At 42.4% G+C, this 72,089-nt stretch overlaps 1 protein-coding gene across 5 annotated transcripts; it reads left to right on the top strand.

The window, feature by feature from the left end:
- Positions 1-27,634: 27,634 nt before the first annotated feature.
- Positions 27,635-65,566, top strand: AZIN1 (antizyme inhibitor 1). 5 transcript variants are annotated; one of them, XM_030794872.1, is made up of 13 exons: positions 27,635-28,134; positions 33,844-33,981; positions 41,729-41,874; positions 48,120-48,316; positions 52,057-52,230; positions 52,956-53,128; positions 55,469-55,603; positions 57,123-57,204; positions 57,610-57,684; positions 58,643-58,805; positions 61,932-62,044; positions 62,380-62,594; positions 63,187-65,504. In XM_030794872.1, the coding sequence occupies exons 4-13, from the start codon at positions 48,215-48,217 to the stop codon at positions 63,296-63,298; spliced, it is 1,344 nt and encodes a 447-aa protein (XP_030650732.1). In that variant the 5' UTR covers positions 27,635-28,134; positions 33,844-33,981; positions 41,729-41,874; positions 48,120-48,214; the 3' UTR covers positions 63,299-65,504. The 5 variants fall into 5 exon arrangements, with proteins under 5 accessions (XP_030650732.1, XP_030650730.1, XP_030650731.1 ...); XM_030794870.1 differs by having other exon boundaries at positions 61,929-62,044; XM_030794871.1 differs by lacking the exon at positions 41,729-41,874.
- The last annotated feature ends 6,523 nt before the right edge of the window (positions 65,567-72,089 follow it).

Genomic DNA, 72,089 nt, shown 5'->3' with positions numbered 1-72,089 from the left:
CTCCAGCCTGGGCAACAAAAGCAAAACTCCGTCTCAAAAAAAAAAAAAAAAAAAAAAAAAAAAAAAATATATATATATATATATATATATATATATGTATGGTGCTGGGTACATAGTACAGACTCAATAAACATTTCCTAAAGGAACGACTGACTGAAGAGCAAAGGCTTGGCAAATAATTCGGGATGGTTGTGAAGATAAACGAAATAATAATGCTATGATTATTTTTTATTGAGCACTTACTTTGTGCCAGGCACTATGTTAAAGGCTTTACATGGGCTATGTGCGGTGGCTTACATCTGTAATCCTAGCACTTTGGGAGGCTGAGGCAGGCAGATTGCCTGAGCTCAGGAGTTCAAGACCAGCCTGGCCAACACATTGAAACCCCGGCTCTACTAAAATACAAAAAAATTAGCTGGGTGTGGTGGCAGGCGCCTGTAGTCCCAGCTACTCGGGAGGCTGAGGCAGGAGAATTGCTTGAACCTGAGAGGTGGAGGTTGCAGCGAGCTGAGATCATGCCACTGCATTCCAGGCCGGGCAACGGAGTGAAACTATGTCTCAAAAACAACAACAACAACAAGGCTTTACATGTATTATGTATACAACATACATAAAAGATTTAACACACAGTATGGCATATAGTAAAGACTTCATTGTTACAATTATCGCATATCACTACAATGGTAGCTATCATCACTATAGTAAAATAGTTTTAATGTTATGATCTTTTCCAGCCATACCCTTGGTGCTTCTCTCAGTCTTACTGCACAGGTCAGACTGAAGGTAAGCCCTTGCAGCAGTGAATCAGCTCCAAACCTGGTTCCTCCTTCCATTTCTTTTTCACATAGGCACAGTTGCAACATGATGTGTTAGTTAACCTCTAAATTACACGAGGAGCCCCCAGTGTGCTTCTCTGTGTTGGGGAGGAAGGGGGTTGTGCTCTCGTGCTCAGACCTAGTTTGCATAACGTACTTTTCTCTTTCAGAGTGAATTGAGAAAGAAGCCATGTGGTCTGTGGCAGCAGCTGGAGGAAGGCATGGTGACTCAACAGGGCTCTGCATGGAAGAGTACAAGGTGGTTCTGGGAAGCAGCAAAGATCGGCCACCCCAAGGCTCTGTGGGAGCCACATGCAGGCTCTAAGCAGAATCAGGCCAACCCCTGGCCTGGAGGAAGTAAGGGAAGAGAGCTGCCAGTGGCAAGACCTGCTCAGGCTGTGTGAGTGGCTATGGAGACACTGGGAAGAAGTTCTGGGGAACTGGACCATGTGGTACTATCCTAGCACTCAGAGTTCCTTGTGACCTGAGCTAGCATATTTTACAGTGGGGAAGTACCAGGTACTGCCCATGAGGATAAGTAACATCTTGAGCCCCAAACCCTGCAATTAAACTTTCAGCTAGTAACTGAAATTCTTCATGAAGCCCATGACACAGGCAAGTATTATGCATATTTTTAGAAATAAAATACTTTATTATAACTACAGATCTCCACTCTAGTGGTCCTATCACAGAATTCATTATCTATCTATCTATCTATCTATCTATCTATCTATCTATCTATTTTGAGATGGAGTCTCACTTTGTTGCCCAGGCTGGAATGCAATGGCATGATCTCGGCTCACTGCAACCTCTGCCTTCTGGGTTCAAGCGATTCTCCTGCCTCAGCGTCCCGAGTAGCTGGGATTACAGGCATATGCCACCATGCCTGGCTAATTTTTGTATTTTTAGTAGAGATGGGGTTTCGCCATGTTGGCCAGGCTGGTCTTCAACTCCTGACCTCAGGTGATCTGCCCACCTCGGCCTCCCAAAGTGCTGGATTACAGGCATGAGCCACCGCACCCAGCCACATTATCAATATATTTCGAAACAGGACTCATACAAATATAATATGAAGTCACTGTTACCTCTTATGACTTCAAAGTCTTTCACCAAAAATTCTCAAGAAGGGGCTCTTAATCAATCTGCAAAGACTTACAACTGAAAAAAATTTGTATTCTCTGAGGTAGAGTTGATGACCACCTCAGTAGACAGAAGTCAGAGACTGGTGTTTGAGTCCCATTTCACTAGGACTTAATTGTGAGATCTTGGGAAAGTTCCTTTGTTTGTAAAACGTGGGAAAAAATTATTAGCCTGTATCATAAGAACTTTTTAAAAATTCACATGAGATAATGTATGGAAAGTGATAAAGCACCATATGAAATTATTGCATTTTACCTACTAAAGAAACTGAGACAGAGAGTGATACGGTTTGGCTCTGTGTCCCCACCCAAATCTCATGTTGAATTGCAATCCAAATTGTAATCCCCACATGTCAAGGGAGGGTCCTGGTGGGATGTGATTGGATCACGAGGGCAGTTCCCCAGTGAGTTCTCATGAGATGGGCTTGTTTGATAAGTGTGTGGCGCTTACCCCTTTCTCTTCTTCTTGCCTGCTGCCATGTAAGATGTGCCCTGCTTCCCCTTTTCCTTCCAAGATGATTGTAAGTTTCCTGAGGCCTCTCCAGCCACACAGAACTGTGAGTCAATTAAATGTCTTTTGTTTATAAATTACCCAGTCTCAATGGTATCTTTATAGCAATGTGAAAATGGACAAATACACAGAGTGAACAAAAGATTTGCCCAAAGTCATAATTAGCATATGGAGAGTCGAAAATGAAATAGAAATTCAAGTGACTGGACAAGGTACAGGGCAGAGTTGATTCAGATAAACAATTTGCTTTGTTGAAGTCAGCATGCATGTGACTCTATAAAGCATTAGTCCAGTGAGGTAAAAAGGAGCATTTACTGAGTGTATAGAGAGACCTCACAGTATCGAAGGATGGAACACAAAGAGTTGCTGGGTTTCATCCAAATTGGCCAGAGAACTGGGGAATTCTCAGGGACAGGGTGGCTTGTCCCTCTGTGTCCCCCTTGTCTTTGCTTCTCAGCCAGCTCTAGCCTCTCCCACATTCTGTCTTCCTCGGCTCCTTCATCCTGTGTGAGGCACAACATGGCTGCTCTTCCTGGATCTAGATGAGGAAGACCACTGAGCTCCAGTACTCACATTCAACTGGCAATACACACTAAACTTCTTCTTCATGAACTAGCCTGGCTCCTGTGAGAGAACCTGGACCATACAAGTCATTTCTGAGCAAATAATTTACTCCACCTGGGTCAGGCATGTTCGACGCTGGTCTAAGCAGTGATGGGCTTCCCCACTACCACCTATCCCTAGAAGTCACATTACCTCATGTTATCTTGTATAGCTGTATCTTCCAGAGAGCTGTGGGTGGCAAGGGTGCTATACTGCCAGGCTGGGTGTTATCACATAAAGAGAGGAACTATGTATAGAGACAGCGTGCTTTGGATGATTTCATGATATATTTCAGTTATGAGATTTAAGATCCAAATTTCCTGGTCAACAAAATCAGCTCAGTTTAATTAATATTGTTTTGGGCTTTTAAGATACATATAGATGTCCACAAGTTATGTCCACAAATAACTGTAATATAAGATAGCCTATGAAAGTTTCTTAGAAATCGTCTTATAAAATTACATGAAAGCATAAAGAAAGAATTAAGGCCTCCTGGGGGAGTCAGAAAGCTTTTACTATGTACAATTTGAGACTTGTCTTGAAGCTTTCAATTTAATTTTTATAGAGAGGTGGAAGATGGGGAAGACACACACAAAGCAGTGGGGAAAGCATGAACAAAATATGGAGAAGTGAAATTACATGTACACTCTGAAAGTGTGAATAGTATAGTGCGCTGAAGGGCAGCATGCAGGAGGGTGAAAAGGAAACATGTTAATTGACTCATCACAACTATAGGCTGGAAATTTTCAGGTGACACCTCATTTAATCTTTTTTTTTTGAGATGGAGTTTCACTCTTATTGCCCAAGCTGGAGTACAGTGGCACAATCTCGGCTCACTGCAACCTCCGCCTCCCAGGTTCAAGTGATTCTCCTGCCTCAGCCTCCTGAGTAGCTGGGACTACAGGCACCCACCACCACGCTCGGCTAATTTTTTGTATTTTTAGTAGAGATGGGGTTTTACCATGTTGGCCAGGCTAGTCTCGAACTCCTGACCTCAGGTGATCTCTCTCCTTGGCCTCCCAAAGTGCTGGGATTACAGGCATAAGCCACTGTGCCTGGCTGCTGCTACTGCTTTTTTTTTTTTTTTTTTTTTTTTTGAGACCAAGTCTCACTCTGTCACCCAGGCTGGAATGCAGTGGTGCCATCTTGGCTCACTGCAACCTCCAACCACCACCTCCTGGGTTCAAGCGACTCTCCTGTCGCAGCCTCCCGAGTAGCTGGGATTACAAGCACGTGCCACCACACCCGGGTAACTTATGTATTTTTAGTTGACGTCGAGTTTCACCATGTTGGCTAAGCTGGTCTCAAACTCCTGAGCTCAAGTGATCTGCCCACCTCTGCCTCCCAAAGAGCTGGGATTACAGGCATGAACTACTATGCCCGGCCTCATTTAATCCTTTCAATAATCCTTGAGGTAGTGTCTGTTGCCCCTATTTGACCAAGGTACATGAAAGCTGAAGCCACTTGTCTACTGTACCATGTGGGGGCTGAGCACGAGAACAGATGGAGGGAAGGTCTGCCCACCATCTAAGGAGTTCACACCAGATTCTAAAGGCACTGTGAGGTCACACAATATTTCTAAACAAGGAACAGCACAAATGGATCTGAATTTTAGAAAAATAATGCTGGTAGTAATGTAGGGATTAAACAGAATATTCTTTCTCTGTCATTCATTCATTTAATTTTTAAAAATATTGAAAACTTACTGTGGGTCAAGATCTTGTTACAAGGCACTGTGGGAAAAAATGTTACATATGCCAGATGTGGCCCCTAATCTCATGAAGCTTATAATACTAACTTATATATGTCTTCCTCAACATATATATTCTATAAAACAAATGATGCTCCACTTATGATGGGATGACATCCCAATAAACCCACTGTAAATGGAAAATAGTGTAAGTCAAAAATGCATTTACTACCCTAATAAACCCATCATAAAGTTGAAAAATTGTAAGTCAAACCATCATAAGTTGGGGTCTATTTGTATACACACATACACACATATACAAATACATATATATAGAGAGAGAATAAACCTCTAAATTTTAATTATCTTTTACCTCACAAAAATAGTATATTTTTGTTTTAAAAAATAATTTATATATTCTGGAAATATCTCAAACATATCCCTTATCAGAATATGATTTGCAGATATTTCCTCCCATTATGTAGGTTGCCTTTTTACCCTATTGATAGTGTCTTTCGATGCACAAAAGTTTTTAGTTTTCACGGGGTCCACTGTTGGTTTTTTCTTTTGTTACCTTTGTATTTGGTATCACATCAAACAAACATGCCAAATCCAATGTCATATTTTCTCCTGCATTTTCTTCTAAGAGTAGGTCTTACCTTTAGATCTTTGATCCATTTTGAGTTAATTTGTATATATGGTGTAAGGTAAGAATCCAACTTCATTCTTTTGCATATGGATATGCAGTTTTCCCAGCACCATTTGTTACAAAGATTGTCCTTTTCCCGTTGAATGGTCTTGGCATACTTCTTGAAAATCAATTGACCATATATGTGAGGATTTATTTCTGGGCTCTCTATTCTATTCCATTGGTCTATGTGTCCTTACACTAGTACCATATTGTTTTGACTACTGTAGATTTGTAGTAAGTTTTGAAATCAGAAAGTGTGAACCCCTCCAACTTTGTTCTACATCAGTTGTTTTGGCTATTCAGGGTCCCTTGAGATTTCAAATAAATTTTAGGATGGATTTTTCTATTTCTGCAAAAAAAAAAAAAATTGGGATTTTCATAGGGATTTCATTAAATCTGCAGACTGGGTAGTATTTACACAGCACTTGGAATGCACTAAATGCCACCAAAGTGTATACTTTAAAATGGTTAATTGTATGTTATGCGAATTTCAGCTCAATTAAAAAGAAAAGATTGGGTGATTATACCTCAAAAGCAGGTATGGGGACAGAATGAGGCAACTAGAAGGGAAAGGAGGTTGTAGTTAGAGGGAGGAAGGTTGGAGTTTAAGCCCTCTAATACAAAATAGTTGGGGGCCAGGTGAAGGTCCCTGGAGTTGAGCAGATAAAAGTGCAGGAAGGGTAGGGTTCTCTAAAGGTAATCCACAAAGACAATGACCTCTAAAGTAGACTCGAGACTGCAGTTTCAGAAGCATGCACACCAAGCTGTGCATGGTGGTCATCACTGGAGTAGGGTGCAGATAGATAAGATTATAGAAGGATTTTATTATAGCACTTTTTTTTTCAAGGATACAGTTTCACTCTGTTGTCCAGGCTGAAGTGCAGTGGCTATTTACAGGTGCGATCATAACTCACTACAGCCTCAAACTGGGTTCAAGCAATCCTCCCCACTCAGCCTCTCTCGTAGCTGGGACTGCAGGCATATGCCATCACGCACGGCTAATTTTTTTAGTATTTATTTTTTGTAGATATGAGGTCTTGCTATGTTGTCTAGGCTGGCCCCAAACTCCTAGCCTCAAGAATCTCCTGCCTAAGCCCCGCCGTGCACTGGGATTACAGGTGTGAGCCATCCTGCATGGCCTATTATAGTACATTTTTAAGGAGAAAGAATAATAAAAAATATTGTTTTAAAGCTGTAATTTAAGATCTTTAATCTAGTAGAGAAAGATTATAAACCAGGTGCCTTTAAAAAAAAATCATCGTAGGAGTGTCAGGAAGGTGTTAGATGATACAGGCATGGACGGATGGGGGGCGGGCATGCCAGCTGGCTTAATCTCTTATTTATTTTCAGAGCAATGGTGTGGCAGTAGCACCGTGAAGCTGGGAGAAGGCCAACCCTGCTCCCAACCCCGCAGTATATGAGGACTGGTAAAGTAAACACCCCTCAATTCAAGACAGCAGCAGGGGAAGCTATGTTCTTGTAAGATAGCCAAGTTTCTGTTCAGGCAAGGAGTGGGAGACAGACTGGGGATGTAGGATGGTTTGCTCTCCATAAAGTGGGGGTTCCGGAGAGTACAGCAGAAAGGTATGAGGAGGAATGAAGCAGTGGGGGAATGAGTTTGGGGAGGCACAAGGGGGTCTGGGGACCAGTGTACAGGATAAGATGGATGAGTGGGGACACTTACATTTTGGGTACTTGTATGGAAAGAGAATAGGGAAGTTTAATGGGGAATAGTAGCCCTTAAGAGCCTAGAAAGATCTGTGATGTCAATTTTTTTTTTTTTTTTTTTTTTGAGACGGAGTCTCGCTCTGTGCCAGGCTGGAGTGCAGTGCAAATCTCGGTCACTGCAAGCTCCGCTCCGGTAACGCATTCCTGCTCAGCTCTCGAGTAGCTGGATACAGGCGCCCACCCGGCTAATTTTTTTTTTTTTTTAGTAGAGACGGTTTCACTGTGTCTCGATTCCTGACTTGTGATCCGCCCCCCCTCCCAAGTGCGGATACAGCGAGCCCCGCCCCCGCAAGTTAGGATAGTGAAGCCTCTTGGGATCTGAGCAGGATGTTGGATTTAGCTGGGATGCTATGGATGGCAGAATTTGGGTAAACAATAAAATAACAATCCAAAGACAATACAAAGTCTCAGAGGCAGACACTAGCATGGATAACTTAAGGGCCCAAGAGCAAGACAGATAGACTGAAGCAGAAGGTTTGTGTTGGGGATTAGAAAGCTGGCTCCCAAGGGTGGTGCTGGCTTTTGGAGAGCTAAGCCAGGAGAGGAGTGGGACATAATTTATAAGAAACAGGGGCTTGTTACGGTTTTTGGAGACATTGATGAAAATAGCATTTAAAGAAGATTAGTGTGAGAAGTATCCACGCAAAGTGGATTGGGCCAGGAAAAACTGGACATTCTGTAGGTTTTGCAACTATCCACACATGATATGGTAGAAGCTTGAACTAGGGAGAAGAACAAAAAGATAATTTCAAGATAAAACCATACAGAACTTATTTTACATATGAGAAGGGAGAAAAAAAGAGGGTGTTAAAATTTTCAAAATTTTGAGCCTGACTGATTTGAGAGTTAATCAAGAACATGAGCAGGGGAAAAAAAAGAAACAAACAAAAAAAAACATGGGCAGGGAGCCTGAAAGAAGAGGATCAGTGTAGGGGGAAGGAGGGGACAATGATGAACTTAATTTGGGACCTAGATTCATTAGACTCTTATAGCTAAATGACACTTTGCATCTGGCCTTGTGGAACAATTACTACATTTTATAGATGAGGAAATCTTGAGTTTGAGAGACAGGAATTTTGGCTCTGCTATTTACTAGATATACAAACTTGACAATTTACTGACCTCTGGGTCTCAGGCTGTTGTCATATCACGGCTTGAGTGAGGGAGGATCTGCTTCCAAGCTCATTCACAAGGCTTGCAGTTCTTGCTGGCTGCTGGCTGGAAACATCAGTTCCTTGCCATGCAGGCCCTTCCAGAGGGTACTCAGAACACGGCAGCTGGCTTTCTTCAGAGAGAGAGACAGAGAGAGAGAAGGTGCTCAAGAAAAAGCCCTAGTTGTTTTATAACCTAATCCCAAAAGTGACATCCCGTCACCTTTGCCAAATTTTATTCATTAGAAACAAGTCAGTAAATCCAGCCCATATTCAAGGAGGAGAGATTATACACCAAAAGGCGGGATCACTGGGGACCATGTTAGAGGCTGCCTGCCACAGTATCTAACAGTTATATTCTTAGATATCTTAGTTGATTTTTTGTTGCTTATAACAGAATATCTGAAATTGGGTTGGTTACTTATTTATTTATTTAAAGATAGGGTCTTGCTCTGTCACCCAGGCTGGAGTGCAGTGGCACAATCACAGCTCACTGCAGCCTCAAACTCCTGGGCTCAAGTAATCCTCTGCCTCAGTCTCCTGAGTAGCTGGGACCACAGGTGCACACCACCACATCCAACCTACTTTAACATTTTTAAAAATTAAAAAAAATTTTAATTTTTGTTTTGTAGAGAGAGTCTCGCTATGTTGACTAGGCTGGTTTCTAACTCCTCCTGGCCTCAAGCAATCCTCCTGCCTTAGCCTGCCAAAGTGTTGGGATTGTAGGAGTGACCCACCACCCCTGGCCTGAAACTGGATAACTTTTAAGAAATGAAATTTAGTTCTCACAGTTTTGGAGGCTGGGAAGTCTATGGTTGAGGGGCCAAATCTGGTGAGAGCCTTCTTGCTGCTGGTGGGGACTCTGCAGTGTCCTGAGGTGGTGCAGGGCATCACATGGTGAAGGGGGTGAGTGTGCTCACATGCTAGCTAGGTCTCTCCCTCTTATTATAAAACCATTAGTTTCTCTCCCATGATAACCTATTAATCCATGAAGCCATTAATCCATTAATCAATGAATTTATTAATCTTCTTAAAGTCCCTACCTCTCAATACTGCCACATGGAGGGTTAAGTTTCAGCATGAGTTTTGAAGGGGACATTCAAACCATAGCAATACCCACGTCTTCATTTTTGTAATTGGTTCACCCATGCTGGGCAATTCAATAAATATTGAATCCATTGAGCTAGGACAGATAGAATTTGGGAATCAAGGAAGGCAAAAATAACTTTACCTACAGGAAAAATTCATTAAAATTTCCATAGAGGAAAATTATGCTTATACTGATTTTTAAAGAATAAACAGGAGGTTATCAGGAGACAAGACGGGAAAGTTTAAGGTTATCCAATGATTTTAATTTGGATGGGAGTTCTTCTGTACTGATTTTAAGGCTGAGTGAAAATATCACAGACATGAAAATATTTCATAATTTGAAAAATCTCCAATCTTATTAAAATGTAAAATATTGAGCAACTCATAGGATTTTATCATTTGATTTCAAATATATCTTTAGAAATCCTAATAATCTAACTCAGTCTACCAGATCTTTTTTGTTTGTTTGTTTTTGAAAGAAGGTCTCACTGTCACCCGGGCTGGAGTGCAGCGGTGCGATCACAACTCACTGCAGTCTCAACCTCCTGGGCTTGATTGATCCTCCTACTTCAGCCTCCCGAGTAGCTGGGACTACAGGTGTGCCAACATGCCCAGCTAATTTTTTTATTTTTTGTGGAGATGGAGGTTTCACTATGTCATCCAAGATGGTCTTGAGTTCCTGGGCTTAAGCAAGCAATCCTCCCACCTTGGCCTCCCAAAAAGCTGGGATTATAGGCGTGAGCCACGATGTCCGGCAGCCTGCCAGATCTTGACAGCCATTTTACTAAATTAGCATTCTTAAGTTTCATTTGTTTTCTAAAAGTATTTTTATGAGCACAATGACCAACTAAAAACTTGTATGTAAAAGTTCAGAAATTTCTTTAACAGTACAATTTAGAATGCATCTAGGAAAAACACAAAGGCTATATTCTCCCATTTTCATGGCCATGATGATAAAACTGAAATTCTAGTTGTATTTTTTATTGTTGATTTGATTAATTATATGAGCTTTGAAGGCCCCCATATTTGACCCCACATTCTAGTACCTTCCTGCTTTCCTCACATTTTGATTTGGTATTCTGGGTGCTTGAGATGAAGAATATGGATGAACTTCATTTTTTTGTTTGTTTGTTTGTTTGTTTTTTAAATTTTTTTTTGCACACAAAAACAATAAACATTTTCTAAAAATACATACAAACAAAAAGATGCGTATCAAACATATTAGGAAGGTTACACATGGGCAGTCGGGGAATAGAAATGGGGGGTGGGAATTAAAATAAGGTAGAGAGGGACTTTATGTGGATCAGTGATAATAACTCAATCCTCTATCTGACAAAGAAGAGGGAGAAGGAAGAGGAAGAAAAAGAAAGTGGGACAAAGGATCAGAAAGGGAGGAAAATAGAAAAAATTAGAGTATGACTCCAGGGTAGACCTGTTTTGTTGTCACTGAGTTGGTTGGTTGGTTTGTCTGTTGTATTTTTCATGTTTCGCCAAGTTGGCCAGACTGGTCTCAAACTCCTAGCCCGAAGTGATCAACCCGCCTCGCCCCCCAGAGTGCCGGGACCACAGGCGTGAGCCACCACGTCCAGCCCCCACATTGCTTCTGGCCTCCATGGTAGACCTCCCAGACGGAGCGGCCGGGCAGAGGCGCTCCTCACTTCTTCCCAGACACGGGGCGGCCGGGCAGAGGCGCTCCTCACTTCCCAGACGGGGCGGCCAGGCAGAGACGCTCCTCACTTCTTCCCAGACGATGGGTGGCCGGGCAGAGGTGCTCCTCACTTCCCAGATGGGGCGGCCGGGTCGAGGCGCTCCTCACTTCCCAGACGGGGCGGCCGGGCCGAGGCGCTCCTCACTTCCCAGACGGGGCGGCCGGGCAGAGGCGCTCCTCACTTCCCAGACGATGGGTGGCTGGGCAGAGGCTCTCCTCATTTCCCAGATGGGGCGGCCGGGCAGAGGCGCTCCTCACTTCCCAGACGGGGCGGCCGGGCAGAGGCGCTCCTCACTTCTTCCCGGACGGGGCGGCCGGGCAGAGGCGCTCCTCACTTCTTCCCGGACGGGGCGGCCGGGCAGAGGCGCTCCTCACCTCCCAGACGATAGGTGGCCGGGCAGAGGCGCTCCTCATTTCACAGATGGGGCGGCCGGGCAGAGGCGCTCCTCACTTCCCAGACGGGGTGGCCGGGCAGAGACGCTCCTCACTTCCCAGACGGTGGGTGGCCGGGGAGAGGCGCTCCTCACTTCCCAGACGGTGGGTGGCCGGGCAGAGGCGCTCCTCACTTCCCTGACGGGGCGGCCGGGCAGAGGCGCTCCTCACTTCCCAGACGGTGGGTGGCCGGGCAGAGGCGCTCCTCACTTCCCTGACGGGGCGGCTGGGCAGAGGCGCTCCTCACTTCCCAGACGGTGGGTGGCCGGGCAGAGGTGCTCCTCACTTCCCAGACAATGGGTGGCCGGGCAGAGGCTCTCCTCACTTCCCAGACGGGGCGGCCGGGCAGAGGCGCTCCTCACTTCCCAGACGGTGGGTGGCCGGGCAGAGGCTCTCCTCACTTCCCAGACGGGGCGGCCGGGCAGAGGCGCTCCTCACTTCCCAGACGGTGGGTGGCCGGGCAGAGGCGCTCCTCACTTCCCAGACGGTGGGTGGCCGGGCAGAGGCGCTCCTCACTTCCCAGACGGTGGGTGGCCGGGCAGAGGCGCTCCTCACTTCCCAGACGGGGCGGCCGGGCAGAGGCGCTCCTCACTTCCCAGACGGGGCGGCCGGGCAGAGGCGCTCCTCACTTCTTCCCGGGCGGGGCGGCCGGGCAGAGGCGCTCCTCACCTCCCAGACGATAGGTGGCCAGGCAGAGGTGCTCCTCACTTCCCAGATGATGGGTGGCCAGGCAGAGGTGCTCCTCACTTCCCAGACAATGGGTGGCCGGGCAGAGGCGCTCCTCACTTCCCAGACGGGGTGGCCGGGCAGAGGCACTCCTCACTTCCCAGACGATGGGTGGCCGGGCAGAGGCGCTCCTCACTTCCCAGACGGTGGGTGGCCGGGCAGAGGCGCTCCTCACTTCCCAGACGGGGCGGCCGGGCAGAGGCGCTCCTCACTTCCCAGACGGGGCGGCCGGGCAGAGGCGCTCCTCACTTCCCAGATGATAGGTGGCCGGGCAGAGGCGCTCCTCACTTCCCAGACGATGGGTGGCCGGGCAGAGGCGCTCCTCACTTCCCAGACAATGGGTGGCCGGGCAGAGGCTCTCCTCACTTCCCAGACGGGGCGGCCGGGCAGAGGCGCTCCTCACTTCCCAGACGATGGGTGGCCGGGCAGAGGCGATCCTCACTTCCCAGACGGGGCGGCCGGGCTGAGGCGCTCCTCACTTCCCAGACGGGGCGGCCGGGCAGAGGCACTCCTCACTTCCCAGACGATGGGTGGCCGGGCAGAGGTGCTCCTCACTTCCCAGACGGGGCGGCCGGGCAGAGGTACCCCTCACCTCTTCCCAGACGGGGCGGCCGGGCAGAGGCGCTCCTCACTTCTTCCCGGACGGGGCGCCCGGACAGAGGCGCTCCTCACTTCCCAGATGGGGCAGCCGGGCAGAGGCGCTCCTCACTTCTTCCCAGACGGGGTGGCCGGGCAGAGGCGCTCCTCACTTCCCAGACGGGGCGGCCGGGCAGAGGCGCTCCTCACTTCCCAGATGATGGGTGCCTGGGCAGAGGCGCTCCTCACTTCCCAGACGGGGCAGCCGGGCAGAGGGCCCTCACTTCTTCCAGGACGGGGCGGCGGGCAGAGGGGCTCCTCCCTTCTCCCGGACGGGGCGGCAGGGCAGAGGTGCTCCTCACTTCTTCCCGGACGGGGCGGCCTGGCAGAGGCGCTCCTCACTTCCCAGACGGGGCGGCTGGGCAGAGGCGCTCCTCACTTCCCAGACGGGGGCGGGCAGAGGCGCTCCTCACTTCCCAGAGGGGGCGGCCGGGCAGAGGCGCTCCTCACTTCTTCCCAGATGGGGCGGCCAGGCAGAGGCGCTCCTCACTTCCCAGACGGGGCGGCCGGGCAGAGGCGCTCCTCACTTCCCAGACGATGGGTGGCCGGGCAGAGGCGCTCCTCACTTCCCAGACGATGGGTGGCCGGGCAGAGGCGCTCCTCACCTCCCAGACGGGCGGCCGGCAGAGGCGCTCCTCACTCCCAGACGATGGGTGGCCGGGCGCCCTCCCCCCAGCGATGGCGGGCAGAGGCGCTCCTCACCTCCCAGACGATGGGTGGCCGGGCAGAGGTGCTCCTCACCTCCCAGACGATGGGTGGCCGGGCAGAGACGCTCCCCACCTCCCAGACGGGGCGGCGGCCGGGCAGGGGCTGCAATCCCAGCACCCTGGTAGGCCAAGGCAGGCGGCTGGGAGGCGGAGGCTGCCGCGAGCCCAGACCACGCCACCGCACTCCAGCCCGGGCATCACCCAGCACCGGGTGAGCGAGACTCCGTCTGCAGTCCCAGGACCTCGGGAGGCTGAGGCGGGCAGAGCACTTGGCGTCAGGAGCTGGTGAGCAGCGTGGCCAACATGGCGACCGCGCGCCTGCAGCCAAACGAGAAAAAGCAGGCAGCGGTGGCGCGCGGCGGCAGTCCCAGGCAGTCCGCGGCGCGGGCAGCAGCGAGCCGAGTAGATTGCAGCGTGGGCGACAGAGGGAAAGAAAGGAAAAGAAAGAAAGAAAGGAAGGAAGGAAGGAAGGAAGGAAGGAAGGAAGGAAGGAAGGAAGGAAGGAAGGAAGGAAGGAAGGAAGGAAGGGGATGAACTTCAAATAAGCAGGTTTGGCAGTTTCCCGAAATGGCAAAAATGACAGAACATGAAGTAGGTTTCCCAAGGGCTTTTCTCCTAATAGTAAGGCCATCATTGTAGAATATGTTGTCCCACATTCTCCCCTGCAATTCTGGCCTGCTCACTGAGGCTGTCAGATCATGCAGGCTTTGACCCATCTAACAAGGCTCCCCAAGATCTAAGCAACCAGAGGGCAGGAGCAAGCAGCAGTGGAGGCCCCAAGTAATGCCATCTGGAAGAACACCGATTTTGCTTTACTGACCATTGTTCTCTAACAATTAAAAGGTTTAGTTCATGGTTTTACGGCACTATGAGCAGTAGGATGTTGGATCCAAGTGCTCAACAGTCCTGTAGCTCTGCTACCACTGGGTTCGGTGCCTGGGAAGCAGGAGGCATGCTGCAACCAACTTGCTTGCACTAAATCACCTCCCACTCAAGGATGGCTGCTGGCAGCTGGAAATTTGATTTAGGAACCAATATATTGTTAAGCACCATTGTTTTTGTGTACAAAGAACAATTCTGAGACTGTTTTTTTAAGCATTCTTGATGTTATACTATTATAGTGTCTCCTATTTTCTATTCATTCACTTTCTTTGAATAGCATTCTTGTCTTAGTAACTAGGAACAAAAATAAATATAAAACATCCCATTTTATGACAGTTCATTTCCACTTCCCTGACTAAAAACTTAAAATTTATAAATTTCTTTCAAATTAGGCACAGGCTTTTTTTTTACTTTTATTTTATTTATTTATTTATTTATTTTGAGACAGGGTCTCACTATGTCTCCCAGGCTGGAGTGCAGTGGCATGATTATAGCTCATTGCAGCCTTGATCTCCTGGGCTCAAGCGATCCTCCCATCTCAGCCTCCCAAGTAGCTGGGACCACAGGCGTACCGCACCACCCCCAGCTAATTTTTGTATTTTTGGTAGAGACAGGGTTTCGTCATGTTGCCCAAGCTGGTCTTGAACTCCAGAGCTCAAGCTATCCATCTGCCTCGGCCTCCCAAAGTGCTAAGATTACAGGCATGAGCCATCGTGCCCAGTCGACATGGGCATTTTTTTCTTTTTTCTTTTTTTTTTTTTTGAGATGGAGTCTCATTCTGTCACCCAGGATGGAGTGCAGTGGCAGGATCTCGGCTCACTGCAACCTCTGCCTCCCAGGTTCAAGTCACTCTCCTGCCTCAGCCTCCCGAGTAGCTGGGACTACAGGCACATACTACCACGCCCAGCTAATTTTTTTGTATTTTGTAGTGATGGGGTTTTACCATGTTGGCCAGGCTGATCCCGAACTCCTAACCTCAGGTGATTTGCCTGCCTTGGCCTCCCAAAGTGCTGGGATTACAAGCGTGAGCCACCACGCCTGGAAGTTTTTGTATTTTTTAAGTAGAGACAGGGTTTCACCATGTTGGCCAGGCTGGTCTTGAACTCCTGGACTCAGATGATCTGCATGCCTTGGACTCCCAAAGTGCTGGGATTACAGGTGTGAGCCACTGTGCCCAGCCTTAGGCATGTGTTTTTCTATTGTAGGCTGCTGATTTCTCTCGGGAGGAGAAATCAATAAAATGGCCAACACTGATTAAAAAGTATCCTAATTTTGCCGGGCACGGTGGCTCACGCCTATAATCCCAGCACTTTGGGAGGCCAAGGCAGGTGGATCACGAGGTCAGGAGTTCGAGACCAGCCTGGCCAAGATGGTGAAACCCAGTCTCTACTAAAAATACAAAAATTAGATGGGCATGGTGGCACACACCTGTAGTCCCAGCTACTTGGGAGGCTGAGGCAGGAGAATCGCTTGAACCCAGCAGGCAGAGGTTGCAGTGAGCCAAGATCGTGCCATTGCACTCCAGCCTGGATGACAAGAGCGAAACTCCGTCTTTAAAAAAAAAAAAAAAGTACCCTAATTTTAGTATGGGTAAGCAAAGAATTATAAAGAATTATAATTATACATATTTCTTTATAATTATAAAGAATTATAAAGAAATACAACTTCTTTATGTTAATATGCAATCATCATATTTAAAGTTAAAGCCAATTTCATTTTGAAAAATGTAATATGTAATGAACACTGGGGCTATGGAAGTAAAGTGTCTAAGGAGTTCCTCTGGTCCAACATCCAATGCAGATATTCCCTCTGTATCTCTGAACAAATTCAGTGATATAATAGCTTTCTGCTCCATGAGACATCCCATTCCATTGTCAGTTACCCCCATGGTTAGGAAGTCACTAGAAGTCTGTGCACAAGGCACTGTATTGAGTGTTCTGTGAGATAAAAAAAAAAAAAAAAAACCCAAAGTTTTTGCCCTAAAGAAACTTAATATCTTGTTCACAGGGTTCAGACAATAATACAACATCAGACAAGAAATTCAAAGGGCATTAGAAAGGCACAAACCAAACCACATGGAAACTCAGAGGGAGAAACAAGATAGCCTGTCTGGCTGAGGGAACCACTGATCCTCCTGTACTGACGCTAATTTATTTCATTTACCTGTCAGACTTGACATATTATTCAGTGAAAGTTATCCAAAGAGGTAGTATAGCTAAAAAGTTTGGCTTTAGGTATTAGACATGTTTGGATATAAATGTGGACCCTCTCTGTCTAGCCAGGTGACCTTGAACAAATTACATAACTTCACTGTACTTCTGTTTTCTCATTTGTAAAATGGGCATAGTAAGACCTATCTACCTGAGAAGCTTACTGAAGGATTTAATAACAACATAAAGTGCATGAGTATAGTGCCTGGTACTTCGTGTTTAAAGATGGTGGCTTTTGCTTCTACTTTTTTCCATTTCCCTTGCTATTTTTCGCCAACCTTTCTCTAGAATTTTTATCATTACTAATAATATATTTTTTTCCTGAATCTCCTCACTTTTATGGCTATCCTCCTCCATACCATCTAGTTTTCATTCTCCTGTACAATGTGCTATCTAGAACTTTACAACAATACAACTTTTCTCCACAACAGAAAAGCTACCGCCAGGATCTGACCAAACATAGTAAACCAAACTGCTACCTCCCTTCTGACCTATACTTTTACTATTGCAATCCAAATTGCACTCAAGTTTTGTTTTAAGCAATTCTGTGCCTTCGTTGGTTCATGGCAGGCTTGTGGTTAATTAACATTTCTAGGTACTACGTAAACTGTGAACAATCAGGCAGGCCTCTCCTGTCTTGTACTTGTGCAACTGATTTTTTGAACCTAAATATCTTTTTATTTCTCTCTCGTATAAGCCTGGACTTTTGGTTGCAAGTGACAGAAAGCTAGCCGGACCTACCTTAGATAAGAATGAAAATTTTCTTTTCTTTTTTTTTTTTTGAGACAGAGTCTCGCTCTGTCGCCCAGGCTGGCACGATCTCGGCTCACTGCAAGCTCCGCCTCCCAGGTTCACGCCATTCTCCTGCCTCAGCCTCCTGAGTAGCTGGGACTACAGGCGCCCACCACCATGCCCGGCTAATTTTTTGTATTTTTAGTAGAGATGGGGTTTCACTGTGTTAGCCAGGATGGTCTCGATCTCCTGACCTTGTGATCCGCCTGCCTCAGCCTCCCAAAGTGCTAGGATTACAGGCGTGAGCCACGGCGCCTGGCCTAAATTTTCTTTATTTGTATAACTGAAGAGCAAGAAAAATGGGACAACTGGAATGCTGACCCACCCCTTATGAGGACAAATGGTGGCTTCATCTTCTCACATAGGTTTCTCCTGGAACCCCAGTTACTGGCAGCTCTTGACTCATATTGTCATAACTTGAGACAGAAAAGAAATGATTCCTTCTTCAAGTCCTCCTTCCTGCAACCATTTATTAATAGAAAAATCCCAGGGAAAGAATGGTCTGAATCAAACATGTGCCAATCATTACTGAGCTGTACTAACTCCCAAGATTGGGCAAGAAGGTGTAAGCCCTTGTACCAATTACTTAGCCAGGGAGGCCCAAGTTATGATGACAGCTCACAACAGAACTCAGGGAATAGAAAGGGAAAAGTACTTACAAAGGAATAGAAAATACATTTTCTGAAAGAAATGGAGATGGTTTATAGTTAAGTCACTTAGCCAAGTAGAGCTAGGACTGACTGAAGTCTTTTAACTGCTATTATAGGTGATTGGATAATCTTTTTTTTTTTGAGACAAGATCTCACCCTGTCAACCAGGCCAGAGTGCAATGGCACGATCTCAGCTCACTGCAACCTCCACCTCCTCAGTTCAAGCAATTCTCATGCCTCAGCCTCCCAAGTAACTGGGATTACAGGTGCACACCACAACACCCAGCTAATTTTTTTTTTTTTTTTGTATTTTTTTGGTAAAGATGGAATTTCACCATATTGGCCAGGCTGGTCTTGAACTCCTGACCTCAAGTGATCTGCCCGTCTTGGCCTCCCACACTGCTAGGATTATAGGCATGAGCCACCAAGCCTGGCCTGATAATCTTTTTGAGTCAGATACAAAAAGATTATTTTTGTGAAAGAAAGTTGTTTATGTTTCTTCTCCCTATTTTGATAAAGAACTAATATCTTATTGTCTTTATTGTATGGACTTTTCTCCTTCCAGTTACAATCAGAGAAGTCAAATTTAGATCGATAAAAAGGTTAAGAAAACTTGTAAAATATCAAATGAAATGACACAGTAATCTTAAAAGTCTCATTCAATAAAATGTAGCCTGCAGTTACCGTTATTAACATTTAGGAAGAAGAATAAGCTCATGTGACAGCATCCAGGCTACATTATTAAAAAATATAGAGTAAACCACAATTCAAACCCAACAAGACTCAGCCTCACAGCTCCCATTTTCTAAGCCCTTAACCAAAAATGTTAGGCTAGCCGCCAGGTCGCTATTTTGAGATAGAGAGATTCAAGCCTATCTTACAATATATTATGCAATAAATAATATATTTGTCATCAGAAAATGCCTGGTAGCAAAGTGAAAATGAAATTAATTTTACAAGGATTTACTAACTTCCAAAGCAAGCTCATGGATCTGTCCATTGTTTATTCTAATAATCTGTGGTGTTATGACATACATTGGTTTTTATCCACAGTTCCCGGCTCATAACTCCTATATCCCTTGTTACAGTCTTTTGTTATAATGTGAGGTGTGTTAAGCCTCAGGAGCAGGCCTCTGACCTTCTCCTACCCTCCTTTCACCTGCCCCAAGGCAGGACTCTAATCTTCTATCTTTCTGATTGTGGGTTTTAAGACTTTTCCCAGAGAATCTGCCCTATACCCTGCGGGAAGGAATGCTGATGTCAGGAAGCCTCCATAAAAACCCAAGGGAACTGGGTTCACAGAGCTTCCAGATAGCTGAACACATGGAGGTTCCTGGAGAGTGGCGGGCCCAGGGAGGGCATGGAAGTTTCACATCCCTTCCCCTATATCTTGCCCTATGTGTCTCTTCATCTGTATCCTTTGCAATATCCTTTATAATAAACCAGTAAACGTAGGTATGTGTTTCCCAGAGTTCTGTGAGCCGTGCTGGCAAATTAATCAAACCCAAAGGGGAGGTCATGGGAACCCCAACTTGAAGCCTGTAGGTCAGAAGTTTGGGAGGCCTGGACTTAATGACTGGAGTTGGGGGGTGGGCAGTCTTGGGGACTGAGCCCTCAACCTGTGGGTTCTGACAGTATCTTCACGTAGATAGTGTCGGAATTGAATTAGAGGACACCCAGCTGGTGTCCGCTGCTTGGTGCATGGGGAAAAAAAAACCTACGTTTGGTCACAGAATTCTTCTCGTGTTGTTGATTGTTGTGGTGTCAGAGTAGAGAAAAATCATAGAGAGAGTTTTCCCGACACATCACCTAAGTTACATTTAACTTGTAAAACTGAATTATTCCTTTGGCCTCTTACAGAGGTTTCTAAAGCAGCCCTCTTAAATTAACAGTGAGTGATTTGTTGTTTCTGGAAGTAATAAAAGACGTCAGTGTATGCTTATGACTTGTTTATTGCAGAAACCTTCTAAGTCACTCAGATGAGGGAAAATGCTGACCCCCATCTACTGGCATACACAGCCACTGAAATGAAAATAGGAAAAATGCTTTTCTTTTCCCTTACATGTGAATTTTAATCTGGACTCTATCACCCTTTGTTTGCCATGCACACCATTCCATAGGTTAAATTATCCTGTGAACAAGGATATAGGTGATGGATATGAGCCAGTGCTAGGATGCAGGGCATCTCTAAACTGGAATGGCACAGAACCCTACTGACCTAAGTGCTACATTTTGTGAAAAGAATTAAATATAACAATTATATTAAATAAAATGATTTCTCATCTGAGGTGAAAGCCAAGCCAGGTAAAGAAATTACAACTCTAGCCTGGTGCAGTGGCTCATGCCTGTAATCCCAACACTTTGGGAGGCCAAGGTGAGCAGATCACTTGAGGTCAAGAGTTTGAGACCAGCCTGGCCAACATGGTGAAACCCCATCTCTATAAAAATACAAACATTAACCAGGCATGGTGGCACATGCCTCTAATCCCAGCTACTCAGGAGGCTGAGGCACAAGAGTCTGCCTCAAAATAATTTTTTAAAGGAAAAAAAAATGACTCCAAGGATTTGTCTGTTTTTTTCTTTTTTGACAGAGTCTCACTGTGTCGCCCAGGCTGGAGTGCAGTGGTACAGTCTTGGCTCACTGCAACCTCTGCCTCTGGGTTTCAAGTGATTCTTGTGCCTCAGCCTCCCGAGTAGCTGGGACTACAGCTAATTTTTTACTTTTTTTGGTGTGTGTGTTTTTAGTAGAGATGAGGTTTCATCATGTTGGCCAGGCTGCTCTCGAACTTCTGGCCTCAAGTGACCCATCAACCTTGGCCTCCCAAAGTGCTAGGATTACAGGCGTGAGCCACCGCACCCGGTCAGGATTTTAATAACAGATACTCGGCAAATAAAGGAGCATCTGTTAGGCTTTTTACATCTATTTAGTTAAAAGAGAGAATAGTATATAATCTAAACTCTGTACCCAGCAATGTAATTTGAAACATTTTTGCTAGTCCATAAATACCATAGCATTAGATTCTTGGTAAGCAAGTTGGCTTTTTAGAAAGGTTATTGGAGCACAAAAAGATGTACTGGATGGCTAAAATATCATGTTTTAAAATGTGAATGTTTTCACTATTCAACATCTATATATTTTGGTTTTCTACAGGATAAGGAGTACTCCAGGAATTTACCTTAGCAATAAAAATTTATAGGAAGCTATCTTTAAACATTCCTATTGTCTTAGTCCATTCTGTGCTGATGTAACAGAATATCACAGACTAGCTAATTTATAATGCACAGGAATTTATTGGCTCACCATTCTGAAGGCTAGGGAGTCCAACATCAAGGGGCCAGCATCTGCTGAGGGCCTTCTTGCTGGGTCATCCCATAGTAGAAGAGCAAAGAGAGGACAACAGAGAGAAACAGAGTAAGAGGATTGAACTCCCCCTCTTATAAGGAACCCCCTCTGGCATTAATCTATTAACTCCACCCTCGTGACCAAATCACCTTTCATGAGGCCCCACCTCCCAACAACATTGCACTGGGGATTAAGTTTCCAACACAGGCATTTTGGGGTACACATTCAAACCATAGCATCCATTAAACTTGGATTTTTACTCTCAATTACCAATAGACTCAACTTTTATATGTGGTTACATGAGATTTCTATTATAGGGTAATGATTTTGTTTACCTTTTTTTTTTTTTTTTGAGACTGGGACTTGCTCTGTCACCCAGGCTGGAGTGCAGTGGCACGATCCCAGCTCACTGTAGCCTCGACCTCCTGGGCTCAAGTGATTCTCCTGCCTCAGCCTCCCAAGGAGCTAGGACTACAGGCACATGCCACCATGCCTGGCTAATTTTTCTATTTTTTGTACAAACAGCATTTCACCATGTTGCCCAGGCTGGTCTTGAATTACTAGGCTCAAGGGATCCCCCCACCTAAGCCTTCCAAAGTGCTGAGACTACAGGCATGACCCACCATGCCCAGCCTTTTTATGTTGAGTGACTTACCCTTATCAATCATCTAATTCATTCAGTCTTTCATATCTATTGGCACAAAAGCATATAAGTTTGAATCAATGGACCAAGGTGATTTAAGTAGGAACAGTATTATATCATTTTATCTTAGGGCTCTATTTAATGATAATATTTTTGCTGGCACTACCTGCATATTTGTGTATGAGTAACCTGACTTGGCAAAATAACTAAAACCCCAAACACAGTTAAATATGCCATTCTCATTAGATAGCTATCCTTCCATTAAAGTTACACTATGTTGTCTATTCCAATGTAGTATAGTTTTCTTTTTTGTTGTTGTTGTTTTTTGTTTTTTGAGATGGAGTATCGCTCTTGTTGCCTAGGCTGGAATGCAATGGCGCGATCTCGGCTCACTGCAACTTCCACCTGCCAGGTTGAAGTGATTCTCCTGCCTCAGCCTCCCGAGTAGCTGGGATTACAGGCATGACCACCATGCCCAGCTAATTTTATATTTTTAGTAGAGATGGGGTTTCTCCATGTTGGTCAGGCTGGTCTCGAATGCCTCGGCCTCCCAAAGTGCTGGGATTACAGGCATAAGCCACAATGCCCGGCCTACTGTAGTATAGTTTTCAAGGCTCTATTGTATTCATGTAAAGCTAGTATTATTCTTTAAATCTGAATACACAAATACTAATCGTGCGGGCACATAGTTTTCATAATAAATGTTGTTGAGTTGCTTCATGGTGTAAATGATGTTGGCTTAGGCCCTAGTCCAGTATCATCTACTTAAAGAGAGGTCAACATTCACTGACTGCAAGTGCCCCTCACTCAACCCTTTACAACTTCCTGTTTCTCCTACTCTGCTGATATTACTCTGTTAAAGGTTATAGATAAAATTCTTTCCAGGCCCTTGCTATTCTCCATGAATGACTACAGTGGCTTCTCATATGTTCTGCCTGCCAAAAACTTAAGAGTATTTTACCTTTCCAGCCCCACTTTCTCACCTTTTCTAAAATGCAAATCATTTCCATGATTGAAGCCTTTTCCAACACCTTTGGAATATAAATCCAAACTTTTTTTTTCTTTAAAGATCGACAACAGTTTACTGGTTACACATTCCCTCAGACAAGAAGAGGAAAGTAGTATAAGCTATGCAGGCCCACAAAGGGATTGCACTTGGGAGCAAAGAGAACAAACAGGGGACTGAGGAAGGTTTTGTAGTATCAAGAAGGTGAGATAGGCTGGGTGTGGTGGCTCACACCTGTAATCCCAACACTTTGGGAGGTTGAGGTGGGAGGATCGCTTGAGCCCTGGAGTTCGAGATTAGCTCTGACAACATAGTGAAACCCCATGTCTACAAAAAATGTTAAAAAAAATTAGGCATGGTGGTAAACACCCATCATCCCAGCTATTCAAGAGGCTGAAGTGAGGGAATCGCTTGAGCCCAGGAGGTGGAGGCTGCAGTGAGCTATAATCATGCCACTGCACTCTAGCCTGGGAAACAGAGCGAGAGTCTCTTAGGATAAAAAAAAAAAAAGAAAGTGAGATGTGCCTTGAATTTCAAAACAAAATTTTATTGGTTCGTCTGAATAATTCTGTGGGCTGGCAGGGAACTAAAACACATTATACTCCCAACTGTTAAGACTGCAATAATATACTATAATGCTACAATGCCATAATCTACTATGTACAATAGTACTTAATACAGTACATCCGCACTTGATGTCATCCATAGATTCTTGGAAACTGTAACTTTAAGTCAAACCATGTACTGTATAAAAAAACCAATTTTGCCAGAGACAAATTGATTTAAATAAGAGTTAGGGTCCTATGGCATATAGTTCCTACAGCATTGATAAACCCAAACTTCTAAATACGAGATTGGAGTTTACCAATGATTTGCCTTTGGCAAAATCAGAATCCCCTTTCCATCCTGTTTGAGGATATGACAACCCTGATCACTCATCCTATTTTGCAATAAGCACCCTCTTCCTTGAATAGCATAGCACTGCACTATTGTGATTTTCTTCGGCCTCTTGCTCTTCTCTGCTGCTGTCTTTTCTCTCTGGCATTCTCTAGATCCTGTGCTTATACCCTTTTCTAGTATACCTCAATAATTCCTTAATTATCATGTCTGTAGGAAAGGTTCCCAAATTCACGCCCAAAGGGTTCTAGATCTCCCCATTTTCAGAGGCCTCTGGACCATTTTTACCTGGCTATTTCTTCAACAGCTGAAACTCTGTATCAGAGCAGCCTCAGGCCTGGTGTGGTGGCTCATGCCTATAATCCCAGCATTTTGCGAGGCCTAAGTATGTGGATCACTTGAGTCCAGGAGGTCAAAACCAACCTGGGCAACATGGCAAGACTTGTCTTCACAAAAAATTAGCCAGGCATGGTGGTGCACCAGTAGTTCCAGCTACTCAGAGGCTGAGGTGGGATGATCACTTGGTCCCAGGAGGTGGAGGTTGCAGTGAGACGAGACTATGCCTCTCCACTTCAGCCTGAGCGACAGAGTGACACACTGTCACACACACACATACAAAGCAAAAAAACCTAGCCTCATCTTACTCCCTCCAAACTGGGTCCTTCTTTTTTTTTTTTTTTTTTTTTTGAGATGGAGTCTCGCTCTGTCACCCAGGCTGTAGTGCAGTGGCACCATCTCGGCTCACTGCAAGCTCCGCCTCCCAGGTTCATGCCATTCTCCTGCCTCAGCCTCCCAAGTAGCTGGGACTACAGGGCACATGCCACCATGCCCAGCTAATTTTTGTATTTTTAGTAGAGACGGGGTTTCGTCATGTTGGCCAGGATGGTCTCGATCTCTTGACTTCGTGACCCACCTGCCTCGGCCTCCCATAATGCTGGGATTACAGGCGTGAGCCACTGCTCCTGGCTGGGTCCTTCTATTTCTATCTCTGTTTATGGCTCCAGAATTCTCCCTTTTGATAAGGTTAATATCCCCAAATCACTTGACACCTTCTTATCTCCTTTGAAAGTCAAGATTATCTCTACTCTCTCTGTGCCTTTTCCCTCGCATCCATTCTGAATCCCCTTAGTACTTTCATTATTATTATTATTATTATTTGAGACAAAGTCCATCTCTGTTGCCCAGGCTGGAGTGCAGTGGTGCAATCTCAGCTCACTGCAACCTCTGCCTCCCGGGTTCAAGCAATTCTCCTGCCATCGCCTCCCAAGTAGCTGGGACTACATGCGTGTACCAGCACGCCTGGCTAATTTTTGTAGTTTCAGTAGAGACAGGGTTTCGCTATGCTGGGCAGGCTGGTTTCAAACTACTGGCCTCAAGTGATCCCTCCACCTCAGCCTCCCAAAGTGCTAGGCCCACACCATCACTAGGCCACCAAGTGAGCAACCACGCCCGGCCCCCTTAGTACTAAAATAAATAAATAAGTAAACCAAAAAACCCCACAAAACTGCTGTAAGAGTTTCCTTCACTTCCAAACTTTCTACCTCTTTTCAATCCCATCCACTGGTGCCGGAGTAATCTTTTAAAAAACATATTTTTGAGCATATCATGTTCCTGTTTATATGGTTCCAGAATAAAGTCCAAGTTCCAATTTTTTTTTTTTTTTTTTTTTTTTTTGAGACGCAGTTTCACTCTGGTTGCCCAGACTGGAGAGTGCAATGGTGTGATCTCGGCTCACTGCAACTTCCGACTCCCGGGTTCTAGAGATTCTCCTGCCTCAGCTTCCTGAGAAGCTGGATTACAGCCATGTGCCACCATGCCCAGCTAATTTTGTAGTTTTAGTAGAGACAGGGTTTCTCCATGTTGGTCAGGCTGTTCTCGAATTCCCGACCTCAGGTAATCCGCCCTCCTCGGCCTCCCAAAGTGCTGGGATTACAGGTGTGAGCCACTGCGCCCAGCCTCCAATGTCTTCTTATGTCACCCTAATCTACCTTTTCAATCTCATTTGCAACCATTCCCCTATGCTGGAACCAGAAAGGCTATTCACAATTCTCTAAACCCACCCACTTCTGTGTCTTCTCTCATCTGTTTCCCTTGCCTGGTACACCTACTCTCAAAATCACCAAACTCGCCTGTTTGGTGAAAAAGGAAAGCACCTTTGTTTAGAACGGCTTTTCTCAAAATCACTCTGTACCTTTCCCCAGCAGCCTTTCTCTCACTTAGCTGCAATCATCTCTTACTTCCACTTGGTCCTTGCAGCATTTTATTTGTATCAGTCAACAATTTATTTTGTATTGCTGTCTTACTTCCCCTGCTAGATTGTAAGCAAGGTTTCAAATGTTGTATTCATCTCTAGTTTTTCTTCCTCCACCAGAGAGGGTCTAGTGAATGGCTGTGCTTTTAAATATTCTGAATAGAACAGAACTTTCAAGAAATGAAAGACAGAGCCAAGATATAGCCGAGCAAAATAAGGAAAAACAAAATCAGGAATGCGTCCACAGCTCCTGATTCTACCGAATACTCTCTCATTCAGCCTCGCAAGATATCCTGCTTTTCCACATAGGAAGGTCGCTTTCTTCCTTTCACATTTGATGATTTATTAGTCAACCACAGTGCTGCTCAAAGTACACAGAGGGTTCGGAAGAATCAAAGGGAAAAAAGGGTCTTAATATCAAAAGATCTTAACTTTAGAGGGGTGTGTCAATACATATTCCATTTGTGCTATGTGTTGCGAAGCGTAGTAGCACGAGAGAACTCGGGGTCTCTGATCATGATCATTAGTGCTGAGGCATCTAAAAAAGATGAAAATAAATTAAAAGCTATGTAGATCATCTTAGAACCCCTAGTAAAAAAAAGTCTGTTGTGGAGTAGAAAAATTAAAACGACCGCGAAAATGAGACCTAGGGGATTGAAGTAATGTGCGCTTGTAACATCAGTAATCCCCTCTCCAACGTGGGTCCTGCTTGGGACTGACTCCACCAATCCTTTTAAAAATGAAGACATAAAAGCCATATTCCTTTAAACAATTTCCACTGCACTGTATTGCAACGTACGAGCGCTGAGGACATTTTCACGTCTTCACTACCCTTTTTAACACCCGGACACTGGGCCGGTCCTTTCTGGCCACGAGGAACTCGCTTCCCTAAAGGAGTACCGCATCCCCAAAGGCGGGCGCCTCAGCCCAGGAGGACAGTCCCCAGGGTAAACTACAGGCCTCACAAAGCGGAGGGAGCTGGACGGCAAGGCTCGGCAGCGGCGCCGACAGGCTTACCCCAGGCCCACTCTAGGCCGCACAGGGGTCGCGCCACCTCCGGCCCAGGACAGCTCTCAGACGCTGCCAGCTTGGAGCCCGACCCGGCTCACAATGCGCTGGGCCCCACAGCGTGAGCGCAGGCGCCCGAGAGGCGGCGGGGGTCGGGCGGACGGCGCGCTCCAGCCGAGCCGCCTCCTTCTCCCGGCCCACACCCGCGCGGCCGCCCTCCGCCTGCTGGGGAGCTGCGGGTGGCGGGAGGGCGGGAAGCGACCGGCCAGCCTGCACCTGCATGACCCGGTCGCGCACCACCCCCTCCCCTCTCTCTCCCGGGCTCAGTCCTCCTTCCTCTTCCGTCCCCCTCCCTTTTCTCAGGGCTGCAGCCGGGCTCCGCCCCGCTCGCGCGGCTGCCCGGCCAGCTGTGATGTCACCAGGCCACTCCCCCTAATATAAATACTGGCGTCGCTGGCGCCGCCTTCTCACACTTTCAGGCTCTGATCGCGGCCGCAGCTTTTCCTTTTCTCTCCTGCCGTCGCCTTCTCTGCCTCTTCTCATCCTTTCTCGCTCTGCTGCTCTGCAGTGTGACGAGTCCGAATCCTTTTCCCACCCAGCCCGCGCCTTTCTTCTTTTGCCTGCGCTGTTCTATTTCTCCTTCGGCCGCCGCCGCCACTGCTGCACACAGCTGGTGTCGGTGCCGCGCTTTTACCCCCAAGTCGTTCCCGCAGCCTATGGCCCAGGCCGCCTTGGGTATTTCTGCTCAAGGTAACCACATCCCTCTTTAAAAATTCCGCCGAAAAAGAGAAGACGCTTTACCCGACTCTTTGGGCCGTTATCTCACGTGAGTACCGAGCCGAGGGGCGCGGGAGGGACCAGGACGCGGGGCTGGCCTCGGGGGGCTCCGGCTGGGCGGCTCCGGCTGGGCCCCGCCGCCCTTAAGACGTCCCTGCAGCGCCCCGCGGCCGGCCGCCTCGAACATGGCGGCGGCGGCATGTGTGGCGGCTGTCTGTGCCCCCGGCGGCGGCGGCGGTGGCGGGGCTGGGCGGCGGGCCGCGCTTCGGGACATTCGGGCGGCTGCTGGACGCTCGGCGGAGCCGGAGCCGCAGCGGTTGGGGCGAGGGGGCGTGTGCCAGTGGGGGCGCGCGCGGGGGTCTCGCCGCCGGGGGTCGCCGTCCCCTCCTGGCGGCGTGCGGCCCCCACCCCTCTCCCGTGGTGCATTGCTGTTTCCGGGGAGGGGGCCCGGCTGCAGCCCTCAGGGGCCAGGGTCCCGCAGCCCCTACCCCGCGCTGCGCCTCCGCCACCTTTGCTTCCCGAAGCCAGGCGGGCGGGCGGCGCTGTGGGCTGCAACGCCTGGGGTCCTGGTTATGAATGGAGCGGGGCGGGCCCCGCGCCGGCCTCTGGTGACAGCTGCGGAGGAAGTCGGATTCCTGGGGGGCGCGGGGAGCGCGGTCCCCCTCTGGTGGAGGAAAGTTGACGCCACTTGGGGCCTGGCGGCAGGGAAGCCCCGGTGTCAGGTAGCGAGCGAGAGGCCTTTGGCCACTTCTGGAAGCCTCGAGGCTGCTGCTCCGCCCCTGCGGCGCTCCTGATTGGGTCAAGTCGCCTTCACTCACCCCAGTCACCTCCTGGAGCCTGAGGATTAGTCACCATGGCTTCGTTTTTCCGTCCGCGCCATGGTTCCTGGGCAGAAAGAGGGAGATTGGTAGACGGGTGGCTTATCAACTACTGTCTTGACTGCCAACAGTTGTTGGTGGTGACATGTTCTAACCCTTACACGGTATCTATCCTGAAGGTGTGTTTCATAGACTAAGCTGCTGGTTCAGAAACCCGAAACAGTCGGGGACACAGTTTACCGCCCCCATGTTTCAGCACGTTTAACTGAATTTTGTGGTGGCATCTTGGTTATACTAGTTCTGTGTCCCGTCGTGTTTCTGTCGTGAATTCCCAGACTGGGTGGGAATCTAAGGACTCAAAGGAGGGGGAATTGCCTTGTGCTCAGCGAAGGTTGATGTAGAGGTACATCAAAGCACAAAGTAGAAGTACATCAAAGCATATCAAATACAGCAAGGGTTGGCAGAAACATGGCTCATGATTGTCTAGAAAGGCCCTCATAATTCATTAATTTCTTTTACATATACGAGAGCGTGCAGATGCTGATCATGAAGAGAAATAAGCCCCAAGGAGTTTAGGAAAGACTCCAAAAGAAAATGATTATCGGTGGTGATAAGTGAGGTCGAGTAGTCAGTGCCTTTCTCCCCCAAGGTTTTATTACATACATTTTCAAACAGAAGGTGAAAAAGAGTTATACTTCCACCTAGATTCTGCAATTAACATTTTGCCTTATTTGTCCATGCATTTCAAAGTAAAGTTGGAGACCCCTCCAACTTTAGTATGTGCATATTAAATAGAGCTCAGTACCGCTTACTGTTTTTTAAATCTTAGAGGGTAAAATTCACATCAGTATAAACCCACAAATCTTAAGTATGCAATTTGATGAACTTTGACAAAAATACAGGTGTGGAACCTAAATCTTTTGTCAAGTTGTAGAACATCGCCATCACCCTCAAAAGTTTTTTCTTGTCCTTTCAAATCGTCTCCCAGTCACCACAGAGCCAACCACGATCTTGGTTGTTTTTTTTGTTTGTTTGTTTGTTTTGCTGTTTTTGAGATGGAGTCTAGCTCTGTCGCCCAGGCTGGAGTGCAGTGGCACAATCTCGGCTCAATGCAAAACCTCCGCCTCCCAGGTTCAAGCGATTCTCCTTCCTCAGCCTCCCGAGTAGCTGGGATTACAGGCGCCCACCACGCCCAGCTAATTTTTGTATTTTTTAGTAGAAACGGGGTTTCACTGTGTTGGCCAGGCTGGTCTGGAACTCCTGATCTCATGATCCGCCCATCTCGGCCTCCCAAAGTGCTGGCATCACAAGCGTGAGCCACTGCGCCCGGCTGATCTTGATTTTTTTTTTTTTAAACCCATAGATTGTTTTCGTCTATTCCAGAATTTCCACATGAATGGAATCATACAGTATGCATTCTTTGGTATAAAAGGCTTCTTTTAACTCAGCACATTTTTAATATTCATCCCTGTTGTCTTTATCTGTAGATTATCAGTGGATTATTTGTGTTGCTGAGTAGTAGCCCATTAGGTGACTATCCCTTGGTTGGTTTTTCTAAAAATTAACTTTATTAGGCTGGGCGCGGTGGCTCACGCCTGTAATCCCAGCACTTTGGGAGGCCGAGGCGGGTGGATCGCCTGAGGTCAGGAGTTCGAGACCAGCCTGGCCAACATGCTGAAACTCCATCTCTACTAAAAATACAAAAATTAGCCGGGCGTAGTGGCTGGGGCCTGTAATCCCAGCTCCTCGGGAGGCAGAGGTTGCAGGGAGCTGAGATCGCACCACGGCACTCCAGCCTGGGGGACAAGAGCAGAGGGGCTTAATCTCAAAAAAAAATAATAATAATAATAAATAAAACAAACTTTATTTTGGAGTATCTTAGTTGCGCAGCAAAGTTGCAAAGATACAGTTTCTGCATACTTCTCACCCAGTTATTAGTAACATCTTACGTTATTACAGTACATTTGTTAAAACTAAGAAACTGACTTTGGCACTATGAAACGTTTGGGACTTTTATTTGGATTTCGCCAGTTTTTCTTTAATGTCTTTTTTCTGTTCCAGAATCCAAGTTACCACATTGTATTTAGTTGTCATGTCTTCCCAGTTTTCTTTGGTCTGTGACAGTTTCTCAGTCTTGTTTTTCATTACCATCACAGTCTAGAAAAGTGCTGCCAGATATCTGGTAGAATACTCCCCTCCCCTAAACTTAGGGTTTACCTGATGTTTTTCTCATGATCAGACTGGGGTTTGGAGTTTTTACAAAGAATACCACAGAACAATTTTAAAAATCATTGGTAAAGGCATTGTGTTTTCAGAGACGTACTGATAATTTTGAGATACTAAGTTTGGAATAGTTACTGTCAAAGTGATAGAAAGTTTTTGTAGTTGGGCACAGTGGTTTGCACCTGTAATCCCAGCACTTTGGAAGGCTGATGCAGGCGGATCACTTGAGCTCAGGAATTCAAGACCAGCTTGAGCAACATGGTGAGACCCCGTCTCTATTTTTTAAGAAAATAGGCCGGATGCAGTGGCTCACGCCTGTAATCCCAGCACTTTGGGAGGTCGAGGTGGGTGGATCTCAAGGTCAGGAGTTCGAGACCAGCCTGGCCAATATGGTGAAACCCCATCTCTACTAAAAATACAAAAAAATTAGCCGGGCATGGTGGCACATGCCTGTAATCCCAGCTACTCGGGAGGCTGAGGCAGGAGAATTGCTTGAATCTGAGAGGCAGAGGTTGCAGTGAGCCAAGATCGCGCCACTGCACTCCAGCCTGGGTGACAGAGCGAGACTCTGTCTCAAAAAAATAAAATAAAATAAATTACATAAAATGTTTCTTGTTTCTTACTGACCAACTGAGCCCTCTCTGTGCTATTCTCTAAGGTGTTAGAGAATTTGCAGAGTTTACGTACACCATTCTAAGTGAAAATAATTTATTTTTTTTCCATACTGCCTTTTCTCCGCATTTCCATTTAACAAGTCCTTCTTCATGCTTTTTTATCCTAACTGTCCGGATAAACATTCTATCTATCCTGTATGTAAGTGCTTATAAGAAGTGCTTATCTAGCCCGTATGTTGTGTTTATAAGTAGTGCTTATCCTATGCACTTTTTGGGTCTTGCTGTGTTGCCCAGGCTGGACTCAAACTCCTGGGCTCAAGCAGTCCTCCTGCCTTAGCCTCCTCAGTAGCTGAGACTATAGGTGCATACTGTCACATCTGGCTCATTTTTTCTTCTCTTCCTTTGTTTTTTTGGAGACAGGGTCTCCCTCTGTTTCCTGGGCTGGAGTACAGTGGCACAATCTCGGCTCACTGCAACCTCCGCCTCTTGAGTTCAAGCAATTCTTGTGCCTCAGGCTCCTGAGTAGCTGGGATTACAGGTGTGCACCACCACGCCCAGCTGATTTTTGTATTTTTAGTAGAAGATGAGATTTCACTATGTTGACCAGACTGATCTTGAACTCTTGGCCTCAAGTGATCCGCTGGCTCAGAGCCACTGCGCCTAGCCCTATTTTTTGTATTTAAAAATGCCTTTCAAATTCTAGAGCCTTCCTTCCCTACTAGTATCTTTTTGTTAAATGGAAATGTTGTAGGGTTCTCACTGAGGAACATTCTGGAATGTCTGACGTTTAATGTCCTTAATGTTTCACATCATTGCTCTTGGGTTGCATTAAGCAGCAAAATAGCTGTGGATATATATATTGAGGAAAAGATGAATAATGTCTTACCCAGGGTATCTGATCCTATTCCTTAGGATAATTGAGAATGATCTGTCCCCAGCATGACTCAACTTTTTATTTATTTAGAAAATTATGTTGGTGTTGAAAGAATCAGAATGTTATGGAGTGGTACATTATTTGGAATCTAATGTAAGATTGTTATCATCATTGCATGTTTGTAGGAGTTCTTTCCTCATCATCCATAAATGTCATTCATTGAGCATGTGATCAGCTCCTCCTAGATAGATGAAACATTTTGCCTCCACCAGGAGTGCCTTGATCCTGGTGAGATACACTTTAGGTATGCCTACAGTGCTTCTGAAATCCCTCCAACTCTTGACTTTATAATTTCTGGTTTTCTGGCTTCCTTCTTACCACCCCTTTCTAGCAAATACCGTCAAATTATATTACTTAAAAACAGTAACCACTGAATTATAATTAGAAACATAGGTATATCATTTTAGCTTAGAGGTGATGAGTGGTAACAATGTCTAAAACTCACCTAGCATGTTGTATAGTGTGCTGTGCACTTATCACCTTGATTTGTTACTGGTGATAATAGAATGAATTATGTCCAAATAGGTTAGATATGAGAAGATAAATCTTAAGAGATTAGTTGCTTAATATTATAAGGAAGTTCTCAAGTTATTTTATGTTTTTCAAAAGTTATTTTAGATACATATATAATGCATTAGCTAAGTCATAAAATCTTTTGGTATTGTGGTGGAATTTTACATTTAAAATGTAAAAGGCAAAGAAGTATTTGAGGAGTAAAAGAGTGTTCTGGGTGGTTCCAAACTATTAGGTCATGCTAGTACATTATTCATATAAAGTCTTGCATGTACACTAGGTTGGTGAGGGTACTTGGAATTTTTTAAATTCTGGACCACTTAAAAATGTGGAGTTTCAGAGGACAAATAAAAGCAAAAATAAAGTTTTCATCTTCAAAAATGAAGGCTGGTAACTCTTGAGTAGGCAAATAAAAACAACTGGTAAGATGGCTATGACGTCAAGTTCTGTGAATTTTATACAGCAGCTTGGAAATGTTTACTGCATAAAGTACTTGGTACTGTGGTAAACCCTTTGAAAATATCACTTGTGTAATGTGACTTTAATGAAACATTGTTATAAAATGAACACGTATTCTACAGTTCATGTTTAAGTCAGCCTAAACATTTTTTTTTAACATAGGACTGTCTTCTGCTACTTTTATTTCCTTCTTTAAGGGCGAACTTTCTGACCAAGTATACAACTACCCAGAGGGCCTAGGAGAAGTGCTGTATAGAGAGCAGTTCGACTTCAACGCTGAGCCACCTTGGGAACCTAGCTGATGATAGGGGGGTTCCATCTCCCAACTTGTCCATGTAAGTATTTGCACATTTGTTGGCGAGGAGGAGGTCTCTAAAACCGAAGGAAGAGTGCTGCCTTGCTTAGTGTTTTTCAGATTTGAAATTGCATTTACCTCTTAAAGTGCAGTGACTTTTAAATTTCTGAAATAGAGATATGACAGTTACTGGTTACAGACTTGACTGATTTAGTTGTGTGCATTGTTTACCAATGACTGGATCATTTAAAACTTTATCTTGAATGCATAACTTAGAAAATATACATTGAAGAGGGCTTTTGGGATTTAAGGTGTAGTTTATCACATCATTCAACCATTTAACTTAGTGAAATGATTTTTGCTACTCAGCTGGTAGGAACAACTGATTGTTTTTAGAGGACTTGCTGAAAGATGATAGAGATAGATAGAGATACTATATATATATCTAAATTTATATATATATCTAAATATGTATATGGTATTAAAATATGTGTGGTATTAAAATATATATATTTAACGCTGCTAGATTTGTGTGGATTCATTTAAAAATTTTGTGGTGTATAGACTTATTGTTACTGAAATTCAGATTTTGTTCTTAAGATTTAAGTGTTTTTAAGTTTGGTCAGAGACTTGGAGGTAAGTTTTCAGGAAAGCTGAAGGTATCAGTTTTAGTGTTTGTTTAATCTGATCTTGTTAAACAGATCCCTATTCGATAAAAATGTTTGCTGTAAGCAAACATTTGATGTTAATACAAATTAGAATTTTAGACTCAGGTTTTTAAGGCTAAAGAGAAGGAAACACAGTTTAAATAGTAAGATTTCTTGAAAGCTTTGACTTAGAATGTTAACTAGAGGGTTTCCTCTACTGGCTTTCTCCTGCCTGTGTAAATTTGAGCAAATGTGTGTGTTTTGAATCCCAGCTATAACATAGTGTTGGGCTGGAACAGTTCTTTTTGTCTTAAACTGGCATAATATCTGTTTTTGAGTGTATTACTATCCTTCGTTAATGCAGTGTAGTCTTCGGATGAATTGCATTAGCATCCTCACCTAGAACAGAAATACAGAATCTCAGCCTCACCCAAACCTGAATCAAAGTCTATATCCAGGTGGCTTGTGTGCACATTAAAGAGAAGCAGGGTCATTGCCATTTCAATACTAAGTCAGTTGCCTAATTTTTGTTAGTCCATCTGTTCTATTTGCAACATACCTGATGTTTTTCTCCCAAGTTGGCTTGGAGATTTAAAACGTTTTTGGGTGGTGCAGTCTGTTAAAGTTAACATCATAGTTGTGAATCCATTCTAAGGCAGAAATTTAAGAACAAGCGTCGTCTTTTGAGGAAGACCGTAATAAAAGATAATCCTTCTTTTAATTCATGTTTCTTGCTTTAAAGAAAAGTTACCTTGCATTATAGTTAATATTTCTACTGGTATTTCCTCTTAGAAACTTGAGAGACCGTTGTCAGTGAGCTGAATGATTCTGCAAAATCAGGGAAAAGTAGTCTTTAGATTAATAATGTAGGATTCAGAAAGTCTAGCGTCTCCCTCTTTTTGGGTAGGAGGGAATAGGAGCAGATAGAAGCTAAAGATTATTTATTCTGCAGGTTCTGGCAGCCAGAGTAACTGGCTTTTAACTTTATTATGCCCAGGTACAATGCATATTATGTCAAACAAATATAACTTCTTTAAATATTCACATGTAATCTTCTCATTTTGCATGTCTAGTATTTGATGATTTGCTATAAAGCTTACAGGACCACAATCCCATTTTCATAGTATTCTGAAATCCAAAAAGTCTTTAAAAAAATTTTTTTTATAGCTTCCTTGATGTGACCTTAACTGATTTGGGGAAAAAAAAAAAAAACTTGACCTGAATCTGTGCTGATTTGAGGCTATTTTTGTCTTTACTTATCCCATTTAGTGTTAATATCCCTAAATTTTGCTTCAGAAATATTGTGGTTGCAGGGTGCTGACTCATTCTCCTGAAGAGTGTTACATAACATATGTAAAGTATGTGTACTACATTATTGTTCAAAAATCTGGAAAATTCTGAATTTACAAAGATACCTGGTCCCAAAGGTTTCTTAACTAGAATTTGTAAAATTGGCAAGAGAAAATTCTGCATTCCAGAAATGTGTTATCCTTACAAATCAATAACAGTTTGCTCTATTAGACACCGAAATCCTGGGGTTAATTTTCTGTAGATCAACAATATTATTTGAAAACCATTAAAAGGAGTTAAAACAGACTTCATGGAAATTATTTGGCCCATAGCATTGCAAAGCATGTAGCTATATGAACTCTACTTGAACTGGTCCACTAGGATTCCCGTGCAAGTAGTCTGAGATCCAGAATTGGCTTCAGAGTTAGGTTTTAAATCAACCACCTGAATTTTGATGGAATGAACTAAGTATCTGGAAACTTTGGAAGTTGCTTACATAATCCTTTTCTTTCATAATTCAGAATGTGTGTATGATGTAGTATGTGAACACTGTAAAAATATCTTAACAAAATATTTTAAGGTCAATATCAAAGATTAATGGGCCCCTAATTGTGAAAAAGTTTTTGCAAGCTTTTTAAGAAATCCCCTAGGCCAGGTGAGGTGGCTCACACCTGTAATCCCAGCACTTTGGGAGGCCAAGGCGGGTGGATTACATGAGGTCAGGAGTTCAAGACCAGCTTGGCCAACGTTATGAAACCCCGTCTCTACTAAAAAAAATACAAAATTAGTCGAGCGTTGTGGCAGGCGCCTGTAATGCCAACTACTCGGGAGGCTGAGGCAGGAGAATCACTTGAATCTGGGAGGCAGAGGTTGCAGTGAGCCGAGATCGTGCCATTGCACTTCAGCCTAGGCTACAAGAACGAAACTCTGTCTCAAAAAACAAAAAAAGATCTTGATGCTGGAATAAAGGTTTTCCAGTGGGCTACTTTTCTATTTATTTTGGTTGTAGGTTCAATTATAATTAATGAATTAGCCTAATGGAAAATATTTTAAAACTTCAAAAGCTAAGTTTGCTTCTCATAGTGGATCCAGTGATGAGGTCAGATTCATTATCAACCCTTTAATGTTCTGCAGTATGGAAAAGGGATTCAGTTAATTGATTTGCTTAAATGGACTCTTAACAAGTTTGCTTTAAAAAATGTTTTTTACCTGGTTGTCATTTGTCGGCTCTATATATTCATGTAGGAACTTCAGAAGAACATCAGCATTTTAAATATTCACATTTTATATCCTAATCTTTAGTATTTACACATGCCTTAGTAGGAGCTCGCTACCTAATTAGGATTATTTTAACTAGGAAAGATTTTTTTTTTTTTTTTTTTTGAGACAGAGTCGCCTTCTTTCGCCCAGGCTGGAGTGCAGTGGCGCAATCTTGGCTCACTGCGACCTCCGCCACCCTGGTTCAAGTGATTCTTCCACCTCAGCCTCCCGAGTAGTTGGGGATTACAGGCACCCACCATTATGCCTGGCTAAATTTTGTGTCTTTGTAGAAATGGGTTTCACCATGTGGCCAGGCTGGTCTTGAACTCCAGACCTCAGGTGATCCGCCCCCCTCGCCTCCCAAAATGCTGGGATTATAGGCATGAGCCACCCCGCCTGGCTGGAAAGATGTTTTTTACGAATTTGATAGTACTCCTTCCTCATGTTTCACTGTTAGTTGTCAGTAGAAAGGGGAGGTTGTCGCTGGGTGCGGTGCCTCACACCTATAATCCCAGCACTTTGGGAGGCTGAGGCCGGCGGATCATCTGAAGTCAGGAGTTTGAGACCAGCCTGGCCAATATGGTGAAACCTTGTCTCTACTAAAAATACAAAAATAAATTAGTTGGGCATGGTGGTGCACGCCTGTAATCCCAGCTACTAGGGAGGCTGAGGCCTGCTTGAACCCGGGAGGCGGAAGTTGCAGTAAGCCAAGATGGTGCCACCGCACTGCAGCCTAGGAGAAAGTGCAAGACTGTCTCAAAGGAAAGGGAGGTTGTTGACCCTGATTGCAGAGAAAGGGGAAAATTTTAGTTTTGGTATTTGGTACTTTTTTTCTTTTCTCCCCCCACCCCCCAATTTAATTTCTCGCAGATGATATTTGGTACTTTAAGGATCACTTTAAGGATACTGTGATATGAGCAAATATAACAGAACATTCATTAATGGCGGTTGATACTCTTTGACCAAAAAGATGAGTAAAACCACTATCGTTGAAATACACAGTCCGTATATCCACTTGGCATACATAAAGTAGAGTCAGTGGTGTGTCAGTGCTTGTGTAAAGTAGCAGAAAAATATTCTGTAAAAGCACAATGTGAATACTAGCATATTAATGGCTAAACAAGGTTTTAGAGACATGGTATTTCTTGCTTTGAGCAAATTTAGCATTTTTTTTTAGGAAGGTCAAAAAGATTGGAAAGCAATGTAGACCAGTTTTTTCTTTCTTTTTTGAGACGGAGTTTTGCTCTTGTTGCCGAGGCTAGAGTGCAGTGGCGCAATTTCAGCTCACTGCAAACTCCACCTCCCGGGTTCCATCGATTCTCCTGCCTCAGCGTCCTGAGTAGCTGGTATTATAGGCATGCGCCACCATGCCCGACTAATTTTGTATTTGTAGTAGAGACAGGGTTTCACCATGTTGGTCGGACTTGTCTTGAACTCCTGACCTCGTGATCTGCCTTCCTTGGCCTCCCAAAGTTCTGGGATTACAGGCATGCGCCACTGCGCCCGACCATAGACCAGTTTTTAAATGGGATAAATGGCTTTTGCATTTATTACAGAGGTTAGTTTAGCTGAGAAAATTAATACTGACTATCAATCTGTGTGTTCCATCACAGTCTTCACCCAACCTGATCTTGTTTCAGAGTTTTCCAGTTTGGGTCTCCCCACACCCCACCCCGGGTAAACCAATCCCTTTTGCGATATTTAACTTCCATTAGAATAAATGAGATATTGCGTATAAGAGAAAGGCTTGTAAACTTAAAATCTAGTGTATGGTAGGCTACTGTTCTAGACTGGCCATTGTTCAGATAAGCCTAAGGAGACTCTTCCAAGTGAAGTGCTTACATACTGGTGAAGCCCCAGGGAGCACAGATATTTTGTCCTTCCTCCATTCCAGGGACATCCATGCCCAGTCAAATCAAGCATTTTGTCACAAGTTAACTAAAGCAGATATTTAGCTCTCCTTTTCGTTAATCCACTGTTTTTTACATTATGCATGAGTAGAAAATACTGTGTAGCATACTGGGTTACAGGGATTAGGATAGTCAGGTTCAACCTGCCCAGGCCATAGCCAGCCATCATGAGGTCCAGCCATGGTGTGCACGCCACCTCGCCCTGCTAATTTTTGTATTTAAAAAAAATTTTTTTTATTATCATTTTTTTGAGATGGAGTTTCAGTTTTGTTGCCCAGGCTGGAGTGCAGTGGTGCAGTCTCACTGCAACCTCTGCCTCCTTAGTTGAAGCGATTCTCCTGCCTCAGCCTCCCAAGTAGCTGGAATTACAGGCGCACACCACCATGCCCAGCTAATTTTGTATTTTTAGTAGAGACAAGGTTTCGCCATGTTGGTCAGGCTGGTCTCGAACTCCTGACCTCAGGTGATCTGCCCTCCTTGGCCTCCCAAAGTGCTGGGATTACAGGCGTGAGCCACCGTGCTTTGCAATATGAGCCTTATGTTGACTTCAGATTACCTTTTATCTGCTTCTTGCTCTTTACTGCAAGGATCCTCTGATGCCCAGTTTGCAAAGATTTCCTCAACAAGTATGGTATCTTCTTAGCTCATGTAGGTTCAGCATGAACATGTTATGTTTGGCATGATCAAAGGTAGGATGGGGTTATCCTGGTATGTTCAACATGGAAATTCCAACAAAACAATCCCCCAGAAATAATCCTCCTAATGAGAGATTTGCTATCCTAAATTCATGAAGAGCTCCTTCAGATAAATAAAAGGCAAAAACAAGAAAATGAGCAAAAGACTTGAAAACTGTTTGCCACTAACAATCTAGCAGTACCAGTCCCAGATATAGACTGTAGTCCCTAGATCAGTGCTACTTAAACTGCCAGTCAGTGGAATAAGGACTCTAGTACCAGAATGTAAAAGTACCACATTGCCCAACACTGTTTTAGGGTCACATAGAAGAATAAAACTATTAAGTAACAAAGGAATGATGATTAGAGAAGGTCTAAACAAATTCTAAGGGAGATGTACGGGGGCCTCTGAGGTATTGCATCTTATTTCTTTCTTTTTTTTTTTTTTTTGAGACAATCTTGCTCTGTTACCCAGGTTAGAGTGCAGTGGCATGATCTTGGCCCACTGCAACCTCCACCTCCCGGGTTCAAGCGATTCTCCTGCCTCAGCCTCCCAAGTAGCTGGGATTACAGGTGCCTGCCACCGCACCCGGCTAATTTTTGAATTTTTAGTAGAGACAGGGTTTCACCATCTTGGCCAGGCTGGTCTGGAACTCCTGATCTCATGATCCACTGGCCTCAGCCTCCCAAAGTGCTGGGATTACAGGTGTGAGCCACCATGCCTGGCCAGCATCTTATTTCTTAATAACCTGCTTAACTTGGTCTTGCTTGCAATTACTGTATTGCACATGTATTCTATATGTTTTCCTTGGGTGAGCAGTGGACAGGCAGGCAATGAGCTCTGCCTTAAGGTAACCAAAATAGAGTGTCTCTTTAAAGGATTATTCGCTATGCTTAATTGTAACCAGGAAAGCTAGAAAACTTGAAATTAATATGATTGTGTACTTCATGTTGTATTGTAATAGTCATCTTTAATGTTGTCACATCTTAATTGCCAAAAGGGATATAAATATTTCACTCGTGTGCAGGTACACACGCACTTTAGTACACACACATTTTCTCTGGAAAAAAAATTTAGTCTTCCCATTGAATAGTCAAGACATTTTTAAGGGAGTCTAATTGTGTTAATTCCACATGCAAAAATAATATTGCTGTGAGAATTGTGTATTTCGTTTTCTCATTAAGCTACATTTTAATATTTATGGTGAGGCAGTTCATTGGGCAGTCTTTACACAGGCACTTCAAACTTAGCCTGTTGGGCTTATAACCTTTGGGATTTTTTGCCCCATTATATATTTCCTATTCATTCTTGTTCTTCTCTTTTAAAATAATTCTTTAGCAGTCACCTTTAGTCTTCTTCCTCTAGGGTTGCTCAGTTTTTTCAACCTCATCACCTGAAAAATAATTTTAGGGGTATGCATTGTGATTACTGGCTTTCTTATTGAAGCAAGCCTTGTCCTGATTTATCCTGAGTACTCGATGTAGGCTGTTGTTATTGTCTTATCACTTATTTTGGGGTCCAGGGTGGCAGAAGTTTACCTGATCTTATGATCACTAAATTTATAGGATTTCCTACCAGTTTCAGTATGTAACTTCCTGGAATTCTTTTGTAATGGTTCAGACCTACTCAAGGTCTCATATCTATAGTAGATGTCATTCTTTAGAAGCTTCTAGTGCTCTTCTGGTCAATTACTTTTAAAGGTATTCCATGTGGTAAGTAACATTTTCTGTTATAGGTAGAATGCAGAAGGTACTTAAGCAACATTGTGTATTTTTAAAGCTGTGAGCTGGGTGCTAAGTCATCAAGTGCCTATGTAAAAATAAAAGTAGAAATGCGCTTAGGCATCTTCAGAGTAACAGTAAATAAATTTCAGAATATCTTTTCTCATTTTTAATGAGTAAAAATCCTTTTAGAACAATGGTTGATGTATTAAGGTTGGGTTTCCTGCTTAGGTATCTCTGAAACAGTATTCTCAACCTTTCAGCTCTCCCTGTTCTACTTCCAGGGAGGTCTTCACTTCAGAAATCCAAGACTCATATTCATCCAGCTTGGTGTCAAGTGGGCTGTTGCTGCCAGAATTATCTTGTGATTATTTGAGAGATGTATCAGTTTCTTCTGAAGTACAATCAACTGTAGAAGCCTTTGTAGCAGGTGTGTAACAAGGCAAGTGCCCAACTGCTGCAGCCACTACTCTTGGAGCTACCCTGTCGGTGAACATGAGGACTCAGCGGCCTCATGAAAGGCTCCAGGGAGCAGTGTGTGGTTCTTCGGAGCCTTTTGTTTCTTCTGGCAGCTCTTCATGGAAAAATGTATTAACAAAAAACACCAATATGAAGGTGTGAATAAGGAATGTTACATATTTTTTCTTCTCAGTTATGAGTCTAAGAGGAAATTATTAATAAAAGTAGTATTGTGGTTATACGCTACTGTATTAGTGTAAAATAACCTGAGCTTTCTCAACCGTATGTTAATAAGGTGGTTGAAAATAGCTTAAAAGTGCTTGTGAGTAGAGAATACCTTCTAGTGTCTATTGATAATACTAGACATCAGAGCTTTTATTAAAAATAGATTTGCTGTTCAGTTCTAATGAAGAGAATCTAAGATTTACGTGGAGTAGTTTTGTTTTTTTTTTTCAAGTTTAATACAACTAATTCAAGGTCTAATAGCACCAGAATGTGTTGCAGCCAGTAAATCAGTCCTGTTTCTGATCTGTAAGCCAGAAGAAGTGGTACAGTTTCTTTTGGGAATTATTTCCACTCAGAATTGCAAGGAGATATTTGATATATCACCTTGGTTTGAGTCTGCATTCTTAGTGGAGAGTATGGAGACATCCTGGAAAGAGTCCCTGTGGGGGCGGGTGGGGGGTTTGTTTTTTGTTTTTGTTTTGAGATGGAGTCTCGCTCTGTTGCCCTGCTGGAGTGCTGTGGCTTAATCTCAGCACACTGTAACCTCCACCTCCTGGGTTCAAGCAATTCTCCTGCCTCCTCCTCCAGAGTAGCTGGGATTACAGGTGTGCGCCACCACGCCCAGCTAATTTTTGTATTTTTAGTAGAGATGGGTTTCACCATGTTGGCCAGGATGGTCTCGATCTCTTGACCTCGTGATCCGCCTGCCTCGGCCTCCCAGAGTGCTGGGATTACACTGTGCCCAGCCCCCTGTGGTGTTGAAGATTGAGGTAGATTAACTTAGTGAATCTGGCGTAAGGTATAAACTGCTCGCCCCCGACACATGCACACTTACTTTCATGCTTGATCCCTAGAACATGCTGTGTCTTAAGACTTTTGGTTTGACATATTGTCACCAATTAACTTTAATACCTCCTGAAAACGTTTTGGCAAAATATTTCTTAGTGCTTTCAGTAAGGTATAAATGTCACAACATAAACCTTTCTTTCTTTAACAATGGAACTGTAAACTATTTTTGCTAATATATTAAGAAAACTGCAAGCAGTGATCCCAGAGGTATGATTTGAGCTGCTTTTTTAGGACTCTTTCAGTGAGATTGGGGCACAACATATGAAAGACTCAAGCAACCTACCTCACCCACCTACTTCTCCCTTTTCAGTTGGAAATACTGGGTTTCCAAGTGGCATTTCATTTGAACAAAGAGTTTGTTGCCTCAAGATGTATTAGAAAATTTGACCAGGCATAGTGGCTCACACTGGTAATATCAGCACTTAAGAGAGGCAGAGACAGGAGGATAGCTTGAGCCCAAGAATTAGAGACTAGCCTGGCCAATTAGTGAGACCCCATTCTCCATAAAGAGAAAAACAAAAAAAAGAAAACTTGTTGGTGAAGATGTTTGTGTTTTACAGATTCTTTTGAGGAACTGACCTTTTTTTTTGGCCTTTTAGTCTTTAACAATAGCTGATAGTTGAGCTTTGCATTCACAGGCATGGGTAGCTTAACGACAGAGATAGATTCTGAGAAATGTGTCGTTAGATGACATTGTGGTTGTTTGAACATCATAGTGTACATACAGAAACCTAGATAGTACAGCCTACGACACACCCAAGCTGTATGGTGTAGCTTACTGCTCCTAGGCTACCATCCTGTATACTGAGTTACTGTACTGAATACTGTTGACAGTTGTAACACAGTGGTAAGTATCTGTGTATCTAAACATAGAAAAGGTACAGTAAAAATATGGTATTATGAGACCACCTTCATATATTTGATCTATCCTTGTCAAAAATGTTGTTATGCAACGCATGACTGTACATCTGGATTGCTTGCATATCAAAGTTATGGGCTTCTTTTAAGAATGTGAAAGAGCTGGACAGAGTGGTTCTTGCCAGTAATTGCAACACTTTGGGAGGCCATGGTGGGAGGCCATGGTGGGAGGACTGCTTGAGGCCAGGAGCTTGAGACCAGCCTGGGGCAATATAGTGAGACACTATGAACAAAGAGTTCTCTACAAAAAATAAAAAAATTAGCTGGACATGGTAGCATGTGCCTGTAGTCTCAGCTACAGGGACTGACTGAGTGGAGATGGGACTGAAGGCTGTGGTGGGAGGATCGCCTGAGTGGTTGAGGCTTTGGTGGGCTGTGATGCTACTGCACTCCAGTCTGGGTGACAACAGTGAGACCTTTTCTCAAAAAAAAAAAAAAAAAAAAGTGGGGGGAAAAATTGGCCTACTTTTTCAGTACACTTCCAGGAGTTAATTACCACCACCCCTAAGTTTAAGAACTCCCCACTCTTTGTTGTGAAGTCTTTTGTCCATTTGTTTCTCTGGGCTAGGAATTTATAGCAATCTCAAAGCCTTCAAGAGAGCATCAAAGAAAATAAACCTCCATTAGAGCTTTATTGGTTTTTGTTTTTGTTTTTGTTTTTTTAAGAGGTGGGTTCTCCCTATATTGCTCAGGCTGATCTCAAACTTCTGGCCTCACAAAATCCTGCCTCAGCTTCCCGAAGTATTGGGTTCAATCAACTACTTTATTGTAGTTCTCTGTATAACGAAAGAAAACAAGTGTGTAATGTACTGCATCTGTGGATTCAGGTGATCCTTAATCCATTTTGTCAGGTACTGCCAATATAGCAAATGAATTTTATTTCATCTTTCCAACAATGATTTTGTCACTCAGCTGGGACTTGGTTAACAACTCTGCTGTTACTTCTGAAGTGACAGTTCCATTTCAAAGATGAATAGCCAACTCCACAAATATTTTATCTTTCCTTTAGAGGAGGTCATGTTTTTCACTGTTTTTATTTATATTGATAATGCCACTATATGTCAGCTGTTTTGGTTTAGCCTTCAGTTGATGTTTAAAATTATTTAGCTTCTATAAAAGTCTAATTTATAGTGACAAGCTGGTCAGTGGTTGCCTGGGGTGGAGTTGGGGATTTGCTGCAAAAGGGACATCATGTGAAGAAAGGCTATGAGTAGGCGTGATAATGTTTTCATACCAGTGTGAATAAACTTAGCATTTTTCAAGTATGAGTGTTCATATGTCTGAAAGGGGTTAGTTGATTATGTGGATATGATAAAGTTCTTTTAAAGAGACTGAGAACTGTGTTGGATTTACCAAAAAAGGAGTCCTGTGTTTTATAGGGATGGGGTGCTGGGGAAGCAGGGTTTTCATATTGTTTTAAATGTAGTTTGATCATGAGTACCTCTAGAGCTAACCTACTTAATTATTCTATTCCTCAGTATATAAATGGAGATAATACCGTCATTGTGGTTTTAAGGGTTGAGAACTAATATTGAATAGATGAAACACTTAGGCTGGGAGACTGCTATAAACATGTTTACTGTTAGATTTAAGCTAGTTAGCAGGCAGTCAGAGTTGAACCTATGAAATTATATGGTTTGAAAATATTTGGGAGAAGATATCTTTATCCACATCATCATACTACTATAGCAGAAGCTCTGAAGAATGTAGGTAGTCAGCGAGTAAGACTTGATCCAGTGGGCCTGATGTTTTTATAAGTACTGAGGATTCTGACTATTAAAGGAAAATTACCCTTCCTAAGAACACTATGGTTGTAGGAAATGGAGATTTATCTTATCCTGACTTAACAGCTAGACCTTCTGTATTTGGCAGCAGTTTCATGTTGTCGTTTATAATCAATAACCAAAGATTTTCAAGTAAATACTAAATACTACATATATATTAGACTATGCCCAGAAACTTAGCAACTGAGGTACAATTAAGTCCTCATTGAACATCATCAGTAAGTCCTTGGAAACTGCGACTTTAAGCAAAAAGACATACAGCAAGCCCTCAAATAACATTTCATTATAATGTTAAGAAAAAAAATGGTTTCATTTTATCTCTTTTACTTAAAAGACACAGTTTGCAAGAAGCTGTTGACATAAAGTGAGGACACAATTTACTTATTTTTTTTTTTCCATTTCAAAGTATTTTATTTAGGCCAAAAGTCTTGATTACGTATTTTTTCATTTATTAATAGTAAGATAAGTGAAAACTGGCTGCTATGCCAAAAAGGTTAGTGATGTTAAACTTAACAGGAAGTTTCTACCTTATTTTCTTATATTTATCTTTTTAAATGAGTGACCTTTATTTTTTTAATTGTTCTTAGTGCGCAGTTGAATATCCCCCCAAAATTGGTGCTTTAAATTGCTTAAACATGTATTCTTAGCCTAAAATGTCTATTTTCTGGGCACAGATTTACAGCAGTCCTGTTATAACAATCTTTAGAGAATGTGCAGGCTGTGATTTGACTTCACTGCACAAGTATTAGGTCTATTTAGATAGGCCTCAATTAACTTGGTAAAATAAAAACATCCTCAACTTTTCAGTCTGTGCTATATGGCATGAAAGATCTGAGTTGAACTGAATGTAGTTGGCTTCTTGGAATGAAGCTGTTAGTGTTTTAAAAGTTAAAACTGAGTATTTGTATTTCATGAAATTTGACTAATACAGCTTATTAAGGACTGTTTTGGTGCAGCCAAAATGCTGACACATTTAAGAACCATCGAAATGGAGTATACTTTCAGGACAGTGGCCATCACCTAAGGGTGAACTCTAGTTTGGGGCATTAGGGAGGGTGGGGGGTGGTGGTGGGAGGAATCAAGGACACAGGAAAGGATGTGCAGGTTTTAAAATAGGCTGCCCAGACAGCTGGTCAATGGCCATTATTAATGTGGCAACCAGAAATTAGTACCAGATATTGAGTAGTATCCTGTCTGGTGGACCTGTTTTATCTCATTTATGTCGAAGTTATTTCCTAAAGTAACCTAAAGACCAGTGAAGTTCAACAAAGAAGATAAACCTTTATGTCAGTATAGTATGTGCTGCCTCAGGACAATGACTGCTCCCAGGGAGTGGGCGGGTTTATTTTATTGATTTGATTGGAGAGGGATAGGATTTAGCCTAAAGCCTTTTTAAAAATAAGATTTCTTAGTAACTGGCTCAGGATGTACAGATACCTAACTTACAAATGTAGTTTCTAATTGTGTTATTTTTGCATTTCTGGTAATTAACAACTTAATTTTAGCTCTATTCTAGCCAGTACTGAAACAGATGTTTTTAATTTATATGCTTTTTTTTTTTTACAACAACCTATTGAAGAAATAATTAAGGTAGTTAACTGAGGTTTAGAGAAATTGATGTAGATTCTCTTAAATGATATAGCCAGGACCAGGTCTTCTGACTCCTAGTCCAGTGATTTCACCAAAGCAACTCACCTCATAACATTGGTAACTTGATATAGCTAGTACTGTTTTAGCTTGAGGTAAGGCCTAGGCAGTCTGTATCAAAGCTTCAGATTATTCCCTCAAACCACCCTCCACTCTCACCCATTTTTATTACTTTCACCTACTTGGGAATTTTTTTTTTTTAGGAGAGATGGAGTCTTGCTATGTTGTCCAGGCTGGTCTCAAACTCCTAGGCTCAAGCAGTCTACCGGCCTGGGCCTCCCAAAGTGCTGGGATTACAGGCATGGGCCACCATGCCCGGCCAGGACTTTATAAGACATTTATCTGCAATTACCTGGCAGTGCTATTACGTGGCTGACAGTATATTGGAAGCTGAGACTGGTATTTTGATTTCTTGGCTGCAGATACTTATTTCACTAACTTTCTTTACTCTTAAAATGGGTAAAATTATATGTGTTATAGGAGCACAAAACAAGATAATACAGATTGGGTCTGCAACTCTGTAAGTAAGGTGACCATATAGGCTTGTAATATATTGTGTATATATGTGAGTTACCCCTTCAAATTATATTGACCTTTTTGGGTAAATGTATTTTAATTCATGTATTTGCTTTTTTAAATGGGCGTTAAAGGAAATTAATAATCTGATGTTTCTGAAATTGTAAAATGATTGCATAAATTCCTCACTAAATTAGGCACTTAGCACACTTTCATTGACTCGTACATTATGTCTATTGAAATAATACAGACTTTTATATAACTTATATTTTGACAGTTTGTTGCATATTCTAAGGACCCAGACATAGGCTTGGTGGCCCGTCTCTTGTCTTTCCTGGTTTATGACTTTCGGCTTTGTGGAATACGGCTGAGATGAAAGGATTTATTGATGATGCAAACTACTCCGTTGGCCTGTTGGATGAAGGAACAAACCTTGGAAATGTTATTGATAACTATGTTTATGAACATACCCTGGTAAGTGCCATTTCTCAAATACAGTGTTTGTCATTTTCCAAGCTCTGAAACATGAGTGCTTTTTAATTTCCAAGATGGTAATCTGATCAAAAGTACTTGGTTCATATGCTATCTGATTTAACTTGACCTTCCTCCCCCACACCCATTCCCCTTGAGTAGTGATCCATTTTTCTTTCCAATCCACATTATTTAAAAATCGTCCCTATGGCCCTTTACCTTCTATGCCTTTTGGCATCTGGCACCCACATATGTTCTGTTTATTCTGTTGATGTGATGCCATCCAACCTTCTAATCAGTACATGGCTTCTTACTCATTTTTCTCAATATTCTTCTTTTCTTTTTTTTTTTTTTTTTGGAGACGAGTCTCACTCTGTCGCCCAGGCTGGAGTGCAGTGGTGTGATCTTGGCTCACATGTAACCCTCGCCTCCTGGGCTCAAGCAGTTCCCCTCTCTCAGCCCCCTGAAGTAGCTGGAATTACAGGAGCACACCACCACACCTGGCTAATTTTTGTATTTTAGTAGAGACGAGGTTTCACCATGCTGGTCTTGAACTCCTGACCTCAGGTAATCTACCCGCTTCAGCCTCCTGAAATGCTGGGATTACAGGCACGAGCCACCGCGCCCGGCCTCAATTCTTTTCTTTTGCTTCCTTGTTTGAGATGGATTCTTACACTGTTGCCCAGGCTGGAGTTCAGTGGCACGATCTCGGCTCACTGCGACCTCTGCCTCCTGGGTTCAGGCAATTGATTGAGGATCCTTATGCCTCAGCCTCCCGAGTAGCTGGGATTACAGGTGTGTGCCCCCATGCCCAGCTAAGTTTTTTTTTGTTTTTTTTGTTTTTTTTGTTTTTTGAGATGGAGTCTACCTCTGTAGCCCAGGCTGGAGTGCAATGGCAGTATCTCGGCTCACTGCAACCTCCGCCTTCCGGGTTCAAGTGATTCTCCTGCCTTGGCCTTTCGAGTAGCTGGGATTACAGGCGCCTGCCACCATGCCCAGCTAATTTTTTGTATTTTTAGTAGAGACGGGGTTTCACCATGTTGGCCAGACTGGTTTTGAACTCCTGACCTCAGGTGATCCACCCACCTTGGCCTCCCAAAGGGCTGGGATTACAGGCGTGAGCCACCGCACCTGGCTTGTTTTTGTATTTTCAGTAGACGGGGTTTTGCCATGTTGGCCAGGCTGGTCTTGAACGCCTGACCAACATGTGATCTGCCTGCCTTGGCCTCCCGGAGTGTTGGAATTACAGGCGTGAGCCACTGTGCCTGGTCTCAGTTGTATTCTTCAGTGGATATTAATTTACTTTCAGATAATCTTGGTTGTGTATGTTCATTGAGAATTTGATAATTTATCCTGAGTACTCTCTGCTGCTCTAGGAGTCAACTTCCACAGAATCATATACTCACTGCTACTTAAGGTGATTTTCTTTTTTTTTTTCTCTTTGAGATGAAGTTTCACTCTTGTTGCCCAGGCTGGAGCGCAGTGGTACGATCTCAACTCACCACAACCTTGGTCTCCCTGGTTCAAGTGATTCTCCTGCCTTAGCTTCCCAAGTAGCTGGGATTACAGGCGCCTGGCACCAGGCCCAGCTGATTTTTGTATTTTTAGTAAAGACAGGGTTTCACCATGTTGACCAGTCTGGTCTCAAACTCTTGACCTCAGGTGATCCACCCACCTCGGCCTCCCGAATTGCTGGGATTACAGGCGTGAGCCACCGTGCCCAGCCTGGTCCTTTTTTTTTTTTTTTTTTTTTTTTTTCATATTAGACTTAACTGATACAATCTTTCTTTATTGGAGAAAATTTCCTGTATTCCACCAAACTTATTAGAGAATTGTTTTCATGTTACTGGTGTTCAGTAATTGAATATCCAAAATTTTCTCCTTCTCTTGACCTTAAGTCTACAGACGTGTTCATCTTCCCCTCATCCTAGGAAAAATCCCTTTGTCTTCCTCTGCCATTCAACTTCTTAAAACTTCACATGTTGGTCATGAAACTTGTCATATTGGTCAACCAATTTCTGCCAAGCCATTCTTCAGTTGCCACTGGGAAGCGCCTAGTCAAATTTTGATGAACATTCTTACCACTTAACTTTATTCTTCTGACTTTTTGCAACACTTTTCAGGGGTCAGATATAATCTTTGAAATATTCCTTCCATCCCACATCTAAATTAACCCACATTTAGTAGCATTCAATGAGGATTAGTCCTCAACCCTATTCCTTCCTGGCTCTGGGGTGACACATCTGTGTTCTCTGAGTCATTCAGTCCACCTTTTGTTTGTCCTCTCTTATTTAACCTTGTTCTTGCCTTCATGACGTCCTGGTATTCATCTCCTCCTCCATTCCCACTATCTATCCGTCTTTGCACATGTCATTATAGTGACCTCCTAACTTATTTCCCTTTTCATTGTCCTATTGTTTGCCCAAACCTGCTTAATTTTGTTGAATATTCATTAAATACAAGGCTTCCCTGCTCCCTAAATTTGTTTTTCGTTGCCTACTGAGAATTTTCCAGACTCACATCATGCCTAAGATAAGAAAGGAAGCTGAATACCTTGTTGTTTCATCCCATTTCTCTTGGTGGTACCCATAAATACCTATTTTTTCCCAATCAAATTAAATATAAACTTTTTGTCTCCGGAATACTATAGATATCATATCTTGGGAGGATGGATAACTTAATACAACTGTTAAAATTCTGCTGCACATAATGTGCGTTTTGCATTTATATCAGTTGGGCACTATATTCTAATAATGGACATTTTCAAATACTGTGTATTAAAGATTGAAAACAGTAACATTGTCTTCATGGATTCTCAAACAGTATTTGGATGTTGTACGTCCTACATAAGATTTTTTGGCCTGCTATCTAACACTGAGTAATATATGTTCTGTCCAACATGCATAAGTCATCTCTCTAGTCCTAGAATAGCCACAACTTTAAGGAAGATTATTCTTATTCAGGCTTATCTGATATTTGGTAGACTTACGTACTTTTAAAATCTAATTTTGACATCTCCATATGCAGACTAACAACCTTGTCTTTTTAAAAATGGTTTCCTGTTTGGGCATGGTGGCTCACACCTGTAATCCCAGCACTTTGGGGGGCCTAACATGGGAGGATCGCTTGAGCTCCAGGAGTTGGAGGCTGTAGTAAGATATGGTTGCACCACTGCCCTCCAGTCTGTGCTACGGAGCAAGACCTCAACTCTGAAAAAGTAATAAAATAAGAGGTTTCCCAGTGAAGATGGTCTCTTATTTTACCATGTTGTATTTAATGGCGATATATAGCTTGTTTTATTTAGCATTTCTGATTCTACTTACTGCATTAGGAAATTATATCCTGAACTGCCAAAGTATTTTAAACAGTGGGGGAAGCATGGGAGAAAATAGGTTTCCTTCCTTCAACTGCCAAAAAGTAAAATCAAGGCAGTTTCATTCTGACTTTTGTCACTGTAATTGATAATAGTTTTTTTTTTTATCTCAAAGGGGAGAATATTTTATATGCTAGCGTAGCAAAGCAAAAAGTAATCAAATATAAGAAAGAACAAATGTATTCAGAGTCTCTTTTAATGTTTACTAAATCTAGTTAACAAGCTTTAAATGTATTACTGTATGTAAATATATACTGTATGTCTTGGCCCATATATTTGTGGAGGAAAGGAGGTGTTCTTTCCTGTTTTGATACTTGATTTTCAATGGTTTTTTGTTCATTTTTGTCTTTTTTTTTTATAACCATAATAGACAGGGAAAAATGCATTTTTTGTGGGAGATCTTGGAAAGATTGTGAAGAAACACAGTCAATGGCAGAATGTAGTGGCTCAGATAAAGCCATTCTACACAGTGAAGTGCAACTCTGCTCCAGCTGTACTTGAGATTTTGGCAGCTCTTGGAACTGGATTTGCTTGTTCCAGTAAAGTAAGTATTTTTCATTTTTTAACTAAACTGAAACATTGAATAATTTAACTTAAGGTAGTTACAGTGGTTAGAGAACAAATGAAAGGAAGTTTGACTTTTGGATGGAGTTTTGAAATAATTGTTTAAATCTGCAGCCTCATGTTGGAAAATTACAAGCTTTTCAAGTGCACCAATGAAAGGGAAGTTTCATTGTGATGAGCCTTTGAAACGTTTTATCTTTACTAATTGAAAACTTTAATTTGTTCCTCATTCTTAGTCTAGAGCTACTTCTAGACCAAACTACAGCAGATACCTAAACTCTGAGATTTCTTTGGTGCTTCTTTTTCGTAATGTTTAGGCCAGGGATTACACCTGTAATCCCACCACTTTGAGAGGCTGAGGCAAGAGTTGCTTGAGCCAGGAGTTTAGGATCAGCCTGGGCAGCATAGTGAGACTTTGTCTCACTTTTTATTTATTTATGTTTTTAAAAAAAAATATTGGTTTGGCTAGGCACAGTGACTCACACCTGTACTCGTAGCACTTTGGGAGGCTGAGGCAGGAGGATCACTTGAGCAGCCCTAGAGATGGAGGCTGCATTGAGCTATGATTGTGCCACTGCACTTCAGCCTGGAATACAAAGAGTGAGACCCTGGTTTTTTAAAAGGGGTGGGGGTAATAGTAGTAGAGGAAGCATTACCAGAATATGAACTGTGACATATATTCTTAATTTAACCTCATTTTCACAGAATGAAATGGCTTTAGTGCAAGAGTTGGGTGTACCTCCAGAAAACATTATTTACATAAGTCCCTGCAAGCAAGTGTCTCAGATAAAGTATGCAGCAAAAGTTGGAGTGAATATCATGACATGTGACAACGAAATTGAATTGAAGAAAATTGCACGTAATCACCCAAATGCCAAGTAAGTATAAAACTAAGTACTTGAAAATATTACTTAGCACTTAGAGGGTTGGGTTTGTCTTTTGTCTGGGAAGGAGCATTTGTGGTAGGACAATGATGTGTATCATAATTATAACTTATTTAAAGGGCCTCTATGGGAAACACTAGTAGCATTTTATTGGCTCTCTACCTCTGATCCTTCATGTGGAATTGGGATTTAAAAAAATAAGGGCAGTTTGGGGATATGATCTTGTAATCTTCAAGGAATCCTTGATAGTTGGTGTGATAATCAAATTAGGGCCATGGCTATATTTTCATTATTTCTATAACTTAGTTTGATAACATTAGGAACAGGATATACTTTGGTCAGCATTTTTTCCTGTTTAGCTGAGGGTTTAATCTACCCTAGGCCATAGTTCTTGAATGGTCATCTTTATTGACAGTGTCTTCGAAGCCTAGTCCATAGATTTGGGGGGTTTTGTTTTTAAGGCTAATACTTTTATTTTTGAACGTGAAGTTTAATTTTTTACTTGCACCTTCATGTATCCAGAGAATTTTTTTTTTTTAATTAGAAAGTTTACTTTTTAAAGGCTGGGCGCAGTGGCTCACACCTGTTATACCAGCACTTTAGGAGACTGAGGCTGGTGGATTATTTAAGGTCAAAGTGGCCTGCCCCTGTAATCCCAGCTACTTGGGAAGCTGAGGCAAGAGAATCCCTTGAACCCAGGAGCCGGAGGCTACAGTGAGCCAAGATCAAGCCACTGCACTCCAGCCTGGGCAACAGAGCAAGACTCCCTCATAAAAAGGTTTACTTTTTTAAAAGCAGAAAGATTTAAGGCAAATTTTATGTTTTCACAAACTGGTATATTGAGAGGGCTTAAGAATATACTAAAAGCATATTGAATTATGCAGTTGTTGGCTTACTTTTAAGAGTTACGTGTGTTTCTGAAAATGAATTCTGTCTGTATTTTCTTTGTATGTCCATAATTTTCATACTGACTTTAATGATGTACTTAAGATATCCTGACAGCATTGATTACTGTGGTAAATCTTTGTGTGGATAAAAGCCTTGTTGGGAAAATTTTAGGGAACCACTTGTTTTTCTAAAAAATCTTGTTCTGTGATCCTCTGAAGACAAGCTGTGATTTGTGATGTTTAGTATGTTAGATTGTGGACTGGCATCTTCTTGCTGGAGCTGATTCTAACCTTAGAATAATTTTTGCTTTCATCAGTCTTGTCCTCTGATTATCAAATTAGGGCCATAGCTGTATTTCCATGGCCATATTATTAACCTTTTTAGTTTATGTAATTAATACATCCATAGGAAAACAGTTATACAAAAAGAATTTGTATATTTTCAACTTCTAGCGGTTTGTAATTACTCAGCTTCTGAAATTAAAGAAATTTAATCAGTCTTGGTCATCTTGTCTTGGTTGTCATGGTTTGGAAGGAAATACCAAATAGATTCGAATCAGTAGACTAGAAGGCTGCTGTTTAAACACATAAAATAATTGTTTAAAAAAGCTTTCTGGGTTGGGCGCAGTAGCTCATGCCTGTAATCCCAGCACTTGGGGAGGCCGAGGTGGGTGGATCACTTGAAGTCAGGAGTTTGAGACCAGCCTGGCCAACATGGTGAAACCCCATCTCCACTAAAAATAAAAAAAATAAGCTGGGCATGGTGGTGCACCCTTGTATTTCCAGCTACTTTGGGAGGCTGAGGCAGGAGAATTGCTTGAACTCAGGAGGCACTCTCATGAGGCGGAGGTTGCAGTGAGCTGAAATTGCACCACTGCACTCCAGCCTGGGTGACAGAGCAAAACTCCATCTCAGAAAAAAAAAGAAAAAAAAAATTTAAAAAATGCTTCCTATTTTTTTCCAGTTAGAAACCTGCTGGGATGTAACAATGTTAGTAGGAAGAATGTTTGCAGTAACCATGGAGGTTTAGCTAGTTAGCACAATCAAAGAAATTTGAAGACATTTAAAGCCCTGATATTTTTATTGAAAGACAATGATGGCATTGCTATTCAATTTAGTCTTCCTAGGTGGATTTATGGACTGATGGACTTCATTTGAAAGTAATGTCGTCTTTCATTACAGAGCCCAACCAACTCTTGATGCTACAACAGAGTCTTAACTTGCTGCATTTTCCAAAATCCCATCCTTGTAAGCTTCATGCTTTAGGCCCTAATTGCTAGTTTTTTCTCTATACAGGATTGTTTTTCATTAGGTTCACTTGATTCATCCGTCGCTGGATTTGGGAGCACTGGCAACATAATCAACACACTTGCTACAATCTTCAGGCTTCACATGTGCTGATGATGATGTAAACCAACTCTGCCCCAATCATCTCCCCTTCTCTTAGGGTCTTACTACATATTGCAACAGAAGATAATATTGGAGGTGAAGAGGGTAACATGAAGTTTGGCACTACCCTGAAGAACTGTAGGCATCTCTTGGAATGTGCTAAGGAACTTGATGTCCAAATAATTGGGGTTAAGTGAGTATTTGTTTTAAACTTTTAAAGCTGTGAACATTTTATGGTGGTAACCTGTCTTTCTGGTTATTGATTTAAGACTTTATTTGCATGAAATCTAAGATGCAATTTTTTCTAGTCTTTTAACACACATGTATGTGTTTTCTTCTTAGTTTAGGCAAAACAACTTAAATATGCCTTGTCCTTTTTCATATGTTTTGCAACTGTACCTCCTTCCCCACAATAAAAAGAATAGCAAATAATATTTTGATTCGGTTAGTGCAGAGTAACTTAAATCACCGCTTTTTAAATTGGATGGGAGGGGATTTGCTAGAATTCTTAATGAAAATTAAGGACTTTTTCCTCCTTTTAATGATTACTCTGGGGAACTTCAATAAATTAGACTTTGCTTTAGCCTTTTAATTTTATATGTGAGGAAACTGAGACTCCAAGAGGTTCAAAGACTTGATAATAGCCTCAGAACTAATTACAGGCATAGTAACACTAAGCCCTAGATGTTGTTTGCCAGCCCATTGCTACTTTTACTGAAGTAAAAAGGTCTTGCTTTTTCAAACACTCACAAAGATGTATTGTGTATCTTTCTTTACTTTTATTATTTATTTTTTGAGATAGTATCTCATTCTATCTCCCATGCTGGAGTGCAGTGGCACGATCACGGCTCACTGCAGCCTCAAACTCCTGGCTCAAGCAGTCTTCCTACCTTGGCCTCCCAAAGTGCTGGGATTACAGGTTTGAGCCTCTGTGCCTGGCCTCATTGTGTATCTTTCTATACTACTTTGTACATAAATAGGTGGTAGTCTTTTAAACAAAGAATGGGATCATGCTGTGCCCTACACAATAGATAACGTTCCATGTCAGTCTAGTTTTAATTCTACCTTAGGTGACAATATTGACACATTTGAGAGTTTTGTTCATATTTCAACTAAGTTTTAATTGAAGTCGACATAAAAATTAATGAAGTACTATCTCAAATAGATGAAGGGAAAAGAAAAATGGACTTTATGGGTACAGTTCTATGGATTTTAGTACTTGAGTAACCACTGCCACAACCAGGAAGTATTCTATTCTGAAACTAGCTTGATTAATGTTCATTTGTATTTATTTCACAACAGACACATTTTTGTATTTGGTTGGGTAAAATTGAATGTTCAATTTTATGCTCAACTGAATGTGATACGATTTGGTAGTGCTTGTTACTTCACTATATAAACATAAAACCGCCACATATACGTAAAAGCACACCTTATTGTATAACCATGGAACAGTACTGATAATTGACTTATTGTTGAGAATTTTTGTTTATAGAATTACAGTTTTATCTTGGCATTGCCTTTTCTAAAAAGCTGGTACTGTAACTTTTGGGTAATTAGAAGCTAATGCTTCTAATACTTTAAATATTTGGTAAAGTTAATGGGGATACTTAATGGTATGAATATGATGAATGACAGTTGAAAGAAAGAAATTACAGGAGGTGTCTCTAAAACTTTCTGCTCCTTTAAATTTGTTATTCTATATGTTTCAGATTTCATGTTTCGAGTGCTTGCAAAGAATCTCAAGTATATGTACATGCTCTATCTGATGCTCGATGCGTGTTTGACATGGCTGTAAGTCCTTTCTTTAAATTATTTTGATATTTTATTTTAGCCAGGATGTTAAGTTAAAGACTAAGTATTGTTTTCTGCCTGTGTGAATTACTCTGACTACATTCAACGTGACACATGCCTCATTTTTATTATATAAGCGTTCAGAGCTCTATACAGTCACACCTTTAAGCAGGTAAAGGAGTGAAATAGTAATTTACTTGCATAAGTCTAGAAGACAGTACAAATAAAATCAAAGAGACAGCATACCTAACATTGAATAATCTGTTTCGATCAGTAAAAAACCAAGAATTTGCTGTACTAAAGATCAGAACAGATATTTACCTCCCTAGGAGGGGGTTTTTAAAATGTTCTCGTATCCATTACAATTTGGAAAAGCATTTAAATGATTTTTTTTTCCATCTCTAGGGAGAAATTGGCTTTACGATGAACATGTTAGACATTGGTGGAGGATTCACGGGAACTGAATTTCAGTTGGAAGAGGTAAACTTTTCAGTAGATGACATAACAGAATAATTGCTTTCTTTGCTACTTAAGTGGTGTATGTGTAGAGCAGGATTTTTACAATGGCAGAAACTAAACCCTGTAACATCTCTTTAAAATTATGTTCTTAGAAAAGGAATAGGCAGTTAGTAGACCTAGCTAACTTTGAAAAGTTTGATAGAATTCTTTGAACATTATCATAAAACATTTTCTATTTCAGTTGTGTTTCTGTACTTAATGGTACAAATGATTTAATACTTAGAAAACTTAATATTACTTTTTTTTTTTTTTTTTAAATCTTCCTGTGTTGCCCAGGCTGGAGTGGAATGGTGCAATTATAGCTCACTACAGCTTCCAACTCCTGGGCTCAAGCGATCCTCCTGCTTCAGCCTCCCAAGTAGCTAGGACTTTAAAAAAAAAAAAAAAATGAGTCTTTCTATATTGCCCAGGCTGGTCTCAGAACTCCTGGCCTCAAATGATCCTCCTGTCCCCAAGTGATCCTCCTGCCCCAGCCTCCCAAAGTTTTGGGGTTACAGGCGTGAGCCGCCACTCCCAGCCAACTTTAGCACTTAGACCAGATACACGTCACATCTGTTTCTCACCTTCCTACTCTGCCCTCCTTCCTTCTGTGATATCTAGAAACTGTGATTTGAAAATTTTGCTTCTGTTTTTAGTGATCAAGTATAGAAAAATGACTTAAAAAGAAACAAATACCAGTAGGTATTTGTTATTAGAGCTATCTATTTTTAAAATTAATGCCATTCTGATAGTTACAAAATAAACTGACTTGAAAGCATGCCTAATAATTGCTTGGAGATAATTACGAAGTTGCTAAGGTTCATGGTCTGTGATTGGAACTGCTTCATTTTCCTAGAAAATTTTGTTAATGTCAATCTCTGAATATTGCGAATTATCTAATCCAATATTGAAACCATACTGTGGCATTTAAAATCCATAGGTTAATCATGTTATCAGCCCTCTGTTGGATATCTACTTTCCTGAAGGATCTGGTGTTAAGATAATTTCAGAACCCGGAAGCTACTATGTGTCTTCTGCATTTACACTCGCAGTTAATATCATAGCAAAGAAAGTTGTTGAAAATGATAAATTTCCCTCTGGAGGTAAGTTATAAAGTTTATGGTTTTATTTTTGTTGGTAGATAATTGCATTTAGTCTGGAAATGAGCAGATGGTCATGAAGTTGTAGGTGGTTTTCAGCTTTTAAAAATCTTAAAGCTGGCCGGGCGTGGTGGCTCACGCCTATAATCCCTGCACTTTGGGAGGCGGAGCCAGGTAGATCACGAGGTCAGGAGTTCGAGACCAACCTGGCCAATATGGTGGAAACCCCATCTCTACTTAAAACTTAGCCGGTCGTGGTGGCGCATACCTGTAATCCCGGCTACTTGGGAGGCTGAGGCAGAAAAATCACTTGAATCCGGGAGGCGGAGGTTGCAGTGAGCCAAGATTGTGCCACTGGACTCCAGCCTGGGTGACAAGAGTGAGACTGTCTCAAAAAAAAAAAAAAAAAAATCTTAAAGCCAAGGTCCCATTTCATAAGAATTCCAAATCCAACTTTCTTGGTACTGATGTTTAGATATGTGTGTTTTAGATAAATGTCTACCAGATAATTAATTCTCATCCATTGTTCAGAACTACTTTTATTGTGATCTCTTCTGTTCTCCTTACCTCACATGGGTCACAGGGAGGCTCTGTTTTCACACTTTCTCACATAAGGGCCACAAAGAGTCCTTGTAATCTAACTCAAGTCAAACCAACAAAAAGGCTCTAGATAGTCCCATCTTGTTGGCTAATACTATTGTAGGAAATACTGTTTTACATTAACAAGACTCTTTTTTTTTGGCTGTGGACTAATCCACAGCCCATAGGAAAATTGTCCATTTCCCCAATGTTGTCTTTTTTTTACAGCTTTGTTTTTCCTTGTTTAGAATCCAGTCCAGGACCACATTGAATTTGTCATTTCTCCTTGAATCTAGATAAAGTTTCTCAGCTCATTACTTTGTATTTTTTGACTTTGACATTTTTGAAGAGTAAAAATTTCATGGCCTATCCTTAGTTTGGGTTTGTTTGATGATTCCTTATGATTATATTTTTAGGCTATGCATTTGGGGCATGAAGTTCACTAAAGTGTTAGTCTCTTCTTCTCACTTCATCATGTTAGGAGGCACATGATAGTGGCCAATTCTAATATTGATGATGCTGGGTGTTTTTTCTTGTTGTTTTGTCACCCAGGCTGGAGTACAGTGGCTCCATCAGGGCTCATTGCAGTCTCAACCTCCCAGCTTAAGCAGTTCTCCTGCCTGCATAGTTGGGACTACAGGCGTATGCCACCATGCCTGGCTGGGTTTTTTTCTATTTTTGTTCTGTAGAGGGTTTTGTTGTGTTTCCCAGGCTGGTCTCAAACTCCTGAGCTCAAGTGAGCCACCTGCCTCACCCTCCCAAAGTGCTGGGATTACAAGCTTGAGTCAATGCACCTGGCCTTGTGATTTTTTTTTTTTTTTTTTTTTTTTTGAGACTGTTTTGCTCTTGTTGCCCAGGCTGGAATGCAGTGGCATGATCTCGGCTCACTGCAACCTCCGCCTCCTGGGTTCAAGCGATTATCCTGCCTCAGCCTCCCAAGTAGCTGGGATTACAGGTGCGTGCCACCACACCTGGCTAGATTTTTTTTTAATTTAAATGCTAGTTTTGAGCACTTGTTTAAGGTTGTGTCAGGCAGGTTTCTCTCCATTGTGAAGTGGCAAGTTTAAATTAGAGACTGTAAACTACCTGTTTTTAACCAGATTTTCACCCCATTAGTTTTAGCATCTGTTGGTGAATTTCTAACTTCATTATTGTTTATATTAGTTGGCCTTTACTTAAAGAATATCTTTTCCTTCCCTCCTGTTTATTTATGAGTTTAGACTCATAGATCTTTATTCAATAGGTTTATATAATCTATTACTCTCATTTTTCCCTTGACATGTGTCCATTATTCTCAGAGCAATTCTTTATTTTTTGGTATATCAAGATGTTCCAGGCTCATTTTAACCTTTTTCTGCCTCAGTCCTGTAATCAGTTGTTTCTCCAAGGAGCCTTTGTTTGTTTTTTTGGAGAGTGATATTTTAAAAACCTGAAAATGCGTATTTGTTGTGCTAAGAGTAGAATAGCTGTGAGTAGAATGGGCATTTTCAAAGGTTTCGAAGTGAGGTGAGAGGATCTATTGATCCCTGAAGCTCGAGGCTGCAGTGAGCTGTGATCACGCCACTGCACTCTAGCCTGAGTAACAGTGAGGCCCTGTCTCAAAACACACATACACACACACACACACACACACACAGAGAGAGAGAGAGAGAGAGAGAGAGAAAGATTCCCACTGGCAGTGTATATACATGTGAGCTCTGGTTGCTCCTCCCGCTCTCTGATGTTTTGTAGTGTCAGTCTTTAAGTTGATCCAGTCAGTAGGTTGGTGGTAATGGTAGCCCATTGTGTTTTTAATTTGCATTTACCTGATGACTAACGATGTAGAGCACTATTTTCTTTTTCTTTTTCTTTTTTTTTGAGACAGGGTTTTTGCTCTGTCATCCAGGCTGGAGTGAGTGGCACAATCTCAACTTTTATTTTTAATTCCACATTCAAACACATATTTAATTCTTTGTGCATGTATTGCCTTCCTCTTGCTGATTTGAAAAGAAACTAAAAAGTGTTTTTCGTTGCTGCTTGATTTCCTCTTTTTTTGAAACAGCAACTATCAGAAAGGCTCCTAGAATCTTAATACTTTTTTCTTTTTTTTTGAGACAGGGTCTCATTCACCCAGGCTGGAGTGCAGTAGCACAATCTTGGCTCACTGTCTCACTGTCTTACTGTAACCTCCGCCTCCCAGATTCAAGGGATTCTAGTGCCCCAGCCTCCCAAGTAGCTGTGATTACAGGCATGCACCACCACACCTGGCTAATTTTTGTATTTTTAGTAGAGATGGGGTTTTGCCATGTTGTTCAGGCTGATCTTGAACTCCTGACCTCAAGTGATCCTCCCACCTCAGCCTCACAAAGTGCTAGGATTACAGGCATGAGCCACCGCATCCAGCCCTAGAGCACTTTTTTCTTGTGCTCATTGGTTATCTTCCTTTGTGAAATGCGTGCTCTATGTGTCTTTTTAAGTTTAGTTTGAGAAATGTGAAAATTACATTAATTTGTTTTATATGAGCCATTTGACTAAAAATTCATTTTCCCCTTTCCTGTTTTATTCCAGTAGAAAAAACCGGAAGTGATGAACCAGCCTTCATGTATTATATGAATGATGGTGTTTATGGTTCTTTTGCAAGTAAACTGTCTGAGGACTTAAATACCATTCCAGAGGTTCACAAGGCAAGTTTTATCAGAAATATCAAAACCTATTTGGCATTTTATAAGCTGAGCTGTTATTTTTAAGATGCTTCCCAGTTTTTTGAAAAGCATTTTAGAATGGGCAAAAATGTCCTTTTTGAGGATTTGTGTTCTTCTGGTGGAGTCCCTTTTTTAGTTTGTTGTCTTTACGTGGAGTTAATGGTACCATTGAGGCTTAAGGAGCACCCTGCCCTTGGCTCTAGGCCTTTTTTCCGTGAGCACATTGGATCTGAGACAGTGAAAAATACTTACCTACTCACAAATTCAATACCTGCGTAAGTATGAGTAAAAATTAAATTGTAAAATTTTTCCTACAGAAATACAAGGAAGATGAGCCTCTGTTTACAAGCAGCCTTTGGGGTCCATCCTGTGATGAGCTTGATCAAATTGTGGAAAGCTGTCTTCTTCCTGAGCTGAATGTGGGAGACTGGCTTATCTTTGATAACATGGGAGCAGATTCTTTCCATGAACCATCTGCTTTTAATGATTTTCAGAGGCCAGCCATTTATTACATGATGTCATTCAGTGATTGGTAAGGCGATTTTATTTTAAGGCAGATGGGATATTTGAACTGTCCTTTTAGACTTGCTAACAAGTTTTAATTCTGTAATGAATGCTAAACTTAGAAGTACAGTCATGTATTGCCTATACAGTGTAGTTGCTTAATGATGGGAATTTGTTCTGACAAATGGAACATTAGGTGATTGTATGATGGCATAACCTACTACATAATCTAGGCCATGTGGTATAATGCTCCTAGGCTACAAACCTATACAGCATGTTACTCTGTTTAATACTGTTGGCAGTTGTAATGCAGTGGCGTTTGTGTATCTTAAGATACTTAAACATAGAAAGGATAATACATTGTGCTATGACATGATTGCTGCGATGTAACGAGGTGATAGGACTTTTTAAACTTCGCTGTAATCTTACGATATACCACAGTCATATGTGTAGTCTTTGACCAAAACATCACTCTGCAGTACATGACTATAATAGAAAAATGATGATCTTTTAAAGGTTTTTGGAAGACTAGTTATAGTCCTGTTTTATTATCCATTTGTTATGTGATTACGTGGTCTTTGGGCTTAAATTGAGAATTTAGCTGACTTTTTTCTATGTAGGTATGAGATGCAAGATGCTGGAATTACTTCAGACTCAATGATGAAGAACTTCTTCTTTGTGCCTTCTTGCATTCAGCTGAGCCAAGAAGACAGCTTTTCCGCTGAAGCTTAAACAGGCATTAACGCTTCTTTAGATCTGAAGTTGCAGGTTAAGCTTGTCTGGTCAACATTCCAGTGTGGAAAAATAATTTAAACAATCTTATTCTCTTAATTCTTTTGGCAACAAAAACTATTAGTAATAGCTATTTGGGACCAGACAAAATCAGCTTTCATCTATAATTCATTGGGGATAATGGGAGATTTAGATAATGTATCCAGATTTAAACCTACCAGTTTGTCCTACCCCTTAAGCGTTTAAAATAAAATATGCAACAAAATGGATGACTTAGTGGAGATGGAAGCCCATTAATTGGGTTCCCCATTAAATCGTTTACATACAAGAACACAGTTTTTATACTAAGGATTTGTGTTTAAAGTCTTGTAAAGTTCATGTCTTTCACCCAGATATATCAAATGTTAGCAGAAGACCAGTGTGACTTCATTAGATAACGTTTAGTGTATTTAGAATGTGTAAATTTGTGCTTTGAACTGTAGTTTAATAAATGTAAAATTGCATCATAGTATTTGTTGACCTAATGTAACCCTTGTATGATTGCAATAAAATTTTGTGTAGATTTTACTGTTTTTTCAGGCTAAAACTTTGGGAAAGGGGCTAGCTAGCAAAGGTAGTTTTGAAATAGATGTGTATATGGACTGTTTTGAAGGGTTTTTTTCTTTATAGCCCAGTTAAGTTTTGTTTGGCTCAGTGCATTTTTCAGTTATTTAATTAGTAATTTAAGTAAAGTGTTTGGTAAATCATTGTGAAGTTCAGATTCATTATGGAGAGTTGATGTGCAGTAAGCATGATGTTTAACAATTTTAACACCAAAAATGTTAATCCTGCATAAATCAATTGTAATAATAAATAAGTGTTTCTGTATAGATAGAATGCATAGAGTACCTTAGTAAATCTTTGAATCACAATCTTTTGGCTGAAATGGAAGATTCTGTTAAATACTTTGAATTAACTTGGGGGGAGGGAAATAAAATTGCAGAAAACTGCAGAGCACTAAAACTTAAAGAAGGGCTACATCTTTATCCAGAAACCTGTTGCTCTTTTGCACGGAATGTTTAAATTCAGAGATGGGATGGGGGTTGGGGTGAAGCACACTTACTATCTTCAGTTGCAGTGATTTCAAATTTAGGATTTTTTGTTGTTGGTTTGAACTGTCCCCTTAGTTTCTTGTTATTTCCAATTTGTTCTGCTTAGTCATTACTTTTAATTCTTTTCTTACTAAACTTTTATGGTGGTTGGGGGAAGGGAATTAGCATCACTAACCTGACAGTTGTTGCCAGGAATTTGCTTTGTTTACTGCTAGTATATTAGAAATCCTAGATCTCAGAATCACAATAGTAATAAACAACAGGGGTCATTTTTTCCTAACTTACTCTATGTTCAGGTGTGGAATTTCTGTCTCCCAAGAGGAAATGTGACTTCACTTTGGTGCCAATGGACAGAAAATTCTACCTGTGCTACATAGGTGAAGTTTGGAATGCACTTAATAGCTGGTTTTTACACCTTGATTTCGAGGTGGAAAGAAATTGATCATGAATCTCTAATAAATTTAAATCTCTTAAACCAGTAGGTGCTTAATATTTTTTGATTTGATTAATGCCCATTTGAATCTCATGGGTTCTATTAAAAAATATATATATAGGACCCCAATCCATTGCCATCAAATTGCCCTTGGACTTTTCCGGGGTATATTGTGGGGTTTTATGCAAAAATCCAAGCTACCATGTAACTTTTTTTTAACCATTTAACAAGGAGGGGGAACTGTTTCCTACCTTCTTTACATGTTGTGCATTGTTGTGGTCCAGAAATGCCAAATCTTTTTAAAGATGGTGCAACTTTGAGTCCTTGGCTTGACGATACAGGCCTTGAACTTCATGGCATATCAACTTTGCCATATCTGCAGGAGAACTGTTCTATATGAAACAGCTCAGAGTTGCAAATATCACATGTGAATGATACGGTAACTCTTAAGAAATGTCTGTATTGTATTTGAAGACTGTTTGCCATAAATCTGAAATTTGAACCTATGTATTTCAATTTGGTATGCTAAAAAGTTTTGAATTAATGTAAAGTTTTTTGTTATAATATTGTAATCTCAGTTCAAAAGTTAACTGAAAATATAAAACCCAATGATTTCTATATAGTAAATTGAACTGTAAAGGTAACTTGTGTGTGATTCTGAATACATAGATAAATGTTTTTATTCCTCATGTTTTGCTTTGGCTTCTATCTGAAATAGAGGTAAAATTCTGCATATCAGCTTTATGTATATTAACAATCTTGCTTTATTAGAAAGTAAATTGATTCTGCTAAAAAATGCTGGAAGTTATGTATAGAACAGTGAAATTTTGATAAAGTGCAGTATATATGTGAGCACTGTTTCCAGGACAACCTTTTCTAGACACTTCAGTTCACTAGCCTAACAATTTTAAACCTGGACTAAATGAATAGATTGACAAATTAAGCTAGATTTATTCCAAGTAAATATGGGCATTAATACCATTAAATGGAAATACTGGGTTAGAGAAGCCACACATTGCTTAATTCCTTTTTTTCTTCTTGTTTTTTAGAGTATATATTTTAGTGTGCTAACCTGTCTTGGCCTTAAGAAGTCTTCTGAACTCTGCTGAAATGAAAAGTATCATCTCTTTGTTCTTTGAACACTTTAGTTAACTGGGTGACTTAATATTTTGGGGAGTAACTTTAAAGATTTACTTAATTATTCAGGCAATGCACTAGTATAGGGTGGTAGTTAAAGGTGTAGACCTTGCCTCCAGTCTGCTTGACTCAAATCTTACCTCTGCCATTTACTGTCTGTGAACGTAGGCCAGTCACCTAACCCTTTTGTGCTTCGGTTTTCCCAGATGGAAAATCGTGGTAAGACAGGCACAGTGATTTATGCTCGTAAATCCCAGCACTTTGGAAGGTCGAGGTGAGAGGACTGCTTGAGCTCAGGAGTTCGAGACGAGCCTGGGCAATGTAGGGAGACCCCTGTCTCTCCAAAAAAGTTTAAAAGTAGCTGGTAGTCCCAGCTACTCAAAAGGCCAAGGTGGGAGGATTGCTTGGGCCCAGGAGGTGGAGGCTGCAGTGAGCCACGATCGCACCACTGCACTCCAGCCTGGGCAACAAAGTAAGACCCTATCTCTAATAAGAAAGAAAACGATGGTAATAAAAGTAGCAGCTTTCATAAGATTATAAGGATGTAACAGTTAAAAGGTGCTTAGAATTGGCTGGCACACAGGGCTCAATAAACGACCCTTATTACCTATTAGATTGATTATACTAATTTGGTCAAGTTGCTCTGGGCCTTGGTTTCTTGTCTGTAGGATGAAGACACTAGAACTTAACCTTACCAGGCCTTGAAAGTGCCTGGCATATGGATGCAAATGGCAGATAGTGTCAGTGGTTGATAGCTTGGTATTAAGATCTCTTTAGCATGTACTTGACCATTCTCTTTTGTCCTTGTAAATTGGACTTTTGGTTGGGCATCAGAGAAAGTTTTGTATTGCTGCCTTTTAGTTGATTTAATGTAACCTTATAGTATTAAAGCACAGGCCAGGCACAGTGGCTCATGCCTGTAATCCCAACACTTCGGGAGCCTGAGGCAGGCAGATCACCTGAGGTCAGGAGTTTGAGACCAGCCTGGCCAATGTGGTGAAACGCCATCTCTACTAAAAATACAAAAATTAGCCAGGCATGGTGGCGCGCACCTGTGCCAGCTACTCAAGGCCGAGGCAGGAGAATTGTTTGAACCTGGGAGGCAGAAGTTGCAGTGAGTGGATGTAGGGACCAGCCCCACAGGGTCGGTGGGTCTCTCCTCGTGTGCGGCGACGAGAGAGTGCAGAAATAAAGACACAAGACAGAGATAAAAGGCAGCTGGGCCTGGGGGACCACTACCACCAATGCACGGAGACCGGTAGTGGCCCCGAATGTCTGGCTGTGCTGTTATTTATTGTATACAATGCAAAAGGGGCAGGGTAAAGAATGAGTCTTCTCCAATGATAGGTAAGGTCACGTGGGTCACATGTCCACAGGACAGGGGGCCCTTCCCTGCCTGGCAGCCAAGGCAGAGAGAGAGAGAAGACAGACAAAGACAGCTTACGCCATTATTTCTACATATCAGAGACTATTAGTACTTTCACTAATTTACTACTGCTATCTGTAAGGCAGAGCCAGGTGGTGTACAGGATGGAACATGAAGGTGGACTAGGAGCGTGACCACTGAAGCACAGCATCACAGGGAGACGGTTAGGCCTCCGGATAACTGCGGGAAAGCCTGACTGGTGTCAGGCCCTCCACAAGAGGTGGAGGGGCAGAGTCTTCTCTAAACTCCCCCGGGGAAAAGGAGACTCCCTTTCCCGGTCTGCTAAGTAGCGGGTGTTGTTCCTTGACACCTTTTGCTACCGCTAGACCATGGTCCGCCTGGCAACGGTTATCTTCCCAGACGCTGGCGTCACCGCTAGACCAAGGAGCCCTCTGGTGGCCCTGTCCAGGCATAACAGAAGGCTCGCACTCTTGTCTTCTGGTCACACCTCACTATGTCCCCTCAGCTCCTATCTCTGTATGGCCTAGTTTTTCCTAGGTTATGATTATAGAGCGGGGATTATTATAATATTGGGATAAGGAATAATTACTACCGACTAATGATTAATGATATTCACATATAATCATATTTAAGATTTATATCTGGTATGACTATTCTTGTTTTATATTATACTGGAACAGCTCGTGTCCTTGGTCTCTTGCCTCAGTGCCTGGGTGGCTTGCCACCCGCAAGTGGAGATTGCACCACTGCACTCCAGCCTGGGTGACAGAGCAAGACTCCATCTCAAGAAAAGAAACAGTAATAGTAGAAACTTAAATTGGCAGGCATCAAAATGTAAAACAAAAATTAGTCTTCCACATTTGAGTTGTAAGTAAATCCTATGAATCGCATCCATCCTGAGAGGAAAAAGGTGTGCAAGTAATTACAGCAGCAGGATAAACCAGGATAATGAGGATAAACCTGGCCTAGGAACAAGAAACGAACTAGTTTTGGTCTTGACTGGCATTTGCATTAAGTTAAAGCTAACCTGAAAAGTCTCAGTTCCTACTCAGACATCCGGAGAAACTTTTGTCTTTGCATATAGATGGCCTGTACTACACGTATCTTCTAAATCATAGTGCATGTCTTCACCCAGAAAGGAGTGGAACACAAACCACCTAGACTCAAAAGGCAATGTGACTTTAGTGTTACACACAGTTGAAGATTTTTTTTTATTTATCAGAAACAGACTGTAAAAAGTTTTTTTTATGGTAATTTGTAGAAAGCTTAATCTATACAACATGCTCCATTTTTGTGGTCTTGGGGTACTAAATGGAGAGGAAAAGAACATCTTCCATACACCTGAACTCCTTTACCTATATATGTAATTGTCATCAGCTTTAAAAGCAATTCCATTGTTAAGTGGTCTTTCAAACCCTGATTCCACCATGATACTGCTTATGTCTGTCAAAACACTTTGCAGTTGATTTCTTGATGGCCTGAGATTAGCACTGGATCAGTTATGGGCAATTAAAGAGTTAAGTATCTGCTATTGACTGACAGATGAAGTGATTGCACATTGGCAGTAGAGCAAAGGGGTTGTGTAGATGTGCTAAAGATATTGCAATATTTAGATTATTTGTAACCCCAGAGTCCAGCTAACCTTTATTTGTAAATAATGGTGCCCAACTTCATCTGGTGTGTACCTGTGCCTATAACTTTGTCCCCATTCAGTTTTTAGCAGCAATATGCAGAGGAAGGGACACATGGCTGAAGTTTAAGAATTTTAGTTCTGTGAGTTGATTGGTTTTCTCACATCTATTTTCTATTTTATGTTTCTCAAATTGCACTACTTTCAGCAGGTATGGTGGGGTGGAGGATTCTCAGCTCTATTCCAAGCCTTCTGTCTTCCACTTAGGCAATTTTAAACTTCTGAGCCAAGGTTGCAACAGTATGTTTTATCGCTAAGAATGTTCTTTTTTCCCTTCATCACCTCGGTCCCCTTTCCTCCAGCTCTGGACAGTCTAAATTGTCTTGTTTTTGTTTTAAGACAGGGTTTCTCTCTCGGCTCACTGTAACCTCCGCCTCTCGGGTTCAAGTGATTCTCGTGCCTCAGCCTCCGGAGTAGCTGGGATTACAGGTGCACCACCACCATGCCTGTCTGATTTTTGTATTTTTATTAGAGACAGGGTTTCACCATGTTGACCAGGCTGGTCTCAAACTCCTGACCTCAGGTGATCTGCCTGCCTTGCCCTCCCAAAGTGCTGAGATTACAGACGTGAGCCACTGTGCCCTGCCTAAATCGTCTCGTTTTATCATCTGTAAATCTTACGATTCTAAGCATTCCCTGTATCTGAGTTGGGACTAAAGAGCCAATAGGCAGCTCCGAGTGCATGAGTGCAGTTTGTCGACTGAAAAAATGATCTGTCCCAGCTGATTAGTTAGAGAATTTGGTATGACATATGATTAGTTAGGGAACTTTTTATGCCATTATTTCAAGATCTTAGCTGATTCTCAATCAATTTGTATCCTGCCTGAAGGGTGATAGACCGTCTACCAACATTCTAGAACCCAGCAGGGTGAGGGTTGGGTCTCTGCTTTCAGTGTAACACACCCCTGCCATCCCAGAGACTGGGCTACCTTTTCTAGAGAATGAACAAATGAAAGAGGGCTCTTGCCCAACTGTGCAGTGTAGGGAAAAGGATCTGAGATTTGAGTGGTTAAACAGATTCATCCAATCCTTATTTTGCCCCTACCTCCAGGGGTTTGGACTGCTGCCAAGTCCTGCACTTTTTTATTTTTTTTAATTTCTGAGTTTTTTTTGTTTCCACTGCTGGCCTTGGGATTCCATTTCCTGAAGCTGCTAAATTATAAACTAATCTGTCCATTTTCTAGCTTTCATTTTTTTTTTTAATCTCTCGATTTCTCCATCCTGGTGAGTTTAGCTCCTTTTAAATGCCTTTTTAGTTAGGGAAGGAACAAGGATAGGTATGCATTTCCAATCTACCAGTGATTATGTGCCCCTCAATATGTACCACATGCGTAAACCTAATTGTCAAAGCAAGGGCCTTTTAGATGTTTGGAGACAATCCCAACTCTCCATCTGCCTCTTGGAACTCCATCTGCCTCTTGGGTGGAATTTTAAAGGTACTCTGGTATCTGCACAAGGTTATAAGAATAATACATGAAGTTTTATACCTTTTGTGGATTGATGGTACAGGTAACCAACAACCCTTTACCATAGTGATATACAGAAATAGTTTTAATTTCTGCATTTAAGTGTGTGTGTGTGTGTGTGTGTGTGTGTGTGAGTGAGTGTGTGACGGAATCTCGCTCTGTCGCCCAGGCTGGAGTCCAGTGGCACGATCTTGGCTCACTGCAAGCTCCGCCTCCTGGGTTCACACCATTCTCCTGCCTCAGCCTCCCGAGTAGCTGGTACTGCAGGCGCCTGCCAGCACGCCCGGCTAATTTTTTGTATTTTTAGTAGAGACAGGGTTTCACCGTGTTAGCCAGGATGGTCTTGATCTCCTGACCTTGTGATCCGCCCGTCTCAGCCTCCCAAAGTGCTGGGATTATAGGCGTGAGCCGCCTCGCCCAGCCTATCTTGTTTTTTAAACTTAATGAGTTGGGATGCTTTTAACTTGTAACTTAGGTAATAGTCTTTGAAACATATATATTCTGTGCTTTTTTAATTTTTATTTAAACAGTTTCTGTCACCAGGCTAGAGGGCAGTGGCGCCATCTCTGCTCACTGCAACCTTTGCCTCCCGGGTTCAAGCAATTCTGTCTCAGTCTCCTGAGTAGCCAGGATTAAAGGCGTGCGCCACCACACCCAGCTAATTTTTCTATTTTTGTTTTTTTTAGTAGAGCAGGAGTTTTGCTCGGCCACGCACTCCAGCCTGGGTGACAGAGCGAGACTGCGTCTCAAAAAAAAAAAAGTTTTGCCATGTTTGGCCAGGCTGGTCTTGAGCTCGTGGCCTCAAGTGATAACAAGCGTAAGCCACTGTGCCCGGCCTACTCTGGTGTTTTTATGTCACAACAAAACTGTCTCAATGCACTCAAGGCATTTTCTCTATGTTTTAGCGCCCAGTAATGCCTTTCAGATTTCATTACTTAATGATTTAAACCTAATCTTCCATATTGTTAGATTATCAACAGAAATGAAGTGAGAGCATTTTCAAAGTTTGGTTTTCTCCTTTCCTAATTCTACGATTCTGCTGGAGGCAAGAATATAAACACTTCACAAGCTTGCTAGAGGAGGGAAGAGAACTTCAGTGATCCCCAAAGAAAGACTGTATGTATGTATGTAAGTATTTTGAGACGGAATTTTGCTCTTGTTGCCCAGGCTGGAGTGCAATGGTGTGGTCTTGGCTCACTGCAACCTCCACTTCCTGGGTTCAAGTGATTCTCCTGCCTCAGCCTCCCGAGTAGCTGGAATTACAGGCATGCGCCACCACGCCTGGCTAATGTGTTTTTAGTAGAGACAGGGTTTCTCCATATTGGTCAGGCTGGTCTTGAACTCCCGACCTCAGGTGATCTGCCCACCTCAGCCTCCCAAAGTGCTGGGATTACAGGCGTGAGCCATCGCACCCGACAGACATCATTTTTAAATGTTAAAAAAGGGTTTAGGTAACATTAGCTGCATATTGCCCCAAATGACTGAGGATTTGGGACCAATGTATAGGAGGTCAGTCAGGGAAGGGAATAGCAGTGCAGAGCTTATGAGAAGTTCACATTGAGGAGGAAAATGGTGCTGTCCTTTCCA

The sequence above is a fragment of the Nomascus leucogenys genome, chromosome 16 (assembly GCF_006542625.1).
Source record: "Nomascus leucogenys isolate Asia chromosome 16, Asia_NLE_v1, whole genome shotgun sequence".
Taxonomy (NCBI): domain Eukaryota; kingdom Metazoa; phylum Chordata; class Mammalia; order Primates; family Hylobatidae; genus Nomascus; species Nomascus leucogenys.
The sequence above is the reverse complement of the archived record's forward strand: the minus strand, read 5'-3'. Positions and strand labels throughout refer to the sequence as shown.

Bases quoted from the DNA above. Each gene is read 5' to 3' on its own strand.
- AZIN1 (NM_001291477.1), top strand. From the start codon at position 48,215: ATGAAAGGATTTATTGATGATGCAAACTACTCCGTTGGCCTGTTGGAT. The intron at 52,231-52,955 runs GTAAGTATTTTT...TCATTTTCACAG, and splicing joins GATTTGCTTGTTCCAGTAAA to AATGAAATGGCTTTAGTGCA. The intron at 57,205-57,609 runs GTAAGTCCTTTC...TTCCATCTCTAG, and splicing joins GATGCGTGTTTGACATGGCT to GGAGAAATTGGCTTTACGAT.